This window comes from Pyxicephalus adspersus, chromosome 4, assembly GCF_032062135.1.
Source record: "Pyxicephalus adspersus chromosome 4, UCB_Pads_2.0, whole genome shotgun sequence".
In the NCBI taxonomy this organism is placed as follows: Eukaryota; Metazoa; Chordata; class Amphibia; order Anura; family Pyxicephalidae; genus Pyxicephalus; species Pyxicephalus adspersus.
This window is the reverse complement of record NC_092861.1, coordinates 9579540-9651628: the sequence shown is the minus strand read 5'-3', so window position 1 is coordinate 9651628 and position 72089 is coordinate 9579540. Positions and strand designations below refer to the sequence as shown.

General features: G+C 41.5%; 3 protein-coding genes across 3 annotated transcripts; 2 read left to right on the top strand and 1 right to left on the bottom strand.

The window, feature by feature from the left end:
* The first annotated feature begins 6069 nt into the window (after window positions 1-6069).
* Window positions 6070-29680, top strand: PAQR8 (progestin and adipoQ receptor family member 8). The gene is given in 2 exon segments (XM_072407362.1): window positions 6070-7265; window positions 25424-29680. A coding segment is annotated over 1 exon segment (1074 nt). The 5' UTR covers window positions 6070-7265; window positions 25424-25447; the 3' UTR covers window positions 26522-29680.
* An 11384-nt stretch (window positions 29681-41064) lies between these two features.
* EFHC1 (EF-hand domain containing 1) lies at window positions 41065-52525 on the top strand. Its single transcript, XM_072407361.1, is given in 10 exon segments — window positions 41065-41307; window positions 41720-41941; window positions 43512-43799; window positions 44816-44965; window positions 45425-45617; window positions 46786-47006; window positions 47805-47945; window positions 48081-48294; window positions 51046-51193; window positions 52049-52525. Coding segments are annotated over 10 exon segments (1665 nt in total). The 5' UTR covers window positions 41065-41244; the 3' UTR covers window positions 52074-52525.
* A 5922-nt stretch (window positions 52526-58447) lies between these two features.
* TRAM2 (translocation associated membrane protein 2) lies at window positions 58448-70714 on the bottom strand. Its single transcript, XM_072407360.1, has 10 exons — window positions 70577-70714; window positions 69816-69925; window positions 68554-68670; window positions 68331-68389; window positions 65267-65351; window positions 63485-63555; window positions 62288-62392; window positions 61150-61293; window positions 59840-60012; window positions 58448-58654 (listed from the first exon to the last, which is right to left on the bottom strand). The coding sequence occupies exons 1-10, from the start codon at window positions 70677-70679 to the stop codon at window positions 58581-58583; spliced, it is 1041 nt and encodes a 346-aa protein (XP_072263461.1). The 5' UTR covers window positions 70680-70714; the 3' UTR covers window positions 58448-58580.
* Window positions 70715-72089: the final 1375 nt, after the last annotated feature.

The window sequence follows — 72089 nt, the reverse complement described above, 5'->3', positions numbered from 1 at the left end:
ATTTTGCCAAAATAGCAACATTTTTGGGAAATAAAACAGGGCCATTTTAATAATTTATATTATGGGGGAAAACCAAGGTCACCATAAGGAGGACTGATGAAAAAAAGGTAACTTTCTCAATGCTCAAAGTTTTAGCCTAGTTTGAAGGAGCCCAGGAGTTTACCTTGTATAGGACCCAGAAATTTCTGAATCTGGCTTAAAAAAAACAGAATAAAGGAAAGTTTTTACAGTTCTATCTCTGCTTTCAAACACGTTCTGTCATTCTGAGCGACGTTCTTTGAACAACCGATCAGCTAAACCACCGACACAGCCAGTGGAAAACTAATTGGATCTAATTCATATTTATGTTATATGAGAAGATTGCTGCGCTTTTCCACAGCGGTGATTCGGGTTTTAGGCTTCTTGTGTGGATTACAGCAGCCACGTGCATGGAAAAGCTGAAGTGATTGTGGCAATTAATCTGCCACCCCCAGACAAGGCCAACAACAATAACAGTCAAAGGTAGCAGGCCAAGAGAACCACGCCGCCGCTTAATGATGACTGATTTCAAGTTTCTGTCTAATTGGATTGAGCCCTGTTTCAATTCAAAGAAGCTGAATGTATTACCCCTGTCAACATGAAATCAATCCAATTAGGGTTGTGTGGTAGGTTACATCACGTTAAAGTGATCCTTCCATCAAGATGAAGTGTTGGCAATGTATGGATAACGCAACCTATGTAGTATAGTTTTACATTGTAGTATAAAGCCTTTTACTTTTATTGGTTATCATTTACTTACAAGGTGGGGTACATACAAAGTATGTCCTTATAATTAACTTACATTATTTTTATATATACCATTACCATAGCAGTGGAAAGCAATAAATCTTTTATAGGTGTTTCCAGGTTCTGATTGGCAAGCTACACACATCAGCAGTGATACACAATTTTCCTACCACTGTAATGTAAAATTGCACAGCCTATATGAGGGTGATAATTTTGCTCTGAATTCAGGAATGATGCAGCATTGTTGCCACCCCATCACTAAAAGCTGCATTAGGTGGAGGTCTTTAGCAAAATCAATGGATATTTGTGTGACATTGCGCAGGGACTATGAAGCACATATACCTAGGCATTGCAGTACGTTTTCTTTAAGTTATATTTTAAGATCCTCGTCAAAGGCAGGAGGATGTCTCTTCTGGCTGGAAATAAAACAAAACTGTCTACATTCCAAAAAGAGTTTTTGAACATAGAGATTTTTTCTACAGTTCTAGTTTTAGCAAATTCACCAGATTTTAAAAAAGAGTTGGCTCTGTAAAAGAACAAAATACGAAGGGTTACGCAGTATTTTTTTATGCTGCAGAATGCTGATCCGGGGATTTGTCTGACTGGTACTTCGGAAGGAATGTTTTCCATGTTAAAGAAAACTGAGACACAGTCTGCAAGGGTTGTACTGTCTTCCTCTGGATCAGTTTCTGAGGATGCAGTTTTTGAAAGGGTTAAACTTGGATGGGCAAATGTATTGGCCAACCTACGTAAACCGATCGACGTAATTGAGAGTTTGTGGTGGATGCAGGACATTACTTGTGGATCAAAACTGACCCTTATCATCCTTGCTACTAATACCATTTGTTTCCCAATGTTTCTGTTTATTTTACCGGACCTTACCATTATCCCAAGCATCTCCAGGAAAGACCTTTCATACGTTACGGTGTTGGGTCACCCGATTGGGTCACTGCATTGTGTATGAGAGCAGCAACTCAACTCTCCAGGTTTCTCAACCAGGGTTCCTTCAAAGGTTAAAAGAGGTTCCCCAAGCAATGAGTAATTTGTGACTTTTTGGCCAGTTCAATGATCTTTTGGCTATCTAGGGATAGGATGGCATTTTTCCAATGGCCAGCATTCTTTCCATTGACCACCATACTAATATACTGCCAGCTGTGGATATAATAAGTATAGAAGGGATTCCCCAAGACCTGAAAGTTATTTCAAGGGTTCCCCCCATGTTAAAAAGATCAAGAAACACTGATCCAGAGACTGAGATTTCCTTTTACTTCCTGTTGTGTCTATAGGATAAGAAATGAAGAAAATTTTCTCCAATGGGACACAAGTGACAAAACTTTAAACCTTTTCCTATTGGATTCAATGGAAATTTTTGGCTGTAGACATACTTTTCAACATTATTTATTTTGCCTTTTGCACCCATGATGCTGCTTTTTCTCCCCTCTCTGTGTTTGCACACAAGGTTATCTTGGCAGCGCAGCATTGCTAACCGGGGATACAAATAATCTATTGTCTCTATGTAAATGGAGGATGACCTCATCTTCACGCCGAGGTGTCGGTTCAGTTTGTTATCTGCACCAAAACAAATAAATTAGTAAAAAGAAAACACAATTGTCTATTCATTGAGGGCGTCAACGCAAAGAATTACAATTCTTTTTTAAGTTATCTCTAAAAGGAAACTATTTTACAGCTACCCCTCACATGAACCCCATGCCCTAACATGATCTGCAATAGAAAAGAGCAAAAATGAGACTTTTATTTACATAAAGTTACAGCAAATTTTGGGAGATTTGCAAAAAATGTTGCCATTAGAGTGAATGGTGAAACTGAGGTGGTTTTGGGTTGTTACTAAAAGCCAGGTGGGCAAAAATATTTTGTTCTCTTGAAGGGGGTCTTCTCCTGAATCCAAAGGTGTATTACTCAGTCTGTCTAAGGAGTGATACAAGAAGATTGAAGGAGGTCAACTCTTCTCCATCACCTTCTCATCACCATACACTTGATGACCTCCTCAACCTTACACTTGTCATATAGTCACTCTTCTCTTCCGCCCCCTCCTTACCTTACACCTGCTGACCTCTTTCACCTTACCTTTGTCATTCACCCACCCTTCTCTATCACCTTCTCGTCACCATACACCTGCTGACCTCTTCCACCTTATCCTTGCCATATACCGACTCTTCTCCATAACTTTCTCTACACCATACACCTGCTGACCTGCTCCACCTTACCCATGTCATATACCCACACTTATTATCCACTGTCTCCTCACCATAAATCCACTGACTTTCTCCATCTACCCCCACTTCTCCATCACCTTCCCCTCACTCATCTGCTGACCTGCATCACCGTACCATTGTCATATACCCACTCTTCTCTTCACCTTCTCCTCACCATACACCTGCTGACCTCCTCCACCTTACCCTTCTCATATACCCACTCTTCTCTCCTACCTTCTCCCAGATATATATGTGCTGACCTCCACCTCCTTACCCTTCTCATATACCCACTCTTCTCCATAACTTTCTCTTCATCATACACCTGCTTACCTCCTCCGCCTTACCTCTGACATATACCCATTTGTATCCTCCACCGTCTCCTCACCATACATCCGCTGAACTTCTCCATCTACCCACTCTTCCCAATTGCCTTCTCCTAACCATACACTTGCCAACCTGCTCCACCTTACCTCTATCATCCACCCACTCTTCTCCATCACCTTCTCCTCACCATACATCCATTGATCTCCTCCACCTTACCCTTGCCATATACCATGCTTCATCACCAACTCCTCACTTACCCTTGTCATATACCCACTATTTTCCATGCTCTTCTCCTCACCATACACTTGCCAACCTGCTCCATCTTACCTCTATCATCCACCCACTCTTCTCCATCACCTTCTCCTCACCATACATCCACTGATCTCCTCCACCTTACCCTTGCCATATACCATGCTTCATCACCATCTCCTCACTTACCCTTGTCATATACCCACTATTTTCCATGCTCTTCTCCTCACCATACATCTGCTGACCTCCTCCACCTTACTCTTGTCATATACCCACTCTTTTCCATCCTCTTCTCCTCACCATACATCCACTGATTTCCTCCACCTTACCCTTGCCATATACCATGTTTCATCTCCTTCTCCTCACCATACCCTTGCTGACCTCCTCCACCTTACCCTTGTCATGTACCCACTCTTCTCGCCTTCTTCTCCTCACCATTCATCTGCTGACCTCCTCCAACTTACCCTGCTCATCTCCCCTAACTTTCTCTGGTCTATGCACGTATACATAACTATTTGGCTGATCTAGATTTTCATGTCTATCCGCCTGGTAGATGATGATGGTATTTGAGAGCAGTAAGGTCTTGTTTATTCATCCAACCACCCTTTTATATCTTTAGAAGTTGGTGGAACACACAAGCACATTCCAACCAGCCACTGCAAAGTCTCCACAAACATCTGCATACATACAGAATACTCACATAGAAACACCACAAGATTAACACAACATATACATTCATCGTTTGCTTCCTCCTTCCCACAGCTGTTTCTTTGATGTAGGGATAAGCAGACCTATGTGTTCCGTCTCACAATTATGATCACAATCTTTGTATCATCATTTAAAGATTTCTTTTTAATGGTTTCAAGGAAAAGTCAAAACTGTTCCCAGTCATTTCTGTTTCTTTTTTTAAGAACGTGAATTGGTGGCTTTCGACAACAACTAATTTGCAACTTTTTTATACCGTTGCATTCTTGATTTGTTGATTTTGCTTATGTTAAATGTAACAAATGTCTTTTGCTGATGAAGAAGTAGGGCCTGTTTGTTGCTTTTAAGTTTTGGTAGTAAAAGGTGTCTACAAACAATGTTGGAGATATATACGTCCATTATTTGGCCAGAAGTATTTGAATAACATCAAAATTGTTAAAGTGGAACTGATCAGAAAAAAAAGTAACACTTATATTTACAGTTGGAAAGCTGCTGAACCCTTTGCGATCCTGGTCCAGTTGGTCCGGTGCCATCTTGCCTTTCTTTTTTGTTTTGGCGTGGACTGGAGAGTGGGCGCCGAGATCGTTTTTCCTGCAACATCACCTGATCTTGCACTGTGCAGCACACTTTTTTTTAAAAAACATTAGAGGATAGCCCTTATAGGAAAAAAACAGCCTCCTGGTATACATACGTCACATATGCCTGAACTTGGGCATGCGCAGAAGAAGCAGCCCCCTGGTATTTGTGACTATGTATACCAGGAGGCTGTGGGTTTCCCATTCAGTCTTTACTACTGCGGGGGTAAAGATGGAAAAGAAGGGGTCTCCACTCTATACAATAAAAAAAGGGTTAGCCACACAAAATAGAAATGTGGTGACAGGTCAGCTTTCAGGCGTCTCTAGTGAAGGGTACTGCCACTTCTGCATTATACAAAGAAATTATACATTTTTAACAAATAAACCTGCTTCATAAACACGTGGTTTGGTCAGTTCTGCATTCAACCTTACTACTGAAATAAAATGTGGCTGAAAGGGCGCAGATTTCCCCAAACACACTCCAAAATCTTATGCGGGCTCCTATAGTAGGGTGGGGTACAAACTCCACATTATTAATAGTAGTTTTTGGATGGGGGGTTATCATGGTGATGTGATTACAAATACTTATTCTTAGCAAATGTTTTAGTATGAGGAACCCAACCAGCAAGGATGATCAGCTGCCCACAAACTGTTACTGTATAGCTATATTAACAAGCAGCATTCTATGACTGTACAGAAATTGGGGATGTTATCACCTGTTTCGTAGATTAAAGGGGAGTAAGATCCAATGGGTGATACAACCCAACTATCTAGAGCAAAAAAATATAATTTTGGGGTGTTTGTTTTTTTTTTTATAAACATTCAGAAATGATCTGCTTGCATTGCTTCCTGTGTATGTCAGGCAGAGATGGAGCTATGTGTCATTTGTTGTGGTAACCGCTTGTGGTTTGTGATCTGCAATGTACAAAAAAGCAGAATAACAGTGCAATCTGTTTGGGCTTAGTGTAAACAGTGAGTGTGTGTTAGGAGCTATGGGGACAGACGGCCTCCAGGGACAGCTCCTGTAATAACATACTGCTCCCAGGGAACCTCAGAGAACTACTCCATTATTACAGCTTAACCCATTCGTACATCACCTGCTGCAGCCAGGCATGGCAATTACGTGCCGCTGGATGATAGGCAAGCAGGCATGTTTTAAATTGTGTGTGATACAATTTGGTTTTTAGATTTGTTTTTGCTTCTTTAATACAAAAGCACCTAATCAATAATGCTTATGCTTCTTTAGCAGCATGGTGATTGGAGCACTGTGCAATGGGCACATCAGAGCACTAGTTGAATGGCCGCTGACCACCATATGTTCTTCAATGATTTTCCAGTATATAGCAGCTTCTTTTTAAAAGGAAGTATTCTGATTGGCCATTGCAGAATATTAACCTACTCATCACTTCACTTTGTTAAAATGCATGAAAACAATGACTGCATCAGGCAAGAACTGTAAACTGTTGTCCTAGAAGGCCAACACAACCAGTCAGCCCATTCAAGACAAATTCCTTAGAGCTAAAGAAGTGTGCCATACAAAAAATACCCTGGTTCCATATTGCCTGCTAGGCATGATGAAAGGTAGGCAGTTCCTAGCTAATTTTTCATATGACATGAGTTCGTTGACTGTCTATATCTAGTCTGCATGACTATCTTGAAGCATCGGCCACATAACAGTTGCAGTTGGTACTGAAAGGCTTCATATGCCATATGTTGGGCGCACAGAGATGGACGTGGCGCAAATAGCTATATAATGCCCCCCGTATGTCACTGACTATAGGTCCTCTTCTAAATGATGTCTGAATGGTGAAGCTTTTCCACTAAAAGTCATTACCCTTATATCAAATTATCCCACCTTGCTATTGAGAGTGAAATGAAAAAAGTAATAAAAAGGCTAAAAAATGAATGTATTAATAAAAGGCATTTTGTAAACTGAATTTCATTCATATAGGGTTTATATTCATAAATCCCCCATCTCAGCGCTCTAAAATCTTAACCTGGTCCTCCTCCAGGTTGGTGGTCACAACTCTCATACTTGTTCCCCTGAGTTTATACTTTCCCTTTTCATTCAACAGAAGACTGTGCACAAGCTGGTAAATGTCTTTCACTACAGAGGAGACATAGCTTGTACCTTGTGCTGCCTGCTCGCCATTTTTTGTTCTATAGTTCAGTTCTTCTTTAAATGTTAAATTATAATCTACCTGTGCAGTGTGCGGAGTTCACTAATGAACCTTGAAGGAGAGCTGTGGTAAGGCCTTGTGCTGTCCTATCTGATGTTTGTGTCATCTCTATAACAGGGACGCCCATCACGGTTTCAGGTGATAGCCGAGGGTGCAAACAAAGCTTCTCAGGTTGCCGGGAACCCTGCATAACATACAGAAGACCGGACTGATATTCAACTTCCAAGTTCCATACAATCATTAGAATACTGTATGTGAGTGTTTCCTATCTATGTACCCAGAGTCAGTTTAATACCATGAAAGAAATACAAGACCTTCTTGCCTATTTTTACAGATACAGACGACTATTTTATTGTATTTGTGTGCATTAAAGTTAATTTTATTGCTTTGATGACCCTTCAGATGACCACTAAGCAAAATGCTTTCTGCCATTTGTTTGGCAAAAGGTCAACCTGAGTGCGTCAGTGGGTAAATATATACAACAGGCAAAGGTTGGGTCTCCCCAAAAATATTCTACTGAGGTTCAACATTGCCCAAACCTAAGTGTGCCATGTACAAGCACAAAAAAGAAAAAACAGCAGTAAAAAAAAATATATATATATCTATATATATATATATACATACAAAGCTGCAACAGGAAAAATCAAAGAACATTAACAAAACATGAAAAATACTCTTCCCACCCAACACCTCCACCCCTGTGAAAAATAACTGTTTGATTACAAGAAAACATAACCATTGCAGCTTAGTGAGCAGAATTGTGAGTTTCCAACAGTATCAATATTGTTCTGCTCATTCCTATGGAGAGCTACATGCTGAACTGTAAAATTCCAAAAAGTTTTTGAAGACAAGAATTTGTTTTTTTTTTTTTTGGTTGAGGGATGTAAATAAAATGCCAAAGAGACTAACTAATGCAACCACAGAATATACACCCCCACCCCCCAATCCAACCGTTTCTTTTGTCACATGCTTTAAAGTCTAATAGTCTGAGAAGTTCGCTGGCATGGGTTTCATAAAACAGTCTTTTATCTCGGTATGTAGTGGGTGTCATGCTTTCCTTCCGGTATCTCTCTTTGATCATCTGAAGGCTTTACATTCTATATAGCTGATACTATCACATGCAGAAATATTACCTTGGCTACCTCTAAACCTTTACAGATACAACCAGCATTCTAGTTTCCTGTGTATGGACTGTTGCTGTGACATTTATTCATTTTCTCTCTGCATTTTGCAAAATTGAAGCAAACACCAACATTTTATTAGCATCTTTATATATATATATATTGTCTGATGCTCTATTAGAGGGGTTCAGCCCTACTTCTTGTTCTGCCAGTCTTTTACCGGACAGGAATCTAGGGGAATCGTTTATGGGTAGAAATGGAAATAATTTTTATTATAGTAGGAAAAATCACTGGACATAAAGTGGAGCAGAATGCAAAAGTAAAGATTCGCTTATACAGGTAGTCCCCGGGTTACATACGAGATAGGGACTGTAAGTTTGTTCTTAAGTTGAATTTGTATGTAAGTCAGAACAGGTACATTATTTTCATAAATGCAATTAGGACAGATGTTTGTCTCAACATATTATTAGGCAGTGTGGTGTCAGTTACTGTGAGCTAATCACAAACAAAGCAAAAGAAAAAAAACTTTATGGAGCCTAGACATTCATTAACTTCTGGAGCAAGCTGTGCTTTGATATGCAAAAAGAAACAACTGCAGAGTTTGTCTTGGTCATTAAAATGTTACAAGAGGTTGCAGGACAGCAAAAGACTTCTTTTGCAAGTCATGTGACCCCCCCCATCAAGCCTCTGTCCTGCACACAAGCGAGCAAGGAAGCCTTGTTTATATCTAGGAGTTGTCTCTATGTCGGATGTCCTTAACTTGGGGACTCCCTGTAGTGACTATCTAGAAATGTTCATTGTGCTTAGGCATGGTGGCTCAGACACTGGCACCCGGGCCTTGATAGACCTAGGATCATAGGTTCAAATCTCAGCCTGTGCTTTCTTTAACATTTTATGCATGGAATTCTGACTTCTGATGAAGTGTGTAGTGAGATTTGGTGTTGTCACTCAATGTTCTGCTTGCTGGAGAGGAAGCTGTACCTGAGGACCTACACTGCAAGGATCTCCCTGCTTCTTCTTTATTGGCTCTGTGCTTCCTCCACCTTTCCTGCTGTTTCTTCATCATTTCCCCATAAGACATTAGACCAAGGCATGGTTGGTCAATAATGGTGACAAGATCAACTTCTGGAAGGCCACAGACAATAGTGATGAATTGTCCTTTGTTCTCGGCAGTTTTTTGATCACAGCTTATAGGATAAAGGTTCTCTTAATTTAGATCTACTAAAAGAGTCATTTTATTGTGTCTCTGCTGGGAAGATTACATTGTAGAGAAGCCATCCGCCCCTTAAATCTGTATTTGTAGCATCATTGTTTGGGAAGAGGTGCAGTGTAATGATGTGCAGGGAGCTATGATGGGATTTACATAATATTGGTGATGAAACTAATTGGGGATGATGAAGCACAGGGTGGAAGAATAGATGACACCTCATTGTTTGTATGAGTATATTTATGCCATGAGATATTGACTTCATGAGATATTGACCCCATCAGAAACTGACTCCATGAGATATCTGCTCTATGAGAGATTGACTCCCTGAGATATTGACCCAAAGAGATATTGACCCAATGAGAGACTGACCCCATGAGATACCGAGCACCTGAGATATTGTCCCCATGAGAGACTGACTCTGTGAGATTATGGCCCCATGAGATAGTGACCCAATGAGAGATTGACCCCATGAGATACTAAGCACCTGAGATATTGTCCCCATGAGATATTTACCCAATGAGAGACTTACTCCATGAGATATTGGTCCTAGGAAATATTTAACCCCTGAGATATTGGCCCCATGAGATATTGTAACTTAAATTATTGCCCCTTGAAACATTGACTCCATGAGATACTGAGCACCTGAGATATTGGTCCCATGAAATAAAATCCCCCTGAGATATTGACTCCCTGAAATATTGTCCTTATGAGAGACTGACGCCATGAGATATTGGCTCCATGAGATAGTGACCCAATGAGAGATTGACCCCATGAGATACTGAGCACCTGGGATATTGCCCCAATGAGATATTAACCCAATGAGAGACTGACTCCATGACATATTGGTCCCAAGAAATTGTCACGAATAACAAGGAGGGGAGGGAAACAGAAAGGTTATACTCAGTACTAGGCCTCCAATGGCTAGGGAAAAGGGAATGGTCACCCCTTGCAGACACCCTAATCTAGCCCTAACTCCTAACCGTATGAGCATCCCCTGATGGTGGGAATACTCATACACAGGAACCTGGGCCCTACTAGCCCTGCATAGCCCTAGGAGTAGTGACTGGGTTGAGACTACTGGTTCCTTCCCCTATGAAGGACCCAGTGTCTCCCTGAGGCCTAGAAAACAACAAAAGAACAACAAAACACCAAAACCCCAAAAGTAATTCAATTTATCTAAATAGCAGATTTATAAGCAGGAACTCTGGATAGGACAACACACCAGCTCTTCACATCCCAGCAGTGAATATCAACCGCATAGCATGAAGTGTGAGGGCAGACTAAATGGAGGAGAAGTAATGACCACCAGCTGCAGCTGATACAAGGGGAGCGGTCATTACAAACAACAACACAGAAACAAGTAAAACTCACATGCAGCTAGTCTGACAGATCCTCAAACTTCAGTCACGGAAGGGACCGTGACAGAAATATTGACCTCCTGAAATATTGTAACTTGAATTATTGTCCCTTGAAATATTGACTCCATGAGATACTGAGCACCTGAGATATTGGCTCCATGAAATAAAATCCCCCTGAGATATTGACTCCCTGAGATATTGTCCCCATGAGAGACTGACCTTGTGAGAAATTGGCCCCATGAGGAGAGATTGACCCCATGAGATACAGAGCACTTATTGGCCCCCTTAGATATTGGACCCATGATATAATGTCCCCTGAATTATTGTTTCTTGAGATATTGACTCCATGAGGTACTGGGCACCTAAGATATTGGCCCCATGAGAGATTGGCCCCCTGGGATATTGACCCCCTGATATATTGACCCCCTGAGATATTGTCTCCATGAAAACTTGACCTTGTGAGTTATTGACCCCCCGAGATATTGGCCCCATGAGAGATTGGCCCCACGACATATTGTCGCCTGAGATTTTGGCTTCATGACATATTGTCCCCATGAGATATTGGCCCCATGCGATATTGGCTTCATGATTGATTGGCCCCTCAGATTTTGTCACCTGAATTATTATCCCTTGAGATATTGGCCCCATGAGAGATTGACCCGGTGAGATATTGTCCTCATATTAGATTGATCCCATGAGAGATAAACCCCCTGAGATATTTACCTCCTGGAAAATTAGATTTCAGCACCTACTCATTACTTGTTTAAATCATAGGAAACAAAACGGCATGCATATAACACAGTTCAGATTCACCGGGGAATGTACGGGTTCAGTGCTTTTGGGACGGTTCAATAGATTGCATTGTGGTCCTATTCAAGTTCACAGTCACAGTGACAGACAATGGTCACCCAGCAACCGCCGACACAGCAAAAAACAAACTTCTAGAAATTCCATTGTCCTCCACCCTGCCGATCACATTACTGGGGCCCGGAGAGCTTCCTGAGAGCATGCTGAGTACTGGAGGGACTTCCCTATGGTCAGATGAACTGTCTTGGAGGGACTTTTTCCTACCACCCATGGCTGCCACTTTAACCACTTCCTGTCTATATGCAGGGTGACAACACTGAAGTAGTTGGTAGACCTTTGACCTGGTTTTAGCCCTTTGGCCTACACATCAAGGCTGAAGTGTGAGAGGAAGAAGCAGAACTAAAGACCAATCAGTTCCTGTGCTAGCAGGAAACATTCTGATAGGAGGAAAGAGCAGAGTGAAAGAGAGATGAGCTTATCACGGCTCTGTTTCTCCTTATCGGACTCATCAGGCTGAGGACATCTAGTGGCAGAAAAAAAGTACTGCGGCGAAAAACTTTAGATGAAAGCTGAATATGGCAGCAGAAGCTTTTAACATTTTCTTTCATAGATTTTTTTTTTGGGTGAAAGTAAACTTTAGAAATGACAGTAAGATGAAAATGCAAACCTTCTGTTTGGCATGGAAGGTCTGTGTATGTGAGATTTTGTGTTTATATATGGTATTGTGTAACTAGCCCTGTATATGGGGTTATATGATGATGTGTTTGAAGTTTCTATAACTTTGTTACGGCAATGTAAGTGCAGTACATATAAACATGAGATAATTTCCTGTGCATTCCTTGCCCCGCCATTCTCCCAGAATTCTATCCCTTCCTTATCAGTACCGTAATACAAACACACCACACCTACAGATACCTCCGCTCCCCTGCACTGGGCACCACCGGTACTGCTGGTCTGGGAATAAAGAAATCACATTCACGCCACATCCCTGAGATCCAGCAAACCAAGAAAAAATAGTAAAAAAATTAATTCACATTAGTATCATTGGGTTAACGAGACCCTGTCACCTACATATACCTGCAGGTCAATGGACAGAAACATAGAAGGCATGCACCCCAAATCACAACACTGCCCCCACCGGCACCCCAGATCACAACATTTCCCCCATGGGCACCCCAGATCATAACACTGACCCCACAGGAACCCCAGATCATAACACTGCCCTCACAGGCACCCCAGATCATAATACTGCCCCCACAGGCACCCCGAATAATAACACTGCTCCCACAGACATTCAGATCATACCACTGCCCCACAGGCACCCCGGATCATAACACTGTCCCACAGGCACCCCAGATCACAACATTTCCCCGACAGGCACCCCAGATCATAACACTGCCCCCACGGGCACCCCACATCATAACACTGCCCCCCACAGACACCCCAAGATCATAACACTGACCCGACAGGAACCCCAGATCATAACACTGCCCCACAGGTACCCCCAGATCGTAACACTGCCCCCACAGGTACCCCAGATCATAACACTGACCCCACAGGCATCCCAGATCATAACACTGACCCCACAGGCACCCCCAGATCATAACACTGACCCCACAGGAACCCCAGATCATAACACTGCACCCAAAGGCAAGGCACCCCCAGATCATAACACTGACCCCACAGGAACCCCAGATCATAACACTGCACCCAAAGGCACCCCCAGATCATAACACTGACCCCACAGGCACCCCAGATCGTAACACTGCCCCCACAGGCACCCCCAGATCATAACAATGCCCCACAGGCACCCCAGATCGTAACACTGCCCCCAAAGGCACCCCCAGATCATAAGAATGCCCCACAGGCACTCCCAGATCATAACACTGCCCCACAGGCACCCCAGATCATATCACTGTCCCCACAGGCTTGGCAGCTTTTTGGGGGCAGGCAGTGTATATGTAGTGTTAGTTTTTCCCCTGAATAATGTTGTTGGCACCAAAAACAAGTGCACACAACTGCGCTAGTTTTATCAGTGCGAGGTGTGTTCAGCTGGGTGAGGTGGTTTCTGTTGTACAAATGTTGTTTTTGCAGCATCAATCCACCCATTTATAACATGAGAAGAGTAGCTCAAACTTTGTAGCCCATCCTTCACCACCACCATCTGAACCTCCGCCTCCCCCCGAACCCCCATCTGCTTACCAAATACCCCTCCACCATTAAAAGCCCAGACACCAATCTGGCTGGCAAGCAGCCGTTTATTTAAACAGCAATAAATAAATTAGCCATTCAAGTAATTATCAAATATCCAATAATAAATAAATGACAAATAAATAAATACATTTACACTTTTGATATGCAAGCATACATTAACATACCATACCACTCTATTATTATTATTATTACTTAACCGGAATTATATATCGCAAACATAACACATTGAATATAACCTAATTAAACAACAACCTAATGCCTTTCTTTTATTATTAGCTAACCATAACAACAATATCCATAATGTTATCAAACTCTATACTCCTGGTTATACACCCAAACAACCAGGTTGCAGGTCTCAGAAGGCAAAATCTGCACCCAACAGGACTTTACCTCACCCAACATCTCCACCTTGCCCCCTAGCCGCCTTGCACTGCCTTTAGGAGTCGTAATCATCCATTCACCATAAAGGGGGAGACCCCACCAAAGAGGATTCCCCCCTGCCAAATTCCACCACTTTACCAATTTACTGGATCCTTGCGTTCCAAGACCTCAACCACTAAAATTTACCACACTTTCAAATTATAATTATAACTATAAAAGGGGTGGGTAAGCCTGAAACTTTTTCTTCGAAAAGAGGACCACTCGCGTCTGTCTAGCCCCTTTTAACTCATCCTATTCCTAATCTTCTCCTACCTCAGGGGCTACCATGCTCCACACTAGCACAGGCCCCTCTAGCCTTACTAAATTTTATTACCCTTAACACCCCTGGGCTAGGCCTCCCACCCCGTCATGTAGGCCCTGTGCCTAATTTCTTACGGAAAAGGGCCTCGCTTTTCACTTACATGTTGAGTGAGTGAGTCTGTCTTTTTTTGGGTCTCACCACTATTGTTCTTCACATAATGCAAAATATAAACTAGCCCAGCAAGGAATTCCAGGTCAAAGCCAGCTACTGCAGGAAAAATACATTTATCTATGTATTGAAAATCACAGAACAGCCCTGTCTGGTAGAAGGAAAGATACGGCCCCAAACGTGGCTCAAAACCAAGTGGGGATTATTTGTGAGTCCTATATTTACCCGCTGCTTGGTGCAAAATCTGGGCACCGATCTCCTGCCCAGCAGACTCTGCTTCATCCTATGAGCAGAAGGAGAAAGTATTGAGAAGCAGTAACATAGACTTTACAGCACAATAAGTGTATTTTTACAGACCACCAATGTTTAACCCTTCCCACTGAGCACCTTTATTTTTCAGTACTTCTAGATAGGCATCATTGTCCTTCAATCCACAGCCCCAGCTAGGCACTATTGCCCTTCTCCTATTACCCCTGCTGAGCACTATCATTTTTTCCTAACCTTCCCAAGAACCCAATGTTCTTCCCAATCTCCACTGGGCACGATTATTTGTCTCTTCCAGCATTGGGCAAAATTGTTCTTCCCAACTACTGCACGGCACTATTGTTTGTTCTAACCCTGGCTAGGCACTACTATTCTTCCAAATCCCCCACTGCCCCACCGGGCACTATAGATCTTCCCAACACCATCTGGGTACTAATATTCTTTCCAACCCCCACTGGACATTATTGTTCTTACCAAACACTGTTGGGCACTATGGTTCTTTCCAATCTCAGCTGGGCACTAGTGTTCCCTCTACATGCCCCTGAGCACTATGGTTCTTTCCCCCACCCACTGGGCAATATTGTTCTTCTCAACTCCTGCTGGGCACTATTGTTCTTCCCCCCACCCACTGGGCACTATGGTTTTTCCCTCCACCCACTGGGCACTATGGTTCTTCCCTCCACCTACTGGGCATTATTATTCTTCTCTCCACCCATTGGGCACTATGGTTCTTCCCGATCCCGGCTGGGCACTGGTGTTCTTCCCAAATCCTGCCACCCTCTCGCCCCCTGCTGGGCACTGTTGTTCTTCCTCACCCCCCAACAATCATATTTTCAGTCAGATATACTAAGGATCTTTCACAACAAAATATTGAATGATGCATGAGGAGGGAGAAAGAGTGAGCAGCACCCCGCTGTGCTCTCTCCTCCGATATGAGCCCTAAGGCGAAAATCGAACAGAATTATCTGAGGTGTGTACTTACCCTAAGTGTTTCATACGCAGGATACAACCTGTGTGGATTTGAATAATATTTACCATCACATCCGCTCTATCCACAGATGAAGGTAAGTCAAAAATTTGTTCTCTCGTGATCATTCAGCTACTGAAATGCCTTTAGGTTTACTTGAATTCTGTTTATTGTATTGGATTAGAAGTTTACCCCCGGTCATTACTCCACTGCCAGAGCACCTGGTGACACAAACCAAATACAGGTGTTACCCATACATATGCATGAGATGCCCAGAGGTGATGCTTAAAAAAACAGAACTCCTATACCTGCTCCATTGTTTAGTCCTCCCTCTATTATTATGTCAAACCCTACAATTATATGTAATTAGCTATATTGCACATAATCAGCTTTCCTTGATGACAGGTTGAAACTTTGGGTTCTATTAATAAGGCAGTGAACCTGACATGTCAATGATTTTCTGGTGGAGACCATAGGTCTCAAGCGCCTCAATAGGTCCATAGGTTTTCAGTGGCAGTGATCAATATCCCCCTAGAGAATGCTTGGCTGGTGTCTGCAAGGTGTTCACTGCAATGCTCAGGTTGAATCAGTAGCCAATTCCAAATTCTGTTGAAGGCATAATTATGGTGTACAGTGCATTCCGATGGTTAAACCTCAGCCAATGAGGACTATAGGGTCCAGTCCTAGGTTCAGCCAACCCAACCTGTCATCATCCGCCGGCTGGGTTGGCTGAGCTGTATGCTATACCTGTCATTGACAGGAATGGCATACAATCCTAGGTGCCTCATGCTATATCTGTCCAACCAGCCAAACTAGCCAATGGACTATGATAGACACAGTGAACATGATATATGAAGGCTCTCCGAGAAGATAGACTATCATGGGAGAACCTGGGTGATCCAGGCTGTTAGTTGACAAATGTTTTCAATCTTGGACCATAACCATTCCAGGTCTGCTAATGTCCCAGTTTCCCCCACAATATTCTTTATTCTCCATTCTTGGAGAGCTTTAATAAATCCGGCTCATTGTACTTAACAATGCCCTAGGTGCCAAAACCAATCGCTGATTATTGGCAATGTTCAGCGTTGACACAGACCCCAAAAACCAAGCCTCATTGTCATCAAAAATGTACATATTAAAAAGGGACATAGTATTTGTATTTTGTATAATTGACTTTTTTTTGGTTTTGAAAAATTACCATGTTCTTTGTTTGCCTGTGCTCGCTATGTACTAACTATTCTCAAACATTTTTCCGAGCATGAGAGCCAAAGAAAAGTTTAGTTTTGACCCAAACCATATATTCCTTAGACAAGAGCAGAAGTTTTCTAACTCGGCGGTTGGGTTTTGCTACGTTTAGTGTCACTTCCTCTTGTCTTCCAATAGAAACTCTTTTCAGGAATGTCCCGTCACACCCAAACTCTTCAGGGCTGTTATATAACCTCTGAAGGCTGTGCACGTGTGTTGTGTGTGTACCACGTGTGTGTGACCGGCAGTCATAGTGACCTTTAGTTCTACATTCTATTTTCAGAATTACATTGAGGACAATGAGGCTGATCTTTTAAGGAATTTAGGCTGTACACTTAGCAAAGATTTTTACCCTGCAGGGGATATTTTACTTTGCTTAGAGATGTAGACTAACTTTAAGTCGCAAAGCATTGCAAATTTAGCAGATTAAAATAGGGACATGTTATCAAGAGAAGAGAGATGAAAAGAGATCTTCCATCGTTCCGGTGACAGCAAAGAGAAGACCTCCTGTTACTCCTTGCCCTTATTCTGGGACAGGTAGTAAAGCGGCACAAAATAAATTCAGGAATGTCAACCATTCCCTACTATATCTGAAACTAAGAGATAACGATGATATCATCCTGCTGTCTACCTAAAGAAGCTAGGACCTTGACAAAAGCTGAAGCTTCTGTTTGCAAACATCAGGAATTTTGCTCGCCAAGGATATGCACTGCTGTGCTGCCCACTGTTCTCTTTGCTGAAGGTTCTGACATGAGGAAGCAAAGCCCTGCCACTACCAAGATGAGGACCTCCACACAGAGACATGGTGTAGAACATGGTATGGTAGGTCAGTACTGGGGAAGAGTTCTTCTGAATTGAGACCCCAGGTAATATTGTTGAGTAGTTCTTTAGAAGTTGTGCTACAAAAAAAAAGACAAGCTGAGGGCAAAGTTCCATTCCTCTTGACTTAAACCAAACTCTTGTTCGTTCTTTGATCAGCCAGGGCAGATTGATAAACAAATTTGGGGAATCACTATACCCATGCTAGATTTTCAGTCTTTAGGTGATAGCGTGTATACGTAATTTTAAGCAGCATAAATCTGACCTGATGATTGACCTTAGATTGGCATCCCTCCAAGATTTTTCTTACTGCTTCCCATTCTGGAAATAAAATGTGAACCCAACCCAGTTTCATTACCTGCATCCTGTCAATAAATGGTTTGCTTATATTTTTATCAACCTCTGGGATTGTTATCTGGTTTAGGTTGTTATGTGTGCTCTGTAGGCTGAAAGATAACCGGTTATAATTGGCTTTATGCAAGAAATGAAATATTCAGTAGTAAATGATTATAAGTGTGGGGGTTTAGCATCAGAATCAGCGCTCGTTATTCCTACAGTGGCAATCCAATAAACTGACCTCACTCACTGGCTTTTGGCCATTTCTAGACTTCCTGTTGCAAACCGCTGCAGTTAACCACTTCAAGCTTTCCCTCTTCAATAGAGTGCAGTTTAACCTTGTGTTTTTTGTGTCAACTACAGTTCATCCTTAACCGCCCTCAACCTCTGCGTCATTCAGTTGAGGTTGCAATTTGCTGCGGTTTGATGTTTTCAGCAGCAACTACAACCACTTTCCTTGGAGCTGTCTTTGAAGATGGTTGCATTCAAGTCAATGGAAGTTGCTGGCTGCTCAGTTTACCGGAAGCTACATGTTGTGTTCAGCAACCGCGAACACAATCCACCGAAAGTGCACCACAAACCCAACCACCTGCACAACGTGGTTCCCAACTGCTCCATGTCAGTTCAACGGGAGCTACCGGGGGAGTGGTTAAGCATTTGGATCTAATATTAGCCTTACCATCTGAGAACAACATTGATAACAGGGGCCTGTAGTCTCTAGGATTGTAGACAAGTATTGGGTTCTGGTAGGTTGAGAGACAATACATGAGGTCCAGAAGTTTGCAGGCCAGCAATTATCGGTCTTCAGGTGACCTTTAAACTCTCTGACACTCAAGTTGAAGCCCTAACCTGGGATAAATTACATACAACTAAATAAGGGGAGAATTTCCAGTAGGTTGGAACATTTCAGAGGGGAAACGAGTGCTTACAGTGCTCAGAAATTGTTGTTCTTACTTGGGTAGCCCTACACACACCTGGATTGTACCTGGTTGTACAGGACATCAGATGTGGTTGAAGCTGATTACTATTAAGAAAGTAAATACCAAGAAAAATAAATATTTCTGGATCCCTAGATCCTTCCCTCTTTTGTAAATTAGATTTTGAGCCCCTTTAATGGGCATTTAGTGACATGACTTAAGACTTTATACACGTTAGACTTTTATAGACTAAAAAGTCAAAACTTTTATTTCAGCAATTCTTGTTCCCAAAATCAGAAAGCTAATGTTTCAGGTCCATCAGAGCAACACAGTGGGTTCATTACGTCCCTGATGAAGGGACCCTAATTGGCCCCCGAAATGTTGGCCTTCTGACCTACCTGGCATGCTAGAAGTGAGAAAATTATCCTTTGGAGTGTGTTTGAGAAACTAGAACTTGGAGGCAAGGTTATCTTCCAAACATCTAGTGATTTCTATGGATTTACATAATGTGTCACTCGTTGTTTAAGACGCCTACACGGCAGACCTGCCTAGAAACAGGTGATAAGGAGTGGAGTGCAGCTGTAACACAACAATTACAACACTAGTCGGGCTGGTTCTTATCTGGTCAGTGGCAGCTGCTGCTCTGGAGCTGAACTCTGACAGGTAAAGGTAAGGAGGAAGCGGAGTGTTTTGGAAAGGGCTCAGATAAAGTTTATAAACCTTTATAATATGGGGGAGCCCTTCAAATAACTTTCAGATTTTCGGGGAACTCCTGCTATATTTATTATGGTGTGGTGATCATTGGAAGAATTCCTATTACATTGCGGGCCATTGGGAAGAATGTCACCATTACAGATAGCCAAAATGTTCATTGGTGTTCGTTAAACTGACCTGAGAGCCACAAACTACTCATTTTTCAAGCAACCCCTATGAACCTCTGGAGGAACCCTGGTGGAGAAACATGGGCTTAGACCAAAGAGCTTAGCAGTCTATCATCTCCTCTACCAAACTTTGGTAGAACCCTAGAATTTCACAGAACCCAGGTTGAAGAACACTAGGCTAAGGGGATCTCACGTCTGGGAACACTGGGATCTCACATCTATGTCAAACACCAACCTTTGATTTTACATACCCCATTACTAAGCATGAACATAATCATTCCTGGAAACCTGATTTTTTCACACTCCTGGCAACAACTACAAGACGAGGTTGACAGTACCATCAACGTTCCAGGTTCCTGTAGGACCCCTTGATCAAGCAAGCTCCTGAGATATTAGCATCTCTGGTATTGCTGATGGCACAAAAATGACCCGCGTTGTGTATAGTGTACAGAATCCTGACAGTTCTACGTAGGCTGCCAATGTTTACTTCACATTAATAAATCTGTTCTCTTATCTAAGGGGTGTTTAAGAAAAAAATTTAGTTGAGGATGTATAAAATATTTACTAGTAGTAGATTTTTTTGATAGTGCCTACATTGTTTGATTGATTGTGTGTATTTTACAATCATTGCCAGATGTTCTAGCAAATCAGCTGTGAATGTCTCTGGAGTATAAGGTTGACAGAGCATCTGACCCTTCTCCATGCCATCCATAACTAGAAGAATGTTATCATAGGATTCAATACAAAGTTCACCTGTCATAAGAGAAATATGAAGGTTGCCATTTCTGATCTCTCCATTCCAAATTGTTAACTGGCTGTATGGCACTTCCAATATTTCTAGTTCAGTATTTTACCTGGAACAATTATAAATCATTTGATCTTTGTTCTTCTATAATAATTCTACATGTGATTGTTTTTATTTCAAAGCCAAATACAGCCAGGAAATTAGCTTTCCAAGACTAGACAAAACCCTTATTTCTCTCACTTCATATCACATACAGATCCAGTACAGCAATTGTGAGTTGTATATTTGACATCCCTTCGTCAATGTCGTCTCTTCATTTCAGAATATAAAATAGCTCATGATAAGTGGATTTGTGTTTTTGTGGTTTCTCGTTGTCGGTGGTAGTTCATGTGAGTTCTGTGTTTGTGGCCGCTGTAATTGCAGAAGGCACTCTTCTCTACAGTCTGTCATTTAGATGCATTCTCCATTCTTGATAAATTCCTGGAACTACTGCAATAACTGAGAAAACATTATTACCATAAGAGTGTCTGTAATGAATGCGGTATTAGATTGTGTTGTATTACCAATGGAAGCGGAGAAATCCGAGAGATGTCTTTTATTGGGCACAGAGAGTGGTGGCTATTCATTATGAATGGGTGATGAGTTTTAGTGTTTGCTTTATAAGTGCTGGTTCTGGTCTGCGAGGAGTTAGGTTAGAAGTTAGGTTTATGCAGAATAAAATCTCTAAAAGGCCTGCAGAGGTAATTTGCATTTCTGACGTGTTTTGGAAGCATTTCAGAATGCCTTTAGAAGTTCTCAGAATGCCTTTTTGAAGAGGGAGGAGGATTCGCCGTATTACTTTGTGATTGCGTGCCAGGCACCAGAGAAGTGCTTAAATGCCATTTGTGTACATATGTTACATTGATCTCATTTCACGTGCAAGCTTTGTACATTGCAACACCGACCAAACAATGCATGCAATATCAAAATCAGTGCAAAGCAATGTGATGCTACAGCGCTTTGTGTTAGAAATTGTTTGCTAATAGCAACTGCCAGGTATCACGGCAAACCCAGCTCAGAGTTTTTTTACCAGTTGAAGACAGAAAACATCAAAATTCTAAGGAGTTTAAAGGCACTCACTATTGAAACATATCATACACAAACCATAATTTACTAACAGTCAATACTTCCGCAGAGCTATCGATCTCTCCAAACCTGGCCTTAATTTGGCCTGGATTCTTCCTTCATCCCGGGGCCGAGGAAGCACCAGCCGACGCCATCCTTTTCCATCTTCTTCTTCCTTCTACTTACGTTACTTGATCTCGCACTACGCAGGCTCGGGTAATCAGGTGACGTAGAAAAAAGAGTGCTAATCTGCGCATGCATGAGATCGGCGCTTTCTTCATTGAGGATAAAAGCCCTTTCCGTGCATGTCGGAGCATGGGCATGCACCAAAATAGCAGCCACAAGGCTCTGGGCTCCCATTCTGTTGTTAGTCCTGCAGAGGTAAAAACAGAAGTATAAAAAGTTATTAATAAACAAATCAAACACATTTTCACTTTATATAAAGGGCTATCTACCCTTTTTTATAAAGTTATTTAAGTTATTGAAAAAAACATGAATATACTTTTCATAACAAATACATGTAAGGTACATACAATCTCACACTGTTTGACACGTTTCGCAATATATGCTTCCTCAGGGCTGATGAGATTGGCATCATGTTTGAACTATAATGTTTATTCAGTTGGAAGCCGGGATGAGCTGAGTATCGGGGCACCCAGCACAGCTCTATGGAGTGATCAGACGGGTAAGAATACATGTTGCAGAAGGGATATCGCCTGTCCCTTTCTGCAATAAACACCCGCCCGATCACTCATTTCCAAATTGTGGCTTTAGGTTAGTTCTGTATAAGGCTACAGTGTGTACCTTGTCACATAGTGGAGGAGGAAGCATTGTTGGTTTAGAAAGTTCTGTCGGAGGCTACATTGTGTATCTTGTCACATAGTGGAGGAGGAAGCAGTGCTGGATCAGTAAACTTTACATACAGTGACTATCAGGGGTTTCTATATTAAATGTTTCCACCGAAATTTTACCCAGATTCACAAACTTTTTACATTGCATTCAATTAGAAATGATATGAAAAAAGTAAAAGTTGTTTTACATTTTCCAATTGATTTACCAAGTTTGGTGTCCTTTAGCTACTAAACATCTTATCAATGAAATCTAGAAGTGGCTGTTGTGTTTCTTCCAGACATAAATCAGAGAATGATTATGTTCCAGGAATAGATCTGCTTTACAAATTACCTGAGAATATTTGACCTGAAGACATCTCCAGGGTTGTAGTAGACACAACTTGTCAGAGACAAATGTACAAACAACTCGCTGTACAGACTAGACCCTCAGGATCATCCTGTTCAGCCAGTTATACAATCTGATTCATCTGATTCAACAGCTCATTATTGATTTGCAAGAGCTTAAAGAGTAACTTGAACTTGACTTAGAGCTGAGATCATAAAAAATTGTTTATATACCAAAGGCCCGTATTTTTATTGAATCTTGTGTACATTGGGTATTTCTGTCTTCTGTCCATTATTGCAGAATGAAACTTAGCCTCTGCGCAGGAACTTCCTGTTATAAAGACCGTTCACTGATGGTCTTTCTCTTTGGGCAGGGTGACTGGTCTTGCACCCACCCCCTCCTATAGATTTCTGCAGGCAGCCTGTAGTTGGTGGATCTTTTTGGCCCTTCCCACAGCTCTGTTCTCTGCAGATTATGAACAGTTCAGTAATTATATATATCATATGAAATCTGGGGTTTGCAAAAGCATTTGGTTTGCATTTATATGTGTTGTGACTTTGTTTTATTACATTTAAATGATCTTTTTCAAGTTCAGCTTTATATCCAGTACAAGAACATGAGATACACAAATGGTCAAAGGGGATGGTGTTGTTTAATGCTTGATTACTGCCCAGATCTGGGAGAATTATACTGTGGAGACAAGGATTTAGGTTAGAATACACAGGGCTCCTGTATGATTTTTTGGATTTTAATCCAAATGTCATGTACTGATGAATATTGAATAGATTATGGAATAATCAAAAATGAGAATTGGGCTGCCTATTAGTAAAGGAAACCCGTCATTAAAACCTGTGTTAGTAGAGGAAACCCGTGATAGAAAAACTTGTTGGCTGCCATTGCCAGTGTTGGGACAAGGTTTGGTTCCCAAGCCAAAAAATTCAAAGAGAACCCACTCAAATATTCTGTGAACTACTTTAGTAGCATTGGTTGTATGCCCTCTCCTTCTAAATCAGCCAAGGCCATCTGCTTTGCTACCTAATGTGTGACCCAGCCGTGACCATTGTTGACTTCCTTCTAAAAGTGATGGCCACCTGGAAGATATTGTGCTCCCGTCACAATTTTTACTAACTCATGAAACCTATGCAACAAATGAAGTCAGGAATCTTCATTTTTCTTTTGGTAGGTGACATAGAAAACATTGGATCAGCCTGCCTATTAGTATTGTTTGAAGGGAATTAGTCACGACAGCCCATATATTCCTCATATAGGTGATCCCAAGGTGTATTCATGTTGGGAAGACCTGTAAAGATTCTTTTGGTAGAGATTTGTGACTCAAGTCACCCTCTTATATTGATATGGATTCTTTGGTCCAAGTAGGTTTGACTTTTCATCTTCCTATGGCAGGAAAACAAGTTCTTTCTGTACCAGCTGCATTCACCATCATATCAAATGTAGGACTTTCTTGGATTCTTCAATAGTGGTGGACCATGGACCTCAGGGGTGAAATCTGGTCTCTTAAAGATATAAGAAACCAGTGAGTGGTCCAACTTCACAATGTCTTTTAAAATCTAAAATATCATATTTTAGTGGGATGTACCTATAAAATACCAAATGCCACCAGTCAAAGTCCAGGACTTTAGGTTGCCATTTCTGAGGTATATGAATACAAGAGATTTTCATGCTTTATCCATTCCTTTAATGTTTCTTGGATGCCAGTTTTTACATAGTGGATGGTGATATATCTTATAACTTACTAATTAACATATTTCAAACATAATGGCAGAAGGACAAATATTGTTAAATGGCGGGTGGATCATTGGGAACACAATGGTAACAGATCTATCTCTGTTGATTACAACAACTGATTTGTGAGTTTGGCCACCAGCAATGGGATGTTTGCACTCAAAAGGTCAACCATTACCACCCAATAAACCATTTAAGGCATAAAGCTAAACATAAAGCTAAACATGACGAAAAAAGTAAAAAAAAGGCCAAATACTTATTTTCATACCTTTAAATATAAGTGCTTATTAAATACTAAGTGCCGATGTCTATGTAGCATTGTTATTATTACACTTTACACATCATGTTTTAGCCAATAGATTCAACGTTAATTGCTCATTGTTGAGTGCCTTGATGAATTAGCCATTTACGGAACAATATAAAAAGAAATATTAACAGAGGCTATGAGACAAACCTAAGATCCGATTAGATAAGATGATTGGTTTTGTTGTTTGACATTTGTCTTTGTTAGGGCTATTTTGTAAAAGTCAATGGTAATAAATCCAATTACTATACAGAAATAATGGAATGAGAATTCTTGCCATTAGAGAAACAAGAGCTAGGTTCCTCTATTTTTTTTTTTTGTCTGATATGTATTTGTTTTTTATTTCTGTAGGTCGAAGCAAAGACATTGCGTGTGATGGGTCCAACAATGACGACGGCTATTCTGGAATGCATCAGCACGTTGTCCATCAGTGCTCAGCAACTACGTCGCCTCCCAAAGCTTCTAGAAGGTGGTTTTCTGAAGATGCCTTCTACAGTCAAGGATTCTGATGTTCCTAACCTTTTCAGGGAACCTTATATTCAGACTGGATATAGACCTATTGACCAGAAGTGGAAATATTATTTCCTAAGCCTTTTTCAGAAGCATAATGAGTCGGTTAACGTCTGGACACATCTTCTGGTGGCTTTGGCTGTTCTTCTGAGGTTCAGAACATTTGTGGAGACTGAAGGCTTCTCGTGGGATGTACTTTCCATGCCATTGGTTCTATACATAATAGCGTCGTTGACCTATCTCATATGCAGTATCCTTGCACACCTCTTACAGTCCAAATCTGAGTTGGCTCACTATACATTTTACTTCATGGACTACGTTGGAGTTAGCACTTATCAGTACGGCAGTGCCCTTGCCCACTACTACTAAAGCTCCAGCCAAGCTTGGTATGATTCTGCCTGGTATTTCTTCTTGCCAGGCGCTGCTTTTCTAGGTTGGATGTCCTGTTTCGGTTGCTGCTTTGCTAAATACCGTTATAAAAGGCCTTATCCAGTCATGAGGAAGATCTGCCAAGTTTTCCCAGCTGGCATTGCCTATATTTTAGACATTAGTCCAGTGGTACAACGCATCCTTGCTTGCCATGCAGAAGATTGTAAGGACACCGCTGTTTGGTTCCATTGTCTACAAATCATTTTATTTGTCATGAGTTCCTATTTCTTCTCATGCCCAGTCCCGGAGAAATTCTTTCCAGGTGGCTGTGATATTGTTGGCCATGGCCACCAAATTTTCCACGTTTTTCTAGGCCTGTGCACACTTTGCCAGCTAGAAGCTGTGCTTCTGGACTTTAAAAGCCGACAAGAACTTTTCACGACGCGGTACAGTCCGGAATTGACCCAAGTGTCATGTGTCTCATTCTTTGCTCTCATTATGTGCAGCACTATTACTGCAGCGTTTCTGCGGGAAAAGATCAAACGGAAATTGGCAAAGAAAGACTTGTAATGAAAATGATAAACTTTTTTAGAATTCACTCATTCAGATTTTTCTTATATTTAATAATATAAAGCATACTAATTTATTTAATGCACAGATAGTAAGTTTTGGATGGGTTTCTTTTAGATGCCTAAAACTGGCTTTCGTAAGACTCAACTGGTATTACGGAAGGAAACATTACCACCATTGCACTTTTATTTAGTGTAAAGTCTTGTTAATTTCTCCCTGTGGAAGTTAATGAAATGGCATTATTTTGAGAAGGAATTTTTTTTGGCAAAACATTTCTACAAAAGCTTATAAGAATTTAACTCCCTACAACTCCTGCAGGCGGGGAATGTGGAGGTTGGAGGTGCTGACTGCAGTGGCTAAGTCTAGTTATACATAGGGAAGGTTCAATCTACATGTTCACCATCATCAAGTTGCCTCCAACTTTTTGTTAAGGAATAATCAAAGTTAAATGAATAGGTTCTCCAAAAGTTTGAGGCATCCTAAATCCATTGATAATAATGGTATGTGTAACAGTTTTTACCCAGCCCTAACTACATTCACTTCCAAACTTCTGGCTGAAATATTCAGCCCACATAAAGTTTATTCTGGACCTGAGGCTTTGTCTATCTTAAGTCATAAAGGCTTTTTAACGTATGACTTCCGCCTAAAATGGAGCCAATATTCTCTTCATCACCCAACACTAAAGAAAATAAAATAAATTCTGCTTAAAAATAATATTTCAATCACTGGTATTGCAGAAGTGAAACCCCTGTTGGTACTTGTGGTTTTTGAGCTTTGTCAGTTCCCCATAGAAATCCACAAAAGAATCCAACAAGTTGATGAAGGCTAATTCCTTTGTAAACACAGAGTAATATGGCCAATATGGCCAACAAGTTAAGTGATGATTCAACCTATAGGCACCTAAGCATCTACTAACTAAAATATTACTTTTTTACTGGAGTAATTCAAGTGAAATCAATTAGGTGTGTCTCCTTAATAATCTCAAATGGGAACAAAGAATGGAACCATTATTTGATAGCCCAATGGACGCATAGCCCCACTGTTGAGTAAACCCAAATGGAGATTTTATCATCAGCTTTGGTCAACAACACATTGAATTCCTATTCAGTTTGTAAGCCATTAAATTAAGTTCTTAAGCAAAGAATCTATGGATGGAGACGGTTGAAGATCCACTGACCATCCCACCCTCCCAAATATTTTAGCCATTTTCCAGTCATAAGGACAAATTTCATATAAAAACACAACAGGTATGACTTCAAGATAAGCCATGAAGATAAAAGAAAGGAGAAGTAGATGGCGATCACCTTTGGACCCGTTATTTAGAACTTTTTTTCCAAAATGCATGTAAGAAGAAGCAAAGTAAACTTCTATGGGTTCCTTAAAAAGGAATGAGACTTTCAACCACTAATGTTACTGTGGGCCTTATGTAGCTCTGGTTTTTGAAAGAAGAACTGATTGTATTGTCCTCATAAAGCAATCAGATTAAAGTCTGGGCTGAAAATTGTATTTTATATCTAAAGCCAAAACTTTTTTACTTTTGGATGGATTAGGGAGTGGTAAAAAAAAGTTTACATGTCCCACAAATTCTTCTCTTAGGCTGCGTACACATGTTCAATTGTCGTTGGATCATTCACGATTCTTTCCAATGACAAAAGACTGAAGATGAATGAACACACTCTGTACATAAAGCACTGTTCTGCTCTATAGATAAGGGAGAGAACAATGGAGCAGCGCGCCACTGTACTCTCTCCCCTTCACTTCCATTATGATCGTTTGTTGCTCGTCTTTCGTGGATCCGCCAGGAATGATGCATGAACGACAAACAACAAGCGATGTACTCATGCCAGATTCTTGTCCATTATCAGCCCTGAGGCAATTATTGGAATAGAATCATCTGACGTGTACGTAGCCTTAGTTCTCTCAGTTGGAACCCTTCTCCGTTGTTCCTGTTGTGGTAACAAACTTTGGATTTTCTCAAAACTTTAGGTTCCAGTAAGAATAGTCATTGGGTCGCTGAGACAAAACCCAACAAAACTCTATTCCTGATCACTTTATCCAAAACAATAAAAAAGCATTGGCTTTGGATACAAATAAATCTGATTGTTTGATGTTTGGCAATATATATTTACATTTAGATAATTTCCTATTATTCTTGAATCAGTTGTGGGTCCAAGACTTGCAGTTAATCTTTAAACTTTTTAATAACCTCTTCTACTTATATATTGTCTTAACAAATAGTAAACTGGTGCTGGCACAAGATGCCTTTTACATGTATATATAAAAGAGTAACAATAACAGTATAAAATGAGGTTGGCTGAGGCTTCTAGGTAGCACTGGAACACATAGCCTAGATGCCATGAGGCTGGCCCATGTGAAGTCTTACTAGCTCAATATATAGATATTTGCTGCACACGTAATTCTTGATCCTTGTATCTGACCAGATCACTTTACCTTTTCCCATTTTTTTGACAAAACTAATATTGTAAAAGTTTATTCCCACTAGTATGTTATTGTACATTGCAGAATGGACTATGAATGTGGTAAGTTGTGCAGTCTATTCAATGTTTTAGGCTGCTGAACTCAAAATCTAATTTAAAAAAAAATGAAGAACGCATGTGAATGGGCCCTAAGACAGGACAGTAAGGTATTTGGGCAGAATTTAAGTCAAATTCTTGCAAGAATTGACTGCTTGGAAGGTCACAGACAGGTGGCTCTCCCATCAGCGTGATGGAATCGTCTACTTCGTCTACTACGTCCATGAGCAAACCATATCCAACCTGAACCTCATGCAGTCTTTTTCCGGTTTTACGAATAGGTGTTTGTTGTAATGTTAACAACTTTGCTCTGTATTCTCAATAGCAAATGGAGAATATCAATCAATAGGTTTTTATGGACATCTGGATCTGGTAGATCACCAGTGAAGCCCCTAATATGCCAAATTGACTTTATTATTTATCTTTCTGTCTTCAATATCAGATCTGTCAGAAAACTAGAGAAAGACCTCATGCTTTCCGTTTCTTATAGTAACTTGGCAATGTACTAGGAGCAGCCATGTGTGGCTAATATGATGGATCCACGTGCCTAAAAAATAGATTGTTTATGATGGAAACATGGTTCATCTCAACACATTAATAAAATAAACTTATTTATTGGTGGGTAGGAAACAAAAAAATGTATACAGCATGTAATTCACATGGCTCCTTATAATTAGGATATATACCATGAAGAGTAAACCGATTCAAGCTGCAATGGACCTAAAATAGTGACACCTTTGATAGCTTCCGGTCATATATGGTGGGAAAGCTTGAGACATATTAGTGAGAGCTATCTGCATTCACTTATACCTGAGATATCATTGACTTTGGAAGGTTCTGTTCCATCTTCTGACTGTTAATTCAGTTACACAATGGACAATATAAGGGTCATTTAGGAAAAAAAAAATTTCAAAACATCAAAACAGTGCATTGAGTTGATTTCATGCAATGGATATTGTTAGAAACTAAATATTTATTAAGTGAAAACTAAGCTGCTGGTAAGCTAAAACTATCAATTTCTCTAAGAAGAAATAAAAGGCAGGAAAGTCAACTATGCATGAAAGTTTTCAGGAAGCACCTTTGAAATATGAAGGGAAAGCTAAACCTAGGAGGGGAAACAGTTCAAAACAATATATTTTAATGGACGTATCCATTCAGCTTTGAATAAAACATAATGCTGGAGATGCCAATTTTGACCTTGGGAAAGCAAGAGTAGAATGGGCCATAATAAAAGAATATTCTCCATTACTGTCCATGTGTATAGCAGACGCCTTCTTCCCACTCAAACCTTTATTCACCATTACTGAGAAATTTCTTAATATATATTCTGAATCTTTGGAATAAAGTAGGGTAGTAAGTAAGTAAAACCTGCTTTTTTGCAATCTGTGTGGGAAATTTGGGGAAATTTTGCTTCGTATTATAGACACAACATGGTGGGCGAAGAGATCTTTCCATAGCGAACAAGTGTCCCCATTGGAAGCTTTCCCCTCTACTATTGTTCTATTGGATTTTTCATGACTGTCCCGGTGACAATGGCCATTAGGACAAATAAAGAAGCCGAGTTCCCCAGCAGAACCACAGACACACTGGCAGAGGTTCCATCACTTACCTGCTCCCCTAAATTTCTGAAAAGGTTTAGCATTAGATAAGCTTTAAAGATGCTAAACATCTAAGGAACCCTTAAAACAGTTTTCATATCTTGGAGAACCACTGCTAAAATCATTTTAATAGAGGTCAGTAAAGGAAAATTGGTTGCTAGTGGAAAGAATGTCCCCCCTACAGTGGTGGCTACAATACCACCATTATAAAGAACTAAAAACCTTATTAGGGTCATGCAGCCAGATCCATTAAAGGGTGTCGGCCCCAGAACTACACAGACATCATGAAATAAGAGGTCAATCGGCAACAGTTTGAGGAACCCCAACCTAAGGAGGAACCTTGGGGCTCCAGAGAACCCTGGTTGGAATGATTCCGTAATGTCTGCCCTCCTCACATGCAGGGACTATACAAGAAAGTTGTTTTATTCTAATGGGAATATTATTCTTCTGACACCCTGCAGGTGAGGGTCCAGGATTGGGGACATGTAATTCTTTCATCAATGTCTGTTGAGATACAATATTGAAGGTTACATTTTCTAGGTTCAGGAGAATGAAATGGAACCCCTTCTATCAATGGTGCAGAGATCTAAGTTCTCTAGTAAAGTGATTATAAACCCAGGTTTAGGTTTATCATTATTTATATGTATTGGTTAGTTAGGATATCTCTTGAAACAGATACCACTTTTGGAAAAACTACTGTGCTTCTTGCTGTTTTGCTATTGGCTGTCTCAGTTTGCAGGCAGCTGAAAAGCCAATCACAGGGCAGCAGTGAGGAGAGGAGCTCTGTCATTTGTTTCTTACAAAATGTTAAGATATAACATGCACCTTTTTGCAGACAGAATGTATTTGATATATGAAACTGTTATAAAGCACTTGTTAAATTGTTCTAACTTTAAACTTTTCATATAAAATAATAAAAAAAACTCACAGTTCCCTTTTTATTGGTCCTGCAATCAATAAAATGATATGGATGGTGTAAATGGGTAGTCTGAAGACTTGTTTGTAATTTCCATTACGTTTACAACTCAAAAACACACACAAAAAACACTTATTCAGTATAAACAGTAATGAAAAGTGAAAAAGACTTTTATGCCCCTGTACCTCTAGTGATCTATAGAGATATACTGTATACTGGGGATAAGCAAAATCAAGAGATATCAGTTCTCCAATATTATACTGAAACATTTTTCCATTTTGGTAAAAAATGGAAAGCAAATCTAAGGGGATTTGAGGTGGTCCAATGGGCTTTATATAGCTCATGAAAGTTGAAAATAACTCCTTTCAACTATCCTGGACCTGATCTTGTGCCATGAGTGACTAGAATCATTAAAACAGGAAGAGAGGAAAAAGAAATGAAAAATCACACCAAATGAATAACAAATACACGAGTAATAAAAAAGAACATCTATACCTACACCCCAATATACGATGGACTTCTCTACTGACCACCTACACCCCAATATAAGATGACCACCTACACCCCAATAAAAGATGGCCTTCTATACTGACCACCTACACCCCAATAAAAGATGGCCTTCTATACTGACCACCTACACCCCAATATAAGATGGTCTTCTATACTCACCACCTATCCCCCGATAAAAAATGGCCTTCTCTACTGACCACCTGCACTACAGTATAAGGTGGGGCTTCTCGACTGACCACCTATGCCCCATTATAAGATGGTACTTTTTTACAGACTGCCTTTACACCAGTATAAGAAGACTCTTCCCAATGACCTCCATACACTAATAAAGGATGGCCCTCCTCTACTGACCACCTACACCCCAATAAAAGATGGCTCTGCTCTACTGACCATCAATGCCCCAATATAAGATGGCCTTCTATACTGACCACCATTATTAGGAAGCATTCCACTGACCACCATTTTAAGAAGTCTCCTCCTTGACCATCAGTCTATGGGGGCACAACCTGACTTCCTGTATATAATCTGGCATATCTGCAGTCCATTGAGCATAAAGCTACGTACACACATCCAATGGTTCTCGCCCGATAATCGGCTCAGGGCCGATGTTGGATGGGAATCTGGCGTGTGTACAGTGCCCATCGTCCAGTGGCTGTCCTGGCGGATCTACGGACAATGGACGGCGAACGATCCTAATGCAAGGAAAGGCGGAGTGCGCGCAGCAGGGTGCCGCTCCGTCATTCTCCCCCTCCCTTCTGTATAGAGCAGAGCGGTGCTGTATGTATAACACGCGTACATGCATCGTGCAATAATAGTCATTGGAAAGGATTGTGAAAGATTCTTTCCAATTACTATAATGATACGTGTGTATGCAGCTTTAGAGAATACTACAATTTACATTTTTTTACAGCCACTATTATAATTTTTTTCATTCATTATGAAATTTATATGATATTTATCACTTTATAAATACTGATGATCATATGATACGGAACTCACCTGAAACTGACAGTTACATCACCAACCCCAGGCAGACTCAGTGATACTCTATGGACTCTATGAAACAGGGAATCAGACATTCCCTTGTGGGAATCTTGCAGGTCCATATGTTTCAATGGCAGTAATTGATTTTCATCAGTTTGTGTGAACGTCTGATTCCCTATTTTATAAATAGAACCCTATAGTATTTCTCTGCTTTTTTTAATTCATGGTTAAAGCTTGTGAAACCATTATCCAATAACATGGCAGAGAGGATGATAGTGGGAGCTTGCACACAGCAGGGAATTGCATAATGCCCACACCTCCATCACTGCACATATTACAATCAGATTCTGCTTTATTTACATGTGTGTGCACCAACATCTGCTCCAACTGGCACTTCTGTTTAATTACTTTATGGGTTTACTGATAACAAATCACTGATAGCCTGAAATCCTGATATTCACTAACAAGTAGCTGTGCAAGTCCCTACTGCCTGCCTATAGGGCAGCAAAGACTGGAATACACAGAGGCTGGCACACACAGGGACTGGCAAACACAGGGGCTGGCACACACAGGGGCTGGCACACACAGGGGCTGGCACACACAGAGACTGACACACACACAGAGATCGGCACACACACAGAAACTGCCACACACACAGAGACTGTCACACACCCAGGGCAGGCACACACAGAGACTGGCACACACAAAGGAGCTGGCACACACAAAGAGACTGATACACACACAGAGACCGGCATACACACAGAGGCTGACACAAGATGGGACTAGCACACAAAGAGACTGTCACACACCCAGGGCAGGCACACACAGAGACTGGCACAAACACACACAGGGGCCAGCACACACAGAGACTGACACACACACAGAGATCGGCACACACACAGAGGCTGACACATGCAGGGGCTAGCCCACAAAGAGACTGGCACACACAATGGGGCTGGCACACACACAGAGGCTGGCACACACAAAGAGACTGACACACACACAGGGACCGGCACACACAGAGAGAAGGACACAAGCAGGGACTAGCACACAAAGAGACTGTCACACACCTAGGGCAGGCACACACAGAGACTGGCACAAACACACACTGGGGCTGGCACACACAGAGACTGAAAAACACACAGAGATTGGCACACACACAGAGGTTGACACGCAGGGGCTAGCACACAAAGAGACTGGCACACACAGGGGATGGCACACACAGAGACTTGTACAGACACACAGGGGCTGGCATGCACAGGGGCTGGTCTACACACACAGGGGCTGAAATTTCCTGGAAGTGGTCAGATTTCAAATAAAGCCAAGTAGGTCACAATATGTGACTTTCTTTTGCTAAAAGTGAGAAAACATGCAAGTGCCATTTATCCTTTACTTCTTCAATGTCACAATCTGATGACAAGGCCTCTTATAGACATGCCTATATATATATATATATATATATATATATATATATATTCAGCACTGGGTGTACTGGATGAATATTGGCAAACACACATTTGATTATTAGGGTAATATGACAAGTGACTGATATAGAGCGAGGATTACCATAGGAATCATTGGCAAATCATTGATCATATTGATTGATAGATGACGATTGAATCCTGTCTGTACAAAAAAAGAAAGACCAGAATATTTTTGAGACCTTTATTCCTGGAGAATATTATAAATCTACAACATCCTCCAATACAAATCCCATGATTGGCGATTATTTGCTGCATTATCAATATATTTCTATGGCCTGGCTGGCATGCTGTGCCCAGTGCTGAGTTCCCCGGAGCTCCTTGCTGCCCATATATTACAAATATCTACCGTCAGCTTCACCCAGACCTGTAATACGGGATTTCTGACTTTATAGCAACAAAGAGAGAATTCCACATCGATTGAACTGATTCATTGGAAGACAATAAAAATCTTATTAAGCAGCAATTTGGAACTGGGAAAACCGGCTGTCACGGCATGGAAACTCCCAAATACTAAAAATCTCCGTGCTTTACTCAGCAAATAATAGGGAATAAATGGTCTCATCTGTTATTGATTTTTTTCTTTGGTAAACTTCATTTACCACACCCTGTTATTTGTTAATGTTAATTATTTCTCTTACATTTTTCCAGGCATTTGCTTGCAGTAGCGTTGCCGCCCAGATTCTCAGATATCACATGCAGCATTTAACTGACGCCATTCTATAATTCAATAAGTAAGCTCCAAATGTGAGCAAATGTCTATACAAGTGACCCCCTAGTGGTTACCCCCTGTTACTGCTCCTGGACCATATTAAGGGCAACTGTGGCAACTCACACCATCCTTGCCTGCATGCCTGCCCTCATTTGGCATCTTGTGGCACGGGCTGTACCCTGAGGACGTGAAATCATGTGACTCGCCTACCTACCCAACCAACGTATGTACCGATAGAAAACATCCAAAAATGGCAGCACAGCCACAGTGATCCCCAGCTGACCCCTGACTTACCTCATTTTAGGGCATTGCTGGAGTGACCCAGTGTGACTATTTGGCAGCATCAAATACCCAGGGGTATAATTTTTTATGCATGGGGGAAATTCCCTATTCCTGGACACTACTGATTGGATTGGTGTGGGGGGGGCATCAGGGGGGTATCAAGCCATTGTCAAGGGGGGTATCTGGTGAATGTTGGGGGGGTATCAGAAGTGTCCCCATATATTACAAATATCTACCGTCAGCTTCACCCAGACCTGTAATACGGGATTTCTGACTTTATAGCAACAAAGAGAGAATTCCACATCGATTAAACTGATTCATTGGAAGACAATAAAAATCTTATTAAGCAGAAATTTGGAACTGGGCAAACCGGCTGTCACGGGATGGAAACTCCCAAATACTAAAAGTCTCCGTGCTTTACTCAGCAAATAATAGGGAATAAATGGGCTCATTTGTTATTGATTTTTTTTTCTTTGGTAAACTTCATTTAGCACACCCTGTTATTTGTTAATGTTAATTCATTCTCTTACATTTTTCCAGGTATTTGCTTGTAGTAGGGTTGCCAGATTTTCAGATATCACATGCAGCATGTAACTGACGCCATTCTATATTTCTATAATTATGCTCCAAATGTGAGCAAATGTCTATACAAGTGACCCCTAGTGGTTACCCCCTGTTACTGCTCCTGGACCATATTAAGGGCAACTGTGGCAATTCACACCATCCTTACCTGCCCTCATTTGGCATCTTGTGGCGCGGGCTGTACCCTGAGGACGTGAAATCATGTGACTCACCTACCTACCCAACCAACGTATTACAATGTACTGATGGAAAACATCCAAAAATGGCAGCACAGCCACAGTGATCCCCAGCTGCCCCTTAAACTGCCCCAATGTCACTATTTGGCAGCATCAAATACCCAGGGGTATCATTTTTTATGCATGGAAGAAATTCCCTATTCCTAGACACTGCTCCAATCAGCTCACATTGCCTGGACAGCACTGCTGATTGGATTGGTGTAGGGGAGCATCAGGGGGTATCGAACATTGTCAAGGGGGGTATCTGGTGAATGTTGCCCCAACACTAATCCCTCCCTATAACCCCAACACTAATCCCTCCCTATAACCCCAACACTAATCCCTCCCTATACCCATATCTCTAAACGTATCTCTATCCCTAACACTAAATGTATCTCTAACCCTAACACCAACCACACCTGTAACCCTAACACCAACACTAACCTATCCTTTACCTCACTCACACTAACCTCATCTTTAACCCTAACACTAATCCTTCTCTATAACACTAACACTACCCCACCTGTAATTCTAACATTACCCCTCCTATAACCCTAACACTAACCATTCTTGTAACTCTACCTCCAACTTTCCCTGTATTTCCAACACTATACCCACCTCTAACCATAACACTAATTCTGCCTGTAACCCTAACACCAACCCCTCCTATAACACTAACCCCGTCTGTAATGCTAACACTAATTCTCCTGTAACAGTAATCCTAACCCTAACTTCTCTATGTACCCCAACACTAATCCCACCTGTCAGATTACACCAAGGCTTCCTAACACTAACCCCTCCTATAACCCTAACATTACCCTTCCTATAACCCTAACACTACCCCTTCTATAACCCTAACATTAACTCCTTCTATAACCCTACCTCACCTGTAACCCCCACACTAACTCTGCCTGTAACCCCAACACTAACCCCTCCTATAACCCCAACACTACCCCTTCTATAACCCCACCATTACCTCCTTCTTTAACCCTAACACTAACCTCTCTAATAACCCTCACCTGTAACCCTAACACCCGCACTAACTCTGCCTGTACCCCCAACACTACTCCCTCCGCTAACCCTAATACTAACCCCACCTGTAACTCCAACACTGCCCCTCCTACAACCCTAAAACCAACCTCACCTGTAACTCAAACACCAGCACTAACTCTGCCGTAACCCCAACACTACTCCCTCCTATAACCCTAACACTAACCCCACCTGTGACTCCAACACTACCTTCTATAACCCTAACACTAACACTAACCCTTCCTTCACCTCACACACACAATCCCTCCCTGTAACCCTAACTAAACTTATCTCTAACCTTAACAGCAACCTCACTTGTAAGCCTAACACCAACACTAACCCTTCCTTTACCTCACTCACACTACCCCTCCTATAACCCTAACACTAATCCCTCTCTATAACACTAACCCCTCTTGTAACACTAATACTAACCCTTCCTTTACCTCACACACTAATCCTTCCTGTAACCCTAACATTAACACCATCTGTAAGCTTAACACTAAACACAATACTAACCCTCCCTTTAAGCTTAACACTAACCCTACCTGTAACTCTAACACTAATACCTCCCTGTAACCCTAATACTACCCATTCTTCTATCTCTAACCTTCCCTGTATTTACAACACTATACTTACCTCTAACACTAATTCTACCTGTAAACCTAACACTATTCCTCTCTGTAACCCTAACACCAACCCTTCCTATAACTTTAGCCCCATCTGTAACCCTAACACTAATTCTCCTGTAACACTAACCAAAACCCTTCTTGTAATCCTAATGTTAACTCTCTTTGTAACCCTCACACTAACTTCTCTCTGTAACCCCACCACTAATCCCATCTGTCAGACTTACACTAAGACTTCCTGTTACCCTAACCCCAACCCTCCTGTAATCCTAACACCAACCCTCCATGTAACCCTAACACTAACCCTACTGTAACCCTAACACTAACCCTCCTGTAACCCTAACACTAACCCTCCTGTAACCCTAACACTAACCCTCCATGTAACCCTAACACTAACCCTCCTGTAACCCTAACACCAACCCTCCATGTAACCCTAACACTAACCCTCCTGTAACCCTAACACCAACCCTCCATGTAACCCTAACACTAACTCTCCTTTAACCCTAACACCAACCCTCCAATCTCCCATCCTCTCCTCATACCCTTGGGGGAAGTGTTTTGTAGTTCACAGGGAGCATTGACATTTCCCATGAGCTCGCTAGATTTCTAGCAGGATCTACAGGTAACAAAATGCTTTAAATTGTCTATATAATGTCTATGATTGTGAGCTCTTTGGGGCAGGATCTGATGTCGTTGCTTTCTGTCATTTCCAAACCAAATGTAATGTACAGCGCTGCATTATATGTGGGCCCTATATAAATAAAGTTTTCATTATTAGTAGTAAATATATAATATAAGTAAATAAAAATAAATAGAATAAAATATTTAAAATTTATGTAATGAAAAAAGACACAATAATATTATTATTGATAATAATAATAATGTATTGATAAATCTATTATGATGTAGGGTTGGCTGACTATCGGTGATGAAATGGTTAATGATTTCCCTGGAGGAGTCACATTGTATCCATTATAGATGACATGAACCAATCAGAGCTGTCTGTCATCACCAGGGGGCGTGACCAGCCAGTCTGTTTACTGTTGCTGTGGAGACCAGAGCCTGGCTGTTGCCTGGAGACCAGCAAGCTGCTGTAGTGCAGGGAGGAGAAGCTGAGTTCTAGGAGACATAAGAGATCCCCCAATACCATGTCCTCCCACCCCGTCCATGGGCTGCCATTCCTGCCAGGGAACACCTACCGGGACCCCACGGTAAGTCACAGCAATGTACAAACACAACCGGTCCTCTTCCATGTCTAATCTTTTCGTGTCCAGTGATTAGTGTGAATGAGACACTTTTAACCCTAACACCAGCACTAACCCTGCCTTTAACCCCATCACTACCCCCTTCTATAACCCTAACACTAACCCCACCTGTAACCCTAACACTAACCCCACCTGTGACCCCAATACTAACCCATCCTATAACCCTAACACTACCCCTTCTATAACCCCAACACTGCCCCTCCTATAACCCTAACACCAACCCCACCTGTAACCCCAACACTGCCCTTCCTATAACCCTTACACTGCCCCTTCTATAACCCCAACACTACCCCTCCTATAACCCTAACACCAACCTCACCTGTAACCCTAACATTACCCCTCCTAGTACCTTAACACCAGCACTAACTCTGCCGTAACCCCACACTGCCCTTCCTCTAACCCTAACACTAACCCCGCCTGTGACTCCAACACTACCCCTTCTATAACCCTAACACACTAACACTTCCTTCACCTCACACACACTAACCTTCCCTGTACCCAACACTAATCCCTCTGTAACCCTAACTAAACTTATCTCTAACTTTAACAGCAACCTCACTTGTAAGCCTAAGACCAACACTAACCCTTCCTTTACCTCACTCACACTACCCCTCTTATAACCCCAACACTACCCCTCTTATAACCCTAACACTAAACACTCCTATAACTAACTAACCCTGCTTGTAACACTAACACTAACCCTTCCTTTACCTCACACACTAATCCTGCCTGTAACGCTAACATTAACACCATCTGTAAGCTTAACACTAAACACAATACTAACCCTCCCCTTAAGCTTAACACTAACCCTACCTGTAACTCTAACACTAATGCCTCTCTGTAACCCTAATACTACCCATTCTTCTAACTCTAACCTTCCCTGTATTTACAACACTATACTTACCTCTAACATTAATTCTGCCTGTAAACCTAACACTATTCCTCTCTGTAACCCTAACACCAACCCTTCCTATAACTTTAGCCCCATCTGTAACCCTAACACTAATTCTCCTGTAACACTAACCCAAACCCTTCTTGTAATCCTAATGTTAACTCTCTTTGTAACCCTCACACTAACTTCTCTCTGTAACCCCACCACTAATCCCATCTGTCAGACTTACACTAAGACTTCCTGTTACCCTAACACCAACCCTCCTGTAATCCTAACACCAACCCTCCTTTAACCCTAGCACCAACCCTCTATGTAACCCTAACACTAACTCTCCTTTAACCCTAACACTAACCCTCCTGTAACCCTAACACTAACCCTCCTGTAACCTTAACACTAACTCTCCTTTAACCCTAACACTAACTCTCCTTTAACCCTAACACCAACCCTCCATGTAACCCTAACACTAACCCTCCTGTAACCCTAACACTAACCCTCCTGTAACCAGTGTTTTGTAGTTCACAGGGAGCATTGACATTTCCCATGAGCTCGCTAGATTTCTAGCAGGATCTACAGGTAACAAAATGCTTTAAATTGTCTACATAATGTCTATGATTGTGAGCTCTTTGGGGCAGGATCTGATGTCGTTGGTATCTGTCATTTCCAAACCAAATGTAATGTACAGCGCTGCATTATATGTGGGCGCTATATAAATAAAGTTTTCAATATTAGTAGTAAATATAATATATAAATAAATAAATATAAATAGAATAAAAAATAAAATTTATGTAATGAAAAAAAAACATGATAATAATGATAATAATGTTTTGTGTTGTTAAATCCATTATGATTCCATGTAGGGTTGGCTGACTATCGGTGATGAAATGGTTAATGATTTCCCTGGAGGAGTTACATTGTATCCATTATAGATTACATGAACCAATCAGATCTGTCTGTCATCACCAGGGGGCGTGTCCAGCCAGTCTGTTTACTGTTGCTGTGGAGACCAGAGCCTGGCTGTTGCCTGGAGACGCAGCAAGCTGCTGTAGTGCAGGGAGGAGAAGCTGAGTTCTAGGCGACATAAGAGATCCCCCAATACCATGTCCTCCCACCCCGTCCATGGGCTGCCATTCCTGCCAGGAAACACCTACCGGGACCCCACGGTAAGTCACAGCAATGTACAAACACAACCGGTCCTCTTCCATGTCTCATCTTTTCCTGTCCTGTGATTGGTGGGAATGGGGGAGAGATGTGTGAAATCCCATCATATACATGTTATATCCATGGCTGAACCCTGTACTTAATACTATGTGCCCTGTGTACTGCATTCACCTTCCTGCCCAATCCTTAACATTCACCCTAATATTCACTGCACTGATAACACTAACCCTCCTGGACAGTCCAGTGGCCCTTCCCAAGGAATTGTTATTCTGTGCAGTCAGCTTTGTGATTTACATGTAATTCCTCTTCCTGATTTAGCAATCCAGCTTCCTGTGTCACCTCCAACTCCAGCCTCCCAATTGGTCAGTGTATCAGCATCATAACATCATAATTTTGTTATTTTCCGTGTTTCAGAAATCAGTATTCCACCGCTCTCAGACGCTAAAATATCGGAATGGATATAGCCGGCCAGTGCTCCCGACGGTGGGAATCGGACGTGAGCCAATCACAGTGAACCAGTTGTCACAGGCTGAACTGGATGAGCTGGCCAATAAGAGACCAACGCTGACCTATGGCCAAGCCAAGCCAGCCCCGCCCTCCACCTTCATCCCCGTACACGTGGCATTTGACAAGAAGGTTAGAAATTTGCCAATCGTTGGAAAAGCTTTTTATCCTCTTGAATATTTGTAAAATAATTGCCCTATGTATGAATTTTTTCATCATGTGGGGCAACCACGGACCAAATCCACCAAACCCCTACTATCCAACTAATGAGATCATGGGCCAGGGGGGTTCTGGTGACTGTTCATCAGCACCAATGAAGGATGTAAAAGTCAATCTGGTACTATAATGAATCTCCAATGCATGGCTCATAGCAGCTTTTTCTCAATGGTTTTACCCCTGAGGAACCCTTGGAATAGTTTTCAGGTCTCGGGAACCCCTTCCAAAACCATTGATGGTCAATGGGAAAAAAAGTTCATAAATTGGTGGCCAATGGCAAGAATGACCTCCTACAGTCATGCAGCTGGGTCTACTATGTGGTGTTGACACCAGAACCATACAGGCATCTGAAGGAATCCTGGGGGTCAATGGAACCAAAGTTGAGAATAGATGTCATATAGAGTTGATAGCTGGGCTCTTCCCACCACTACTATAGCCAGCTTGGTTATTGCACTACGGGGTAGGCCCTAACACTGCAGGGAAGTATAGCATATTAGAGTGCCTTGAGATTGGGGTAATCCTCTTTTAATCATTGACATCTAAAATTTAAAAGAAATATATTTCTTTTATATGTAAAAGAAATATATTTGAAATGAAGAGACCATTGATGATAGAGCAGTGTAAAAATGGTCAGCGGCAGGAGCATTTTAACAGAAAAATTAGGCACAAATTCTATTGGGTTCTATTTCTAAAACAGGGCATCTGACATTCCCTCAAACATTCCCTGGTGGGAATCAGTTACTGCTTTTGAAACACATGTTTCTGTAAGATTCCCCTGAGGGAATGTTTGAAGGAATGTCTGATTCACTGTGGTATAAATAGAGCCCATAGAGTCATGAGCACAGGTTTGGACTTTACTACAGCAATTAGGCTCAGGCAGAGATATGGCAGTGTAAAACTAGCCAGTGGCGGGACAGTTTTAATTAGGAATAACAGGCCTAACATTTATTGTTTCCATGGTTAGAGAAGGATGGGGTGAATGTGAGTAATATAACATGTTAAGAAAAAGTCAACAACTCAACAACTAAAAACACCCAAATACCCCATAGCACAAAATGTTAGCTATGGACAAGGCATCAGGGAAAAGTACCAGCTGACCTTGAAAAAACAAGAAATGAAAGACAAGTAAGCCTCTATTATCAGAAATACAAAGGGAGTAAAATAGATAATTGATCAAAGAGCTTGCAATCAAAATTAAAGTATTTTCCTAACCAGGGGTGGACATAGGGAGGTGCAAAGTATACCACTGCACAAGGGTCCTGGACCCTCTGCAGCCACTGCTATATTTTCTCATCCCACTGTATATGAGAGTGACAACTCTGCTCTGGAGCAGTGCAGCATCGTTGTCACATCATAACAGGAAGTAGCATTAGGTGATATTCAGTGGCAGCATCAACTGATGTTTGTAGGAGTTTGCAAAGGGACTGAATGAAAACTGGAAGTGGAGATTTGCCAAGTGGGATAATTCACTTTATTTTCTTTGCAGGTGTTAAAATTTGATGCCTACTTCCAGGAGACCGTCCCCATCTCCCAGGATGAACATTACAGGGTGCGCAGAGTATGTGTGTACTACTACCTAGAAGATGACAGCATGTCCGTGGTGGAGCCCCCAGTGGAGAACTCTGGTATACCTCAGGGAACTTTCATCAAACGACAGAGACACCCCAAGAATGACAACGGGGATCCTTACCACTGGAAGGACCTCAAAGTGGGCATCAATGTCACATTCTATGGAAGGACGTTCAGTATCATCAGCTGCGACCAATGCACAAAGGTACAGGGGAAAATAGAGGGGAATAAATCACAATACCGCCCAAATTTGGGTAAAAACCCCATGGGCTGCTGCAGAAGGTAGCCAAAGTCTCCACTCATCTAATCAAGCGAAAATAAAGAAAGGGAAATTTATTATGGGATGGAACTCATTGTTCATGGTGAGATTAGGAAATTTGTGCTGCCTGCAAGAGCCAATTAGGTTGTGTAATTTCTTTTCCCAATGCAGCATGGGAAAGTGATATGGGCAACAGGATGACCTACGTTCTTTATCACCACCTGAACAATCTTAGGGGTCTTCTTATAAATTATTCACCTGTCAATTTAGTTGGGATTCATACATGGAGAAGGAACTTACTTGCTAATTGTCCACTAGGTGGCAGAATGAGTTTTAGCTTTAGCATGCATCGAAGACAGCACTGAATGCATCCAAATGAAACAATGGTGAGCAAAGTGTGAAAATAAGAAAAGAGGGTCCTCTGTACCCCTTTAAGCTCAAAGTGGTTTGACAAATAGGAAAGAGAGAGCTGTTAAAAATTTGGAATTCCGCTCTGTGCCAGTTTTTGCCAAATGTAATAGGCCAAGTGGCAGTTCTGTACACATACATGGTAGAGGGTGTCCTTGGTGTTGTGTTATTAAAAAGTGATACCTAAAAAGGTAATATGGGGCTCATTTATATTGTTATCAGCTCCCTGTTATGTACAGGGGTGCCATGCCCTTTGCTAGAAAGGTGAGGTGACCTCACCTTTCTTTTCTGGAGGTAAGCAATGTGCGTTGGTCACCATCTCCCTCTATGTGATTGGACAATGAGAGAAAAGCAGCTCACTGATAAGTTGGTCAACTCTCTTATCCTTCCACCATGCAATGCACCAAAGCTCTGATTTACTGCCGCGTTGGAGGAGGCTAATATCATAGGAGTGTTGGTTCTATATAAATACATATTTTATTATTTCTAATGCATACACATCATATCTGCCTGGTGTACACATTGACATGTTTCTTGCTACTTCCCCTTTACAGGATTTCCTGGAAAGTGAAGGTATTGAAGTGAACCCCACAGAAGCAATCCCTACCGATCTTTACACCGAGCTCCGCAAAGAGCCCCATCGCACCTACACTACCCCATCTGATTTTGACAAACTCAAGCAGTTCCTAACTATGGACCGCAAGGTATATCCTGAATGATTGCCTATTGTTCTTTTATCATATCTATTATCTATAATCTATTTATTTTTATTTATTATATAATAAATGTAACTTTTTTAAATGAAAAAAAAAAATGTGAGCTGATCCACTCATCTCTTTTTGGTGGCCTGGGTACATCATACCGTATATGAAAGACAGAGAAATAAAATTTGGTCTCCCCCTAGTGACTGCAACTGGAATAACACAGTGATAGCTCAGCTCACAATAGTCCCTCTTCTGGTGGGACTACTATCCCTCTAATGTAATCAATTCCCTCTGTCCTTCTTGCCTTCTTAATTGTCCCCTTTTTGGTGTGATGTACAAACTAATACAAATGTGGTTGGGGTGGAAGGTCATTTCAGAAAGTTAGGATATTTGGTGATTGGCTGATAAAAAGGCCAAATCCTGTGTACACAGGCTCTTGAATATTCTTTACCTTGAAAGGTGCTGCGGTTCTTCTCTCTATGGGATGACTCGGAGAGCATGTTTGGGGAGGCGCGGCCGGTCATTATACATTACTACCTGGTGGATGACACGGTGGAGGTCCGTGAGGTTCATGAAAGGAATGATGGGAGAGATCCCTTCCCTGTGCTGATGAAGAGGCAGCGCCTACCGAAATCCGTCAAAGATTTAAAAGGTGAGACAAAGTTCAGGCCCCATAACAGCAATTTATTGTCAGACAGAATCCTGACCTCACAGCACCCATTTCTTCTCATTGTTCTCCTGACGAATGGTTCCATCATTGTTCAGGCATCATCCAGGGTCCATCTAGGTCCTAGCCCAGAATTCTCACCATTTGTACCCCCGAGGAACCCTTGTAATAGTTTTCAGGTTCTCAGGAAAACCTTGCTTAATTGGATCTCATCAACCCATGGTCAATGTTCGGTAAATTGAAGGATTTATTCAAGGTTTCTCAGAAGAAACTAGTTGAGAAACATTGACCAAGGCTGGTATGGTGGCTCAACGATGACAAAGTCATGTAGATCCTGGTAGCAGTCCATGGACTGCAGCCACAGAAGGGCTTTTTATTTGTAGAAAATGAGGATTCTCTATTGGCTATCTGTTAGGTGACAATCTTCCCTCTGACCACCCTACTAATATACTGTGAGCTGTGGATATAGGAATTATAGAAGTGCTTCCCTAAGATCTGGATCCTATTTCTAGGGTACGCAATATAAAACGTCGGGAAAGGTGACTCTCTACAGTCCCTAAAAGAAGCCTTTCTCCAGTCTCTCTCTTTGTATTGTATTCTGTTTCTATTGGGAAGATTTTCTATCTACCCATGAGGTCAGTAAATGATACGGTAGTTCAATGTGGGCCCCGACAATGGTGAAAAGACATCTTCATTAGATCTAGAAAGGGTTGGAACATGATAATTTTGACAATCACTTACCGTATTTCTTTTATGGGAGTCACAGGGACAAGATGTGAGGGGAAATCTCATATACTCAAATATAAACCTGACAATGTATTGTGAGTTTTTTTTTTTACTTGTACTCCTTCTTACAAAAATAAAAGGTTTTTGCCTGTTGAGTTTTTAAGTTAGCCTTAGTAGTATACATAACATTTTCTGGGTTTTCATTAATAATAGGTGAATCTGCCCAGCTCCAATCCATTCTTAGTTCAATAAACGTTACCCACTTGTCTCCGATCGTACACAAGCCAATGATTAGCTTGCCAAATGCTGGGTTACCAATGTGATTATCAGATGTGCGCTTATTGTTGGGGTACACAGCGGGCAGCATTCCCATTGGGTCAAATTATTTTATTCCTCTGGTTAGTAATATCTCATTCCACCCATACAGATACCTTCCCCAAATGTGTCCTGGAGATGTCAGATCAGGAAGTGACCGAGTGGTACTCACCCCGAGATTTCAAGGTGGGAAGTCACATCATAATTCTAGGACGCAAGTTCTTCCTGTATGACTGAGATGCTTACACGAGAGAGTTCTACCGGGGGAACCTGGGGGTCCAGGACCTGACAGCTGTCACCTTTGAGAAGAGGGTGAATGAAGATGTGAAACAGGTATGAATAAAGTGGGAGCAGTCTCTTAAAAGATCTAATGCAGGGAAGGATTACAAGTATCTTCCCACACTATACACCCCTATGTGCCTATAGGAGGCTCTTTGGCAATACAGTGTATGACTATCAGTCCCTATAGGGAACATTTCATGTTTTAGTAAAAAAATCTACTCTTTGGACTGGCTTTTAGCATTATCCTATGTTTGTGATGCCCATTGTGGAAGAATTGATTGCTATAGAGGCTTTTATACAGCAATCTCTAGCAGTCTCATGTAACATACTAAATCTCCAGTCTCCAACAACTCACAAAGCACATTCACAGTCCTGCAAATCTCCTGTTGATTTCTATAGCCTCTGATTAATTTTTTGTAGCATCCCATTCAGTAAATACAATGCTCAACCCAGAATGTTTTTAAGAAAAAATTGTAGGTGGCAGCCCCCTGTATTGTGACCCAACTTATCAGTAACCAAAAAACAGCGAGCCGGGGAGAACCCTGAAATATCATGTGCGGTCCCCTTTTTTAATATCGGGCGCTGCACCTGAGGCCCTCTATATCTAGTAAGTTGATCACCACTGATATAGACGCTTTGGATGAAGCTTCTCCATATGTAGACAATGTAGATATAAATTCCTCATTTATTTATTTGATCCACAAATAGAGCATTTATATTACCATAATAATTCAGAATATATCCTTCCTGGAATTACCATTGTTTCCCTGTAGTGGTTATATGGTATGAAGGTTCTTCCATCTCGCCCAGTGCTCTGTTATGTATATTCTTCTTCCTCTGTGTCACCAGGAGATCCCACCATACAATGGATTCGGCCTGCTGGAAGACTCTCTTCAGAACTGTCTGACTCTGATTCCCAAACCACCCAAGAAAGACGTGATTAAAATGTTAGAGAACGACCACAAAGTCCTGAGATATGAAGCCAGCCTGGTAAGGAAACATTAGTGAACAGATGTAAATGAATGATGACACCCCAGAGACCACACACATCACATCATGCATAGTGCTCACCTCGGCCATGTCTAGACATAAAGCCTGATAGAAGTCTTCATATTTCCTCCCCAGGACTCAATGAACCCTGAAGATAAAGGAAGACGTTTCATCTTGTCTTACTTCCTCTCGGATGATATGATCAGCATCTTCGAGCCTCAGATTCGCAATTCTGGGATTATCGGAGGAAAATTTCTGGAAAGAACCAGAGTGCCCAAACCAGGTTCGTCTATGGATAACCCCAACTACTACGGGCCAGCAGACTTCAAAATCGGCGCTACTGTGGAAGGTTTGTTTCTTACTTATGGCAGTCAGTGGGGTTTTCCTGTTTTATGAATTTATCTAATTTATTTCTTGAACCCTAGGTTGTCACACCTATTTACTGTAAAGTAGATTTCATGTTTCCATTATTTGTGGTGGGCGAGTAGCTTACATTAAAAATGTACATTAAAAATAGTGTTCCCCAAACCTGAGGCCAAGTCCCAGCATCAGCCTATGTTTGGTAGAAAACCACACAGGTAATCTGGGACACCAAATATCCCATCCGTGTATATGGGAGGTTACCTGAAAAACATTCATTGTTAGTGGGACAAGTTTGGGAAAAGCGGATTTAAAAGATAATTGCACTTTTTTTTTTTCAAATATCTTTATTAGGTTTTACATGAAAGTATTTGTCAAAAGAAACAAACACATGCCCATAGTGTAATTAATGAAGGTGGCATAACAAAATTAAGATCATAACAAAATGAAGATTTGGTGTTGAATACGGGCAACGTTGGTTCAGAGGTCAGCACTCCGGCCTTTGCAGCGCTAGGTCCCAGGTTTGAACGCCTGCCAGGGCACTATCTGCATGGAGTTTGCAGGTTGCATGGAGTTTGTTTGTGTGGGTTTCCTCCCACTTTCCAAATACATGCAGTTAGGTTAATTGTCGTCTTCCCAAAATTGAGCTTAGACTGTATTAATGACATATGACTTTGGTAGGGACATTACATTGTGAGGGACAGATGTTGACATGACTATGGACTTTGCACAGCACTGCGTAATATGTCAGCGCTATATAAATACTGTAATATAATAATAATAAGTAACAAAAATCACTCACTTGAGGTTTGGCATACAAATAAAAAATCAGGAGAGGGAACTAAATGAGGGGGGGTTGTCGAGGCAAGACATAGACAAGGATGGGCCAAACAACAGAAAACGGGGCAGGTTGGGGAAAGTGGAAATGGCTTCCTAAAGTTCAAACTGTTAACAAACACTGATTAAAGGAAGATGATAGTGATAGGAACTTATCTACCTAAGGTGACCAGATGGAAGAGAACCTAGACAGCGTTGGGGAGTTGAGCATTTCATTTTTCTTGCATGAAAGTCCAAGGTAATCTTTTAACTTGGGAGAAGCTTATATAATGTGAGTGCACTGAACTGTTTCACCTGGTTCAAGGAGGGCTATCATATGATCCCTAGGGACTGATCTTGGTAACAAGGGGCGCTATGAGGCGGTAAACCTTTTTTAGGCATTTCCACCATATGTGTGAGAATGAGCCAGGATGATGGCACCCAGGGAAACACAATGGGGAGCAATCTGAAGAGATTATGGTAGGATTGGTAGGAACCAGTTACCACCTGGACAGCAATTGCTAGTTTGTTTCTTGAGTGCTAAATTACACAATGAAGGAGGCCAGAAACATTTACTCTGCATGTCTGCCCTCCAGACCAGCAAGAAACTGGCAAAAGTCAGGTGTTGTGTTTTAGGTGATCACAGCCATCACCTGATCCTGGTCTATAGACTCCCATTGTAGTGAACAACATATAAATAGTTGACACCAGTTACCAGTGGAGATCATAAAGTGGTAGCATTCAACCCATAGGAAGTCTCATGTAAGGCTGCCAACATAGGAAAAGGTCTCACATATACAATGAATGGAATGCATTCTATGCAGAGATATTCAACGTGAGATTGTCAGAGGCTGTGAACATTCTTTGAGTGTTGTTGGAGACTGAGGACATGCTACAGAGAACACATTACATGAGACTGATAGAGATCACTGCTATTACAGAGCAATGCTTCCTATTGTGTGCTCCCTACAATCCTATCACAGAGCAATGCTTCCTATTGTGTGCTCCCTACAATCCCATCACAGAGCAATGCTTCCTATTGTGTGCTCCCTACAATCCTATCACAGAGCAATGCTTCCTATTGTGTGCTCCCTACAATCCCATCACAAAGCAATGTTGTGTGCTCCCTACAATCCCATCACAGAGCAATGCTTCCTATTGTGTGCTCCCTACAATCCTATCACAGAGCAATGCTTCCAGTTGTGTTCTCCCTACAATCCCATCACAGAGCAATGCTTCCAGTTGTGTTCTCCCTACAATCCCATCACAGAGCAATGCTTCCAGTTGTGTTCTCCCTATCCCAATCCTGCCACACTCACCGCCTTCAGCAAATTCTATACCACAACAATGTCTGCAGGGGCTGATCTCATTACCTTAACATCCGCTAAGTTCATAGATGAGAGAAAATAAATATTTTATTATTATTATTATTATTATTATTAATAAACAGGATTTATATAGCGCCAACAAATTATGCAGCGCTGTACAATAAATAGGGGTTACAAATGACAGATACAGACAGTGAAACAGGAGGAGGAGAGGACCCTGCCCCGAACAGCTTACAATTTGGGAGGTGGGAGGGCGCATGAAACAAATTTTCTGCCGTTACTTTACTTCCGTACACTGTTTGTATTTAAGTATCAACTTGATTGCTATCAGAATTTGTCCTGCTATGTTTTAGATTTGCATAGCTTTGATAATATTGTGTCATCACTCTTCTTGTCATAGGAGTAGGTAGGGCAGTAAGACGGGTGAATAGGTGGTGGGAATATGGACATGATAATACTTCACAGGTGAACAAGCTGGTATATATATTATCTTTTCCTGCTAAAGAACCATTAAACCTCCCTATTTGCTCTCAGCTAGACTATAATTGGGTGAAAGTGATTAATGGGCTTTTCATCATATTTCCTCTTTTTCTCAGTTTTTGGCCACAGATTCATCATCACAAATGCCGATGAATATGTTGTAAATTACCTAAGGGCTCACAAAGATCAGTTTCCTATCGAAGTGCTGAATTCACTGGAGAGTCACTTACAATATCACCCACAAGAGGGGGAGCGAGTACAAAGGTAAGAGAACTGTGACTGCACTGCCATTCTAATGACTATATCAATATTCTATTACACCATATATACAACTCATGGAAAACTGCACAAAGCACATTGAACGTTAGTTGCATTTCTGGAGATAGTGTACAATATTCCTAACAAAATGTGTAGTGAAAAAAAAACTTCATGCTACCATTGCTTAGATCTACTATGTAGAATACTTATTGTCTGTCTAGTGTTATAATACAGAGCCACAAAAAGTGGAGTTATTTTCTCTGACAAGTCCAGACACGTTGCTGCAGGTTTCCTTTATTCAGTCCCTTACAAAACATTCAAAGGATCCTTTCTAGGGCCAAATATCCAAGGAAAAGCCTCCACTTTATAGGGCTGGCACTTGGATCTTGTTAGGGGTGCAGCAAAACACTTGGTCCCCCCGGGATTTTATTACATCTGTTCCTCCCAGGATTCCGTCTGATCCAGGCTGTGACTGGAGAGGATCCAGGGCCGACGCTAAGCACCATCGAGCAGACGTGGCCTAAAAATGTAATCATTCCTAAGCTGTGAGTCACAGGGGCCGGATAAAATACCGCTAACACACAGCACCCGCACACAAGTTTGGCTTTTTAGAATACTGGGACTCATTTAACAAGATCTGTTCTTGGTGGCTGTGAAAAACAAAATTGTCTCCTTTTTATTCTTGGAGATGGAGAATTTGATTGGCTGCCCAACGGTACAAGATCAGTTCTCCCTCCAAAGTCCAGGAGGGGTTTGTAAGACAACCCTGACTGTAAGAATGTTTTATAGCCTCCTGGGTAGCATAAAGGTTCAATGCCATGACATTTTGTTATCCTAACACCAGTCTGTCTCTGTTCGCAGCCCTGGTCATCAGACGCCCAACTAACCAATCACCTGGGAGGAAATCCAACCAGTGACACCACACCATTCTAGCCCTACGGACAAGGACGAACGCTGCTGTGTTTTATTTTAATCAACTTTATTAGAACTGGTGCAGGATGACGCATTTTGCCTTCCATTGTGGATCATAGGGGTGCCCTATGATGAAGTTCTAATTCAGGGTGAAATGCGTCAGTCATGTTGAACAGGAGTGATGGTGTAAGTGAAGCCATGCAGCGATTCTTTTAAAGTTTACTGAAAATAAGAAAAAATAGTATGCAGTTTGGCCTTTTTTAATGATTAAAGGAAGGAGGCGAATGCCATAGAGAGGGCCTGGCACCCTCGCGTGTATTAAAGTCACCTTTGACATGGATTCTAACCTCAGATGTGGTGCACAACTGATATTTATTTTATGATTCTACTAAATAGGAAATAAAAACCTTTATTTTGTTCATTTTATCCCTTCGTATTCTTTTCAATATAGCACAGCTGTAACCACAGCAATGTACACACACTATGGGCCTGATTTATTAAAGCTTTCCAAGGCTTTCATCAGTGAAGCTGGGTGATCCAGGAAACCTGGAATGGATTTCTTAAGTCATTTATTATTTGTTAGCAAATGTTTTCAATCCTGGACCACATCTGTTCCAGGTTTTCTGGATCACCCAGCCTCACTGATGAAAGTGTATTCTCTCCAGCCTTGGAGAACTTTAATAAATCAGGCCCAATGCTGGGACACACTGCAAAGGAATATGGAACTGCAGCTTGAAGCAATTGGAAAATCTTGAACTTTCTCTCCAATAGTAATGGCCACCTGGTTGTTGGACCTTTTTTTTCAATGCATAATCATCTACCATAAGATGACCAGCCCCAGTCTCAGCACTCTATGTTTTAAGGCAGCACTCTGGTCTTTACAGCGCTGGGTCCCAGGTTTAAATCCCGGTCAGGACTCTATCTGCATGGAGTTTGTAGGTTCTCCATGTGTTTGAATGTATGTGAAAGACTGTATTAACATACATAAAGACATTAACATATGACTGATGTAGGGACATTAGATTGTGAGCCCCTATGAGGGGACAGCTAGTAACATCACTATGGACATTGTACAGCACTGCATAATATGTCAGTGCTATATAAATACTGTGCAACAATAATAATGAAGTGTGGTACAAATATTGATACCAATGGTTGCCATGATGATCCCCTATCTCTAGTACTTTCAATTACTGATCAGGAACAGCTATGCAGATGGAAAATGTTCTTTTTGTGAAAACATACACCCAAAAATGTGATGACCATGTTCTATGCATAGAGCAGGACACCCAAAGGAAGATGCAGAACATGTTGGTCTCCAAACTGACCTCAATCTTTTAGGAAGCCTCTGGGACCAGTGGTGGGAAATTCAGGTTGGTCCACACATCCAGAGCCAGTTATTATTATTACACAGTATTTATATAGCGCCAACATATTACGCAGCGCTGTACAAAGTCCATAGTCATGTCACTAAGGAGCTCACAATTTAATGTCCCTAACATAGTCATATGTCTTTATTACAGTCTAAGGTAAATTTTGTGGGGAAGCCAATTACCCTTACTACATGTTTTTGGAATGTGGAAAAAAAACAGGAGTACCCGGAGCCAAGCCACACAAACACAGGGAGATCGTACAAACTCCATGCAGATAGTGTCCTGGCCGAGATTGGAACCTGGACCCAGCGCTGCAACGGCCAGAGTGCTCACCACTGAGCCACCATGCTGCCAAACCTATGATAATGATAGATAAACCCTTCCACCCGATAATTACACCAAACAGGAAATCATCTCCACACACATCATGATGCTTCTACATCTTTTTATTTCATTTTTTTGGGAAAATATCTGTCAGTTTACAAAACAGATCTGCAATTTTATTTCAACAATCATTTGTATAAAATCCCCCCCCCCATGTCTGACAACAACATAGTAACATGATAGGAGAGATTAAGGCACTTACAAAAAAATATCTAAAGAGTACAAGATGGAGGCCAAACACTGACATTACAAGATTCCCTTGAGCTGGTTTGGTCCATTGTAGAAAGACGGTCCATGCACAGATTGAAGGGAAGCAAAGATAGACAAAGGCACATTGTGACATCCAAAATTAGTCGCTCCAGAAATCTTAGTAACAAAAAAAGTCGGCAAATTTGTCCAAAGCAGGATCAGAAAATCTAGAAATCCTGCACGGGAGCCAAGTCAGGTACGGCGTTTATAGGTGCTGGAATAAGAGTTCCTCCATATGTCCTGATACATAAAGGTAAACATGTCACCAAACTTGTCTCTGCCAGGGGAATACTGTAACCAGCTTATGTGAGCCATGGATCCAACCATCCCCCCTATTACAGGTCAGTATAAGTGACACCAAGGATCGTTTTGGCTATCTGTAAGGGTGACATTCTTCCCAATGGCCACCAATGTGCGAGGAATTCTTCCCACTGACCACCACACTAATACTGTGAGCTGCGGAAATAATAATTCTAGCCGGGGTTTATTGAAAACTTGAATTTTTTTTTCAAGGATTCCCCCATGTTAAAAAGGTCAACTGATAAAGTTGCTAGGAGCAGTGACAAATATTTAACTCAGTGCTGGTAGAGTTTATTGTATTTCAGTAAGAGATGACTCCGAGCACTGCTTGTGATCACATTCCTATCATCTGCCTGTATATGATACATAGCTAATATAGCTGCAATGGACCCCAGCTTAAAAAGGAATGGGCACCCGTGACTCTGTGGATCTCTATAGGACTCGAGCAGCAAGGTGCTCATTCTGAATAAGCAAAGCCCAAATAGGCCAAGAATGCAAAAGGTGAGCAAGCTGGATCTCTGGATTTGACTGCTGGAGTAAATAAAATCATGTAGGGAAATCAGATCAGTTTGAGAAGGACCAAAGCTTTTATAAGGGTTTGATTTATAATCATGGTTCAAACATATTCACACTAATGCATGGAGGAAACTTGGCTCTAGTGTTACGTGCTTCCATTTATTCCGAATGACACCAACACAGCTTGCCAACAGATGTACACTGCGCTGTCACAAATGCTGCGGATGTCTCTCCAGCTGTGCTGTGTTGTCAGCTTCTATACAAATGTTTTATATTCAGTTCAATAGAATCAGCAACAATCGCATAATACAATTTTGTAACTGAATGCCTCGTGTTTGCATTAATTGTCTTTGCACTTGTCATCAGTTGGAGATACTTCTGGGGCCCTTTTAGTGATGCATTTGTCTGGAAGCTGACCTTCTTTATGTGGGGTTTGCATTCCTATATACTTGTATGGCAAAGCAGAATGTGTCTGCAATGCTCCTTAATCATTTTGTTTTTGGAGCAAAAACTTCCACAATACACTACGACCATCTGAGGTACATTGGGGCATTTGGATACTAAAGTGACTTGATCCGCTTTACAAACCTCATTTAACAAGGCTTTTGTAATTAGACAAATGCTGCTGGTGGTATCAAAAACCCATCACAAACAATGACAATGCAACACAAAAAGACACTGCACACTGGATTTTAGGCATACTGGTCTTTGCAAGACTTCATTCATGAAGCTGTATTAATGCAAAGTACTATTATTTATATTAAACAGGATTTATATAGCGCCAACATATTACGCAGCACTGTACATTAAAGTACATATCTGTTCTTTATCCCTGCATGAACACCACCTTATGCTCACATCAGTGTCTGGCCTTGGTCTGAACACACCGGCTAGGGGGTGACAGTGCCCACCCCAGTACCCATGGCTGCAGCAGACATCAGAAGGTAGACCAAGGCTGAATGGCCATTATGGCAATTCATAGGAAATATTAGAAATTATTTTTCCAGCAACTAAGCACAGCAGCGAAGACCTAACTAAGCAAGAGCTAAATAAATGCTAACAACATGGTAATTATAGACACCATAAAGACCCCCTCCAGCCTTCTTAGAACTGACTGGTATAGCTTTCTGAAGATGAAAAACAAACTCCAGAAATATGACACGCACCTTGTCCCTGGGCTTGCAATGCCAATACCTATGTGGGGGAAGGATTGTGAGCGGCCCAATGTGAGCCATTGCTGAAATGGAATTTTCAGGGCACAATGGGGTGATTGGCAGCAGTAAGGGCAGATCGAGCAAGTCTGGTGCCATCTGATATGTGTACTTTACTTATACCATATTACATGTGCCCTATGTGCTATCGGGCACCAATACCCCCCAGTGACTCCTTGATGGTCTCAATAAACTAAAGCAAATGAACCATTCATACTAAATTTACCTCTACATAACTTTGCTGGGTGGCCAGATCCGAGGGAAAATCAAAAGCTTAATCAGTCCTGAGAGACTGGCACAAAATGGCATTGCATAATAAACGAATTATTGGTTCTCACATACAATATTGCGATTGTAAGTAATACAGCGCCCTGTACAATATTGGAATTGGGAATGATACTGGTGCAATGAACAACAGAAAAATTGGGATTCATGGTGGTACCAAAACGAATACTAGGTATTAGTGGTGCCCTAGGATTTATTGAGCGTGTGAAAATGTCTCCACCTTTACCATTGGCACTTATTTTAAAAATCTCCAGCAGGGTAAGAGGTAAGTTGCAATAACCATATAGTTTACGGAGGTCTATAAATGCCGTATGCATGGAGAAAGTTTATAATAAAATGGGCTTGTTGGAATCCAAAGCGGGGTGAGGACACTCAGGGTAAAAAAAGATTTTGCACACACGTACCTGACAGGGACACCAAGGCACCATATAAAAATTTTTAAGAAGAAAAAAAACATGGGCTAAGGTTAGAAGTTCATTGTGGCGAGGAAGACACTGGAGAGATCCAAGGACGTCCCAACTCCTTTAGTATTACATTTTTCATCACATCCAGAATACCAGCAGATGAAGAATCCCGGCCACAGCTGATGGGTTTCCAGGTCCCAAACCATCCTCCTGTAACTTAAAAGCCTCCGTGAACAAGCAGAGACATAGGAAGCACATGAGCAGAACTTTATCTGGAGATGAACAAAGCAAAGGTGGCCAAACACACATTTCCTTGGCATAAGGGCACTGATTTGTTCATTCTCCGTGCCTCTAGAGACTTTTCAGCCAAATATAAGGCTAAGCTTTCCCATAATGATTTAGTTTTGGTCGGTTTCGGCTAAGTTTGAACAGCTGCTGGTTTAAAGGCCTCCATTACCTAAGAGAGATCACAGTTCTGCTCCCATTCCCCAATCATGGCCGACCTGACCTGGCTGCAAAAACATTTCTGTGTATTCCAAGAAAAGCGGCACTGGTGCTCCACATACAAGGGTCTGTTATTAAAATTTCTCTTTTTTAAACCTCCTGTAAAAAAAATATATAAAAACCCACAACACGGCGGCAGGAGATAAAACAATTTCCAAAAGTAGCTACAGATTAAACATCATGAGATTTTATAGCTGATCTGCGCTGTGTTTTATCGTACTTCTGAAATCTGTCACTTGAGTGCCAAATCCTTTGCTCACCGCAGCAATAACAGCGACTTGACTTCTGTTCTTACTATTCACAAAGATTTATTGGCATTGAAGATGAGATCAGAAGTTAGTGATGGATCACCAGACATAGAGCTTTAACATTCAATCCTAATGGTGGTCCCAAGCAGCAATACAAAAGGTTATTGGAGCCTTTACTATGTATAGTCCAGGATACAGCAACTGCTGCATTTCCTATTGAAACATTTATTGCTTCCTTGTTCTTGAACATTGGTATTGATTTATATGTGGAAGGTGGTGAGGCAGGGACTGAAATGAATGTAAAGAACGGTGTCATGGAGGAGGAACTTTGCCACAACTAGAATGGGGATGGATTGGTCGGTTGTTGGGGAGGTTACTGGAAATTCCCTTAAGAGTCCTGGATATCAGAAGGGTCATCAATCTCATCCATCAGCTTCTCAGGTTTCTTTTGATGCCTTGGCAAATGTCTTAGAAGAATGTTTTAATGCTGGTAGGTCACAGATTGGGAAATTTCTGTTCTTCACCAAAAACCTCCAACACAGTTTTAATCTTCATAAAACTGGCTGCATTCGGCCAACCTGGTGGGGAAGTCGCCCAGCTCACGCGGTGCAGCCGGGGAGGAGGTAGAGCTTTGACCGGGTAAAGTCAATGGTATTCCATGGTAACAGTGTAGTCAAAATTTGGAAGCATTTCACCGAGTAACAAACTAAGACACAACAACAGGAATACTGAAGAACGGAATCAAATGTCCGCTATCCGAGGTTTGACTGTACCAGCTTCTGGCTGAAGCTTCGATCGGCACTTTTGTGTTTCATTTTAAATATGTAACAAAAAAAAAAAAAGTATCTAATGAGGATTCTTGAAGGCACATTTTTTTTCCTTTTTTTTTTTTTTTTTTTTTGAAATGTTAGCCCACAAAGGGCTGTATAGCGTTGGCAGAAATCCGGAGTACACTCAGTCCTGGTGCTTTTCCGGTTATTCCCAGGCACTGCTGGAGAGTTTGGCATTTACGGAGCTTTGATTTTTTTCTGTCGAGGCGTGGAACCGTTCTCTGCTTTAACCAGTCCATTTTCGTGATAACCTGCAAGGAACACAATGTGATGTGAGAAATATAGAAAGCTATATTAGAAATATTATTCCGAGTTAGGAATATTATCCCAGTGCAGCCATGCTGGGATCTTTTTAAGGAATCCTTAAAATAACTTTCAGGAGTTAGGGAACCCCGGCTATAATTACTATATCCACAGCTCACAGTATGATGGGCACTGAGAAGGACATTGCTGGTCAGTGGGAATAATGGCTTCCTTTTAGATAACCAAAAAGATAATTGGTATCACTAACTGACCTGAGAGTCACAAATTGCTCAACCTCTGGAGGAACCCAGGCTGAGAAAAACTTTCACAGTGCCTAGTGTTGGTTTAATGACCCAATTTCCAGTCTCTCATATTTACCTTAGATTATTAGCTTTTTGTAAGATACTACTAGAAAAGAGAAGTATGTTTCACTGGTGAAAGGGGCATTGGTATGAGAGAAGACTGCAAAGAGACCTTGTTGGGTAGAGTTGTAGAATCCCTGTTCTGTAGTTGCAAGGTCTGCAGAATTAGGTGTTCCCAGAACAGCAGGTTACTGGCTACCAGAGAATTAGTTACGGTGACATGGGGCTTGTATATTAAATCAGGAAACAAGGAAAAGCACCCAAGGATCCAAACAAGATGGCAAAGTAGGCCCAATAAGTACCTATAGTCACCTCCAATGATTAAGTTTAGGTATTTATACAGCATGAAAAGACATTTGAGACAATTGTGTTCTTCCAACCTTGTAGCAGACCTTTATCCAGCCCCGGTGCACAAAGCCCATTCCATAAAGGCAGTTTAGGGTAGAGAAACTAGAATGGCCTATACAGAGCCCCTACCTCAACCTTACTGGGCACCTCTGGCAATAGTCATTTTGTATACCATTAATCCCGTTTTACCTAAATGGGCACAAATTTCCACAGACATACTCCAATTTTCTTTAGGAAAGCCTCCTTGAAAAGTTGAGGCTGTTCTAGCAGGGAGTGCAGCTCCATCTTATTGCCCACATGCCATGTCCAGCAATCTCAAATAGATGTGATGGGCAGGTGTCATTTTGGCGTCATGTGTATTGCCATAATATATTTTTTCCACTTTATGTAACCTCTAACAAAAAACCTCTACTATTTGCTCTCTTTTGGTCTGTTGAGTATACAAATAAAAGTGTGTTGTGATTGTACCTCCATCTCTCTTACCTGACTCCCTTTTGAGCACCTTCAGCTGTTGTTTGGGTACAGGAGCAGCAATGGCGGTCCTCTTCTTGGCAGCCTGTTCTTTACAAGACTCTCGCCAACGGCGCAGCTGGAAATGAATGAACCGCCACATCATCCACGTCTGTGAAATGCACATCATGAGAAGCACAATCATCCTGCAGAGATAAGGAGACATTACAGGCAGCAGTCTTACAATACTATTATTAATAATAATATTATTTTTATTAATATTAATATTATTATTATTATTATTATTAAACATGATTTATATAGCGACAAAATAATACTAAAGAGACAAAGTGTGCAGTCTGTGGAAGAATACATAGGACAGAAAAGGAAAATAAATGATGACTGGGAGCTGTGATATTGGGAAAGGCAGGGCTAATGAATGGCTGTTTCAGACATGGAGGAACCCTTGAAATAACTTTCGGGTCTTCAGGGAACTCCAGCTATAATTATTATATCCACAGCTCACAGTATATTAGTGTGGTGATCAGTGGGAAGAATGCCATTGCAGGCCATTGGGAAGTATGTCACCCTTACAGATTTCCAAAAAGATCATTGATGTCACCTAAATTGACCTAAGACGAACAAACTACTCATTGCTCAAGGAACCCCCAGCAATCCCTGGAGGAACCCTGGTTGAGAAACTCTCCATTGGTCTATAACAAAAAGCGGCTCCGGACACAAGTTTGCTGTATGCATAGATAACAAAAGCCAACATAACCAATGTAGATACAGGTAGTCCCCGAGTTACATACAAGATAGGGACAGTAGGTTTGTTCTTAAGTTGAATTTGAATGTAAGTTGGAACAGGTACAATATTTTAATAAATACAATTAGGACAGATGTTTGTCTCAACATATAATATTAGGCAGCGTGGTGTCAGTTACCGTATAAAATCCTCACTGTGAGTTAATCACAAGCAAAGCCAAAAAATCTTTATGGAGCCCAGACATTCATTACCTTCTGGAGCAACCTGTGCTGTGATTTGCAAAAAGAAACAACTGCATTTTGTCTTGGTCATTAAAGAGTTACAGGAGGCTGCAGAAAAAGCTCAGTCCTTAAGATTACACACAAACCTTAGCTGTGCTTAGCAAAAGATTTCTTTTGCAAGTCTTGCAAACTGCTTCCTTCCCCCTCCAAGCCTCCATCCTGCACACAGCAAGCAGGGAAGCCCGATTCATATCGAGGAGGCGTCAGTATGTCGGATGTCCTTAACCTGGGAACTACCTGTACGTGGTGTTCTAAAATATTCACCACCAATAAGTCACCGACAAGACTCAACTTACCTGAAAAGTAACGTATTAAAATTTCCCTTGTCTGGGTTAAAGGTGTGGATCTCCGCCCTGGCTAGGCCAAATCCAATGGTCAGAACGGAAAGGGTGAGTGTAAACAGCCTTGAGACCACGAATACCACAGCCCAGGCATTAAATCTAAAACATAAAAAACACCAAGAGGAATTATTATAACCAAGAAAACACAAGCAGAAGAGTGAAATTGGTCTAGAGCAGTGTACACACTGCGCATACTAAACAAGATAACAAAAACCTAATGGGGGGTCCCGGGTTTTGTTTTTTATATTCTTGCATTTTAATTGCATAACAGTACTGTTCTAAACATACAGTAGAGATTTTTTTGTGTTAGGGAAATTGACCCTTATTTCCTGTGTGATCATTAGGACAGGAGGAGTCCAGAATCTCTCCAGAGAGACCCATTGCAGCGGTTCTAAACACCTATTACCCAATAAAAAAAGTATTATCTGGAGTTGCAATTAAATGGCCAGAACCAATACAAATTTTAGATCTTTGCAGATGGTACCAAGCTCATACAACCATGATAATTAAACCGTCCCTATGTTAAATCATATTTTTTGGCATCCTCTCTAGTGGTCAAAATGGTAAAAACAAAATTTTAGTAACACAATTGAATGTAGGGACCTTTTAGGCACATAAATAATAAAAAAAAATAACATTTATTTTCAACATTTAAAAAACAAGTAAAAAAAAAAACACACATATAATTTATAAAAAAATCTATGTGTAATATGGTCTTGCATAGTTGGATGGAATCCTAATTTGACACGTTTCACGGGTATCCCCCGCTTCTTTAGGAAATATATTGAGACCAATTAGGAATAGGAATACATAAACATCACCAGGTGAATGTCTCCTCCAATAAATTGCATGCAGGTCAAAAAGTCTCACAGCAGCATAGCCCGACCAGTACAATGGGGATCTCAAATTATAAATCCAGTATCACTTGTTAGGATTACATATCATATAATTTGCATGTTGGCTCTAATGTTGGACAGACTGTGTAAGCATAGAATCCAAGCACCTGTGAGTGAAACACTCCCCTGGTGTCATGTTGACGTCCCTATGTTAGCCCCATGGTCTCCCCTCCCCAAAGAATGTTACCATCACTTACAGTTTGTGATTGTTTTCATCTGTGAAGTAAAAGAGTCTTGCAATATGGAAGAGAAATTCTGATACAGACTGCAATAGCAGCAATATCACCCCCAAACGGGTCAAACTGTGAAAATAAGATGAAATATCCATGGTTAGAATTTTTACAACGGCAGTAAGAAGAATCAATGCGATCACATCTAGTCCAGGCCAAGACTTATTTTTTAACCCATTGGTTATCTAATAAAATGAGCTCATTACTGGAGACTGTATTAATAATATGCATTCCACAACACTGTCAGTAGGAGCAAAACTGCCACCATTTGTGTCAGTGACCACAATAATATCCTCCAGAAATGAGTGGCAGCAATAAGCCCTAGCATTAGTATCAGGTTGTCACTCCTGGCATTGATGGTCAATGGCAAGGGAATGTAACCCATCAGTATTATGCATGCTCCGGATTTTACTTGCTTTGTTCTGTGATTTAACACAGTGTCAGCCAACCTAAAATATGTCTGTGAATGTCCAACAGGGGGCAGACCCAGCTTAGAACATAGCAGGCTGCATGCAGGGAGCGGATGGGCTACATGATGGGCACCAGGAATCTAAGCAACCTATATGACTAATATTCAATCATTTAGATCCTTTCTTTTCATCAAAGTGCAGATAATATGTATCCAGATTAAGAATTCTAGAACTTTGCCAAGCAGTGTACACAAAACTGGTACACAGAACCCTAGGGTAGTTGTAGGCTGGTAGATGTGTTACTGAGTGTGTGTATATCTATATTAATAATATTACACAGTGTTCAGATAGCACCAACATTTTACACAGCACTGTACAAATTCCAGTCATGTCACTGGCTGTCCCTCACAATCTAATTTCCCTACCATAGTCATATATCATTAATACACCCTAAGGTCAATTTGGGGGGAAGCCAATTAACTGCATGTTTTTGGAATGTGGGAGGAAACTGAAGTACCAGGAGGAAACCCACACAGACTCCATGCAGATAGTGTACTGGCCGAGATTCGAACCTGGGACCTAGGGCCGCAAAGGCCAGAGTGATATATATTATATATGATGGGATATATATATATATATATATAAAGATATATATATATATATATATATATATATAACTACTTCTTCTAGAACACAGACTGTGACCAGGGTGAGAGGTTTTGGAGACATAATTCTGCCCTCACACATCACTTACTTGAGTAAATAAGCGCCTCCTATATGAAGCAGATATAAAACAATGTACTGCAGCTGGCGAGGGATTTCTTCCTGGAATGAAGAAAACAGAACATATTCTTCTCATTATTCCATCATTACAGTCCATGGCAAATGCAATGCAGAATAAATTATATTACAGCTACTTCCAGACTCTACCTACACCGAGTCCATTTATCCCAATTCCCCATTCATAAAGCAAAACTAAAGTTCTACTTCTAGGAATCCACAATCAGGCCGATTATTATTGTAGAAAGGGAGAGGCGATGTCCCGTCTGCAATAATCCCTCTTTCCTGCCTGATCTATCAGAAAGCTGAGCTGTGTATGTGCAGCATTAGCTTTGGTTGCCAGAATACCCGGCGATCCCGGCTTCCCCTGCTGGGAATAAATGTTATGTCTTCCAGGTACGACCAACCAAGATGGCCAAAGACTCTTCTTCAGGAAGAGAGGAAGGTGCAAGGGAACAGGGACAGGCGAGCATTGCTGGTTTAGTTCTGCTTTAGAAGAGCATATATTTTATTAAAATCTTGTCTGCAGAAATACCGAACATGATTGTTTCAGGCTTGTTGGCCATCATCAGTGCAATGCATGGTATGGTAAGGACTAGGCAGGCCTTGGGTGGTGGGCCGGAGAGAACCAAAATGTCCACAACTGAACGTCTAAAGCCTCTGGTTATTCCTCTCCAATTCTGTGTCTCGTGCTAAGCAAAGGACGTCTCCTATACCAGACTGAATATAATTAGGCAGACACAAATATAGCCGAACTCTGGATGCCGGGTCACGTAGAGCCTGGAAGCAGAGATATTGTGAAGAACACATCCTCTTGCAGTCTGACATGCTGTAATTATGGCCAACTTCCTCCCGCAAGAGGCCAACGCTGTCATTACAGCTCCAGACATCGGATAGCGAGGAGTCACCGTGACCTCGAGTCAGGTTCACAATGACTGCAAGCCAGGCTGTACTGCTACATAAACACATGGACCAACATCAGGGTATAATAACCCCGGTCACCAGGGGGCATTACAATACAGGGGGCCATTAGAGTGAGCAGACAAATTTAGGGTTGGTCAACTAAACCACAACTTGTAACACTTTATGTCCTAGGATGACAACACTCACATAAACTTATCTGTGGAGAAGCAGTGTTGTCACCTTAGTGCAGGAAATATGACAGAATGCTTTCCTCTCCTCCATGCAGTCCTAACCCTCTTTCTGATATTTTTGAACTTATCGAACAGATAAACCAATAATATAAAACATTTTTAACAGATAAAAAACAAAATAAAAGACATTTTTTGTTAATGTTTCATATACTTTGTTGGAAAAGTTCTGACATATGGATAAAAGCCCTGATATATATTTTAATACTATAGTTGTATCTAGCAATTAGAGTATTAAAAAGAGCAAATCTGCCATTTACTGAGTGCAGTGGGCTTTGTAAGTTTAAATATTTTTGGTGAATGAAGCTTTCACCTGACAAAGTGATCATGTGACTGCAAACGCCTCGGTTACAGAGCACTTGTGGAGACCAAAGTAGTCAGTGTTCATTGGATTTAACAGCTATCAGACGCACAAAGTTTTGATTGGTTGTTGATGTACATATCCGTGTCTTCAGTACTGTGCATTGTACAGAGGACCAATGATATACTAAATGTTGGCGGGAAGGGATTAACATCAATCCACAGCTACCAGAATATTCGCACACAATTGTATATAACGTAATAGAGCAGCTGGGACAACACAATCACCACAGGTGTGAACTTACCTTCTTCACTTTCTGAAAGTATAACTCTGGAAGAGCGTGGAGCCAGTACGCCAGCTGACACAGGTAGAAGAATTTCACTTGGAAACTATAAAAAATAAAATAAAATTACAGCGCCAGTGGGACAAATGTCACATCACTGCCTAATAAATGTCCCCCTACTGTACAATGATAGGACAATCAGCCAGACAAGGAAGTAATACAAGTATACAAGCAAAGGTGGCGGCGTGGGGTGGCTACGCGCCTCAACATTATGATTGGATGACATTAATGGGATTGTAGCCGGGACCCACTTACCTGCAAACTAAAATATTCGTTAACTAGCTGATAACCCAGCCTTGCCTGGATATTTATTGCAATCCTATATTATACAGGAAAAGGAATCAAATAAAGCTATAGTGATTTTCTTGTCTACGGTGTTGTTTCATTTTTTTGCTTTGATTGCACTCGGCCAATTTCCTTACATTTTCTCGAAGGCATTATTACAGGCCAGAAATTTGTAAAAGAGGCCAAAAAAAAAGTAAAAAAAGTAAAGAGTCCAAAAAAAAAGTATGTAAAAATATAAGCCAAAGGCACACTGCCACTGAGCAATACATACACACATACATACATGCAAATATACCTCTGACATATACCACAGCACCGTACAAAGATCAGCGGTGCACTCACATGAGTCTCAGTCATAAGTTTAGCAAGTTTAGTTGAAATGTCTCCATGCGTTTTTGAGTGATGGTGGAACATTTTTATATATATAGATTTATATAGCTCTGACATATACCATAGTGCTGTACAATGAAACAGCAAACTAGACCAATCAGTCTCTGTACAGAGGAGCTGACACTCTAATGTCCCCCCACAGTCACACACTATTATTATACATTTATATGCCTCTGACATATACCACAGCACTGTACAAAGATCAGAGGTGTCCTATGTCTAGCAAGTTTGGTTTAAATGTCTCAATGTGTTTCCTAGTGATGGTGGAACATAGCAAGTTTGGTTGAATTGTCTCCATGCGTTTCCGAGTGATAACATACACACATACATCCAAATATAGTTCTGACATATAGAACAGCGCTGTACAAAGATGACAAGTTTGGTTGAAATGTCTCTAAGCGTTTTCGAGTGATGGTGGAACATACATACACACACCCAATTTTATAGATTATATTTATATATACCGTGTTTCCCCGAAAGTAAGACCTACCCCGAAAATAAGACCTAGCACTTTTCCCCCAACCTGCCCTAATATAAGACCTACCCTGAAAATAAGACCTAGTAGAAAAATAAAAAAAAAAATAAAAAAATAAAAGCAAACATAAATTAAAACAGTACTCACCGAGCGGGAGACAGCGGGCGTACACACAGCGGGCTAACACACAGCCGCACAAGCCGATGCTTTCCTTGTAGTTCCGGCTCCTGTCACAGGCGGAGTGATATTACATGCACTTCGCCTGTCAGAAGCTGAAGTGCATGTAACTAGGCTAGTTCTAGTGAGCCCTTAAAAATGTGTTAAAAAAAAAAATTAAAATAATATACTCACCTGATACGCGATCCTGCGTGTGTCTCTGGCTGCAGCATGTCTCTCTTCTCTCCTCTGCCAGCATCGTGTTTTCTCCTGTCTGTAAAGCAAAGCGAAAGAAGCCGGCACAGCGCCACCTGCTGTTCCCTGTCCTAACTGCCGAACAGTGGAAAAAAAGCACAGAGTGATCAGAAGGGGAATTTGTAAGGGGAATTTGGGAATATGGTGTTTTTTTTCATTAAAAAAAGTATATAAGACCTACCCTGAAAATAAGACCTAGTGTGTTTTTGGAAGCCCAAAAAAATATAAGACAGTGTCTTATTTTCGGGGAAACACGGTATATATATATATATATATATATATATAAAGAAACAGACTGACTATGTGGGTCGAAATGGCCACGGTCTTTGTTATCGGCATGAAAACTTCAACATTGCTTACCACATTTTAACCATTGTAACCTTTCCTATAAACCATTTCTAACACATTCGCCAAGCAGGAGCTCAGTTACCACAGTTCAAGGTCCGCCAACATTTCAGCCATATAACCCGAGGGGGGGAGGAGGTCTCTCCTCAGCTGTGACCAACTCTTTCACTGTCTCCTCTTTTATAGACTCTGATGCCTGTGCCTTTCCTGATTGGTCCCTGGATCCTAACCCGCCTGACAACAGGAACTGGCCAATCAGCTTGAAGATCACCTCAGAAAAAGGGCGGGAAGATTTAGGAGGGAAATGAGCAGAGATCTGGTGCCAATACAAAGGCCCCCGAAGCTGGCATAATTCCATGTTGGGGCATCCAAATAAAATAAAATTCTACCCCAGATGGCCAAGTAGATGCCCCACCCTAAATGAGTCCCGGCATTTCCAGTGAAGGGTGCCATTGATGCCATGGTGTACAACCGGGTGTAACAGTTCCGTGAAGAGTATTTTCTGTCCTAGTATAACGGAGTCCAGGGCCACAGTCAACGGAGGGGCAAGGGGTATTTCTGTAATGGGCCCTGATGACTTTTTCATTGCTGGAACTTTAAATCATGAAGAAATGGGGCCCGGGAAGCTAACCTAGTAGGGGGCCCAGAAGTTTCTGATGGTGGCCCTGACTCGGCTCCGGCATGACCGGTTAGGTGTAGGGGAAGTCGGGTGGTTTTCACAGATCCATGACCTCAATCCTACAGAACACCTTTGGGTGTTCCTTAAAGGAATGTGAGCCTGAGTTCTTCATCCAACATCAACACCTGACCACAAATTAGTTTTATTATAAAAGTTTATCCATATAAGCTCAGTTGGGATGTCAAGGTATCCAACAAACCTTTAGGGTTATAGTGTTTTGCATTCTCACCACTACCCACAAGGTGGTGCTCCTGGGCTGCTTTTATCATGTTTTACAGGCTCGCAAATCATTTTTGAAAAAAAATATTTAAAATGTTCTGCCAAAATTGCACAAATAACAAAAATCACAAATTTGTGGCCAGATTGATTTTTTTTCTATCAGTTGGTGCAGGAATGAGGCAAATCTAGAAAAAGGTGGATATGTTAGTGCAATGACTTACGGTAGATAGACATGGGGGTAGCTCTCCCATAGTGTCTTTGGATTGGATAAATATCCTTCCTGCAAATAAAAAGAAGTTGAAATTTGTTATTGATACAGAAATGGAGGCAGCAAAACATTACAATCATCAAAGACTAAATTCTCAAGTCACAATAAATGGTAACATGCCAGGAATGACTGACGATTCATCTTCATCCTGCGGAATAATATCACAGGATACTCACCGTAGCCGCTACGTACAGACTCCAAAACATGGAGGCGAGGTGAAACGCTGCTAGCTGCCCGGACTCATTGAAGCGGCTTTGTTTTACCTTGGAAAGGTGGAGCCGCCTGTTTATTTTCTGAGAAAAGAAAAAGAATGGTTAGGATTCGAAGAAATATGGAACAGCTCTAAATAGAATCTGCAAGTTCCATAGACACAGAAGTACATGTACTCCAATCAATGATGGGGGCAGCCATCTTTACACATTACATGGTGCAGCTTCCTACATAATAGTGCTGCACAATGGCTGTGTGTTACTTCAGTCCAGATGTTGTATTGGCCCCATTGGCCCTAACCACAAAATATATCTTGTCAACAGGAATTTAGCAGCAGCAGCTTTTTGCTTTCATCAGTGTTCTCCCCTGCCGCTTTTAGTTGGGCGCACCGCCCGGCACTTTTTAGTGACTCCCCGGCCGTTTCTGGGTGGTTACTGAAAAGTTGGGTCACAATACAGAGGCCGCCACCCGGCTTAAAATACATTTTTGAGTTGACCAGTGTATCACCAACAGTACTCCCCCCGGATTTGTTTTTAAGCCGGGTGGCAGCCTTTGTATTGTGACCCAACTTTTCAGTAACCACCCAGAAACAGCCGGGGAGTCACTAAAAAGTGCCGGGCGGTGCGCCCACCTAAAAGAGGCCGGGGATTCAATGTTCTGTATCAATATACAGTGAGCGTAGGGTGGGTCCACCGCGGCGGCCGCTCACATAAACCAGGACAAGGCATTGGTCCTATAGTTTTTATGGGTCTTATTTTTTGGCACACATGTATTCACGTGTTACCAAGGTTTGCCAATGTGCATGGAATGGTGTAAAAAACAAAAAGTCACCAGGGAGTGAGGAAGTTTTTGGCAGAAGAAACATGCAAAGTCTCTGCTTATCCCCGGCTCCTGGTGGCTGTACGAGAACGTGTCACGCAGTGTAGAGCCCGGCTTTATTCCTGGCAGTGCCCGGGATAGACCTGGGTGTCAGGAATATAAATGTGGCAGAAGAGGACTGCGGTGGAGCTGGAAGAGTTAGTGGCGGGATGTCGAGGTCACCGGATCCTGGACCCACCATCCTTACCAGGCACCAAGAAAAATGCGTGCGTCGTGTTAGGCTGAGGATACGTGCCGATTATGGCAAAACGCTCCCCGTGCAGAGCTTTAGGATTTGTACAATGTCTCTCCATGGCCCGGGATCAGAAATCTCAGATGAACACACACATGGATACAACCCGTTACTTACATCTAGGATGTACTCCTGTACAATGGCGTGTAATATGATTGCTATGATCATGTAAAACAAAATGGTGACCAAATCCTTCGCCCCGTAGTGATAGTAGACAATCTCACCCTCTGCAAGGAAAGGAGAACAATAATCGTGAATTATTATATTATTCCTCCATAGTGACAGATAATTGTAATATAAAGTAGGAACTGTGGGGAGATAACTACAAGGGGGGGTGGAGTTATACATTTTTTGCCCGTCTCTTGGTTCGGAAGCATGGAGAAGTTATAACACTTACTATAGTGACATAAGTGCCATCCTGAGAATTGGCCTCTAGGTGGCAGAACAAGCCATGGTTGTACTATGCTACGATAAGAGCGTTGCTTGGGGAGTTGAATGGCTCTGAACTAAATAAGCGGCCGCATTGACCAATATGAAAAGAACCACTATGGCAGGATCAACAGGGATTATTATTATTATAATTAGTTCAGGTCCCACACCATCTGATCCCCTATATAACCCCCTATGGGCCAGATAAATTATTACATAGCTATAGGCCTGTTTATCAGCGATAAAACTTAATATTACATTATAATGAAATAAATTGTGTTTTGGGAAGGCTTTCTTTTCATAAAACTGAAATATTAGGGGGTTTTGAGATCAGTGAGGTAGGGAGTTGGTTTATCTGTGGGTGCAATGCAGTGACTGCCCTCTAGTGGTGGGTAGGATACAGTACATGTTTCATGGTAATACAATGATAATGAAGAGCCTTCACTTACCCAGAGATTGGAGGCTGCTGTTATATTGAGGTAAGATGAATATAAAGGCAGTCTTGGCGGTGACCTGTGAGGAACAAAGGGAAAGTGATTTTAGAAAAATCATTACAAAAATGTACAAAGCTTTAAAGTAATTGTCTAAATCAAGTCATTTTGAATGATGTGATTATTTTTACAGATCTGTAAGTAATTAAAAAAGAAGCTTTGTGTACAGAAGCTTCCTGTAAAGACCAGCCCTGCTCCTCTCAACTCTTGTACAGAATGACTGGTCTTGTATCCGCCCCCCTCCTGTAGTTACAACAGGCAGCCTGTAGTGGGAGCACCTGTGGGTCTTTCCTATTGCTTTGTGTGCATGATATGGTTAGCACAGTGATGTCATCATTACTTTTATATTGTATATCCAGCTTTAATTAGTGCACAATCAACATGCAAAAGAAGAAGAATATTTGATGGGGGCCAACATAATTGTAGAAGATTTCTGGACGATTTCCAGAAGCCTGTACTCAGCAAAAAGTGTCCCCAATATAACCTGATCCATATCGTACTGTGAGTGGATAGTCTACAATTAATAAATCATGAACAGACATATTACATTCTTCCCATCAATCTGGCACAAGCTGTAGACATGCAATGTGTACAATTCACAGAACACCCCTCGGGGAAGGTTAAATAACGTTGTATTGTATACTGCCACAGACGTACCCATACCAGAGACAAATTTCCAAGAGAACTATGTACGTAAGTGTCTGGAAGGGCACCAAATTCCTTTATATGTAGAAGGAACCCAATGGTCACCAAGGTCAGCCTACTCGAATGTGGAGGCCATTATAGGCCGACCCTGGCATAGGTGGTGGGCGCCGGGCAGGGGCATTGAGGCTCTCGTCCAGTACCAAGCACCATTGCCCACGGCTGCCTCCATTTTCGAAAAGGATGACCTAGGTGAGGAAGGTTCCGATGGGTTCCTTCAATGGTAGAGTTGGCACCACGGCTCCACAGAAGGTTCACTTTAGCAGTGGGACTTCAAGCCCTTTGGCATTCCATCGACCAATAGGAGATCTTTCCTATGCATCCCGTGCCAATCACAATAGCATTATGAAGCTGATGGGCACAGACTGTCCTCCACCCACTGACTCCCAAAGATCCAAGCACAAACCCATCAGGACAGAAGAATGAAGACTGCCATGGTGACCTCTTTGGGATAATTGGGGTTGTATGGTCATCTCTCTTCTACAAGTCAGAAAATATCATTCTTTGATCATTCTCTTAAGTTGGTTTGCTTGTATGAAGTCTGAGGATCAGAATGACAGCCGGGTATTTTTGAGAGTAATGGCAGCCAACACTTTTTTGATACAGGTTTACAGATTTGGTGATGGTACTCCCGTTCTCTTTGCTGGAGGCTCAGACATGAGGAAGCAAAGCCCTGCCTTCTACAAGGATGGCGCCGCCTATAGACAAGAATAGTAAGTCCGTAATGGGTGATCTTCTACCAGTAGACCACGGCAGTACTGGTGACTGG

Coding starts and splice junctions, on each gene's coding strand:
- TRAM2 (XM_072407360.1), bottom strand. CDS start 70,679: ATGATTTTTCTAAAATCACTTTCCCTTTGTTCCTCACAGGTCACCGCC. Junction 62,393..63,484: donor GGAGGCGCTTATTTACTCAA/GTAAGTGATGTG, acceptor TTATTTTCACAG/TTTGACCCGTTTGGGGGTGA. Junction 61,294..62,287: donor GATGAAAACAATCACAAACT/GTAAGTGATGGT, acceptor TTTATGTTTTAG/ATTTAATGCCTGGGCTGTGG.